At 36.3% G+C, this 72,089-nt stretch overlaps 1 pseudogene; it reads right to left on the bottom strand.

Moving 5' to 3' along the window:
- Window positions 1–20,034: 20,034 nt before the first annotated feature.
- Window positions 20,035–41,274, bottom strand: LOC143658443 (protein cornichon-like; annotated as a pseudogene).
- Between the last annotated feature and the right edge of the window lie 30,815 nt (window positions 41,275–72,089).

The following is a 72,089-nucleotide window of genomic DNA, read 5'->3' as shown; positions in this document are numbered from 1 at the left end:
TCCGCTAGCTTCTCTACAAGCTTCTTGTTTCAAAGGACTTCCCTGGTGACATTTTTCTTCTGCATCTCCAGAGGTCTCTGGTTGTGTGGGCTCTGTTAGAACTGCAACTTTTTCCACAAAAACGGTTCCTTCTCAGAGGACTCCAGTAAGTGACCCCGCCTTGAATGGGTGGAGGTACATCTCCATGTAAACCACCTAATCAACAGGTCCCATCCCAATTAGGTGGGTCACATCTCCATGGAAACAACTTAATCAAAATACCTCACCCAGAAGTACTGACTGAGGATTAAATAACATAGCTTTTCTGGGATTCACAACAATTTCAAACCAGCACACTGAGTGAGGTGCTCGCTCAACTCCATGCAGAATGATGGGAACTCTACCATGGGGGCCATTTCCACCAAATTTCCCTTCCAAAGGAACATTTAGCAATGTCTGAAGATAGATTGCATTGTCACACTGGGGAAAATGCTGCTAAACTTATTAAAATGTGCACATGACTAAGAATTACCAGGCTCAAAATATCGATCATGCCAAGGTTGAGAAACCCTGTTGTAATTGTGCCATCAGCCCATTATTAGTCCCTACAGCAGGCAAAAAGACAAATGGCTCTTCAATGCTTCATCCTGAATATAAGATGCACACTTCTGCCTACAGCCCAGTGGCCGTACTTTGTAACATCCTTGACTGCAGATTGGATGGGAAATGTGGTGGGGCACATCAGATATTTTACAAGCATCACTGGTACTGCTGTGGTCTACAACAGGAGCATGATGCAAATATATTGCACTATTGGGGTCGCATCTTAAACATCTTAAAGTTGTTAGGTATTAGAGTGGTGTGGAGGTGGGCAGGAGCATGATTGGCATCTGATCCAGGTGCTGGAAGGAGAAATGTGAGTCTGCCAGGGATTTCAAGCTGAATTCTACTTTCACTTTGAGTTATTCACTGAAATCCAGCAAAAGGCGATATATTAACTTTTCAGTATAATTTTCTCAAATATGTGTGAAAATGGAATTCATTATACTTGAGAATTGAATATTAAGGGTAATTAATGAATTTGGCAGCTCCTTTATTCTCAGCATTATCTGGGAGACTTCCAAACGTTCACCAAATGAGGCAGGTTTTCTAGTTTCCAAGTCATTTTTTCAAGTGGAACAAGTGACTCAGAATCTATCTGCATTTTTTTTTCTATTGTAGATGATGCTGAACTTCTAAAATAAGGGATAGAAATCATTTGGGAACAAATTGTAAAGGAAAGGAATTCATCATTCAATTGTCTCCTGTCCTAGCAGGTATTTATTTTCTCAGAGTTAGTGAAATACACATTTTGTTAAAGCAGGAAAGTGTAGCTGTGAAGAGAACAAACTTTAGAATCACTAGCCTTGAATCCTAATTCAGCTGCTTTATACCTACTTATCTGTTAGCCTCAGTTTCTTTTTTTTTTTTTAAGGAAATCCACTTAAAAGGAGCAATTTGAGTCTGTTTTCTTGCATAACAAAGATCGTGTTAAGGTCCTTACTTTCCCTATCTTTATTAACATTATTTTTATGGCTATTGTTATTTTAATTTTTTATTTCAAATTGGTCTAACCATTTCTTCTTTACAGGATGAAGCAGAATACCAAGAATGACTTCATTTAGTTTTTGGATATGATGCTGACACATTTTTGGTCAAAGGTGAGAGATCTACAACTTAATTTTTCATTTGCTTGTCTACTTTATTAAGCCTATATACCAATCAATGTCCAGAAAGCAGATAGGAAAGCCATCAGCAATTTAATTGACATGATGGTATGATTAATTTAGTAGATGGTTAATTACTGACAGTGGTTAAAGAGGACTCAAAAAGTCCAGAATTAGCAAAATGCAGAAAGCAGCCAATATGTCTAGGCTGTGAGAATGTGAACAGCGAAGGAACTAAGAATTTCGAAGAGCACTCCCGCATGAGCATCCAAGGCTGAGATCTAGTCCTTGTCACAGAAGGCATGGCTGCCACAGGAACACACAGGCTACCAGTGGCAAACTTCAGAAATCACAGGTCCCGAGCTTGTCTATAGGAACAGCTCACTGAGTGGCAGAGAGACTTGCAGTAATTCTGCTAATGTGTTGTATGCAATCTCTTGGCTCCTACACTGAGAGAAAGCACATCAAAACCATAAAAGGAACCTTTATGAAAGGTCTTGTGGTGTCCTTTCAGTGTCTTCTAGCCACAAAGCCTAACAAGAGTCATCTGATAAAGGAGAAATGCTTGCACCGTCCACCCCCAGCATCAGCAAGAGGGAGCTGAAAGACAAGAACTACTAACTGCAGTAGCCACTGGTGTGCTGGAGGCAAACCTGCTCACGGGAGTCAATTGTGTGCATCTTTTATCACTGCACTGAGTGATGTCGGGTAGATAGTTTGAAATTGGCCATGTGCCATTTTAACAAATCCTTGGTGCCCACTAGCACAGTTGCCTTTTAGGGAAAGATCACAAGGCTTTCAAATTAGGAGATGTTTGAAAAACTGATGTACAAATCAGAGTGCCAAGTCTCCTCTGCATTGGTAATTTGAAATGGAATCTATGCAACAAGAATCAGCAAAGATTGCATGTCAGTGCCTCTTACTGCTGCTATTTTGTTGTTTGAAGAGCCATTTTATCAGCACACCCCTGGGCGCAGCCCACTTTTGGAGAACAAACATTCTATGAAACAAAGAATTTAATTAAAAAAAAAAAAGACAAAAACCACATTGACAAACATAAATATAAAGGATCATGTATTTAAGAAATATATAAGCTGTGAAGTCTGGCAGTGTAAATTGTATTCTCTAGTCTTTCCTAGCTGTGTGACTCTGAGCAAGAAGTATAATCTCAAAATTAAAAGTTTCCTCATCTGTAAAATAGAGAAAATAACAGGGTCTCTCTTAGGATTGATTTGAAGACTGAGCAAGATAACCCAGATCAAGAGACCAGCACAGAATAAATCCTTTCTAAATGTGAACAATGATGAGGAATAAAGCGAAATAAAACCCTAAGGAAATTTTCTCAATGTGTTACTATTAAAACACAGATAAATATACCATGCATGGATGAATAGTCTTTACAAATTTTTGTATTATAATACCTTAAAATATTTCTAACATTTTCTAAAAGGATTATAAGTCCTTTTAAACTTATTTTCATAGGTTAATTTTTTTTTAATACTTGATATATAAATCACTAGCTCCATTCCTGGGAAATCATCTTAAGTTTCCATCCAAAATATGAAGGGAAAAACATTTTATGCCTAAATATTATAATCATGATATTATTTATAATGGTTGCAAATCATAAAATATGAGATTGTTTAAGTAGATTTACTTAAATTTAAGTAAATTACATTTACTTAAGTTTAGGTTTAAGTAAATTTAAAGTATAGAGTAGGGATTAATTAGCAAGATTGTGCAGTCCTTCAAACAATGTTCCTTAAGTGCTGGGATTAATGTAGAAAATATAATTATAATATAAAGGAAGAAAAAGTATATATACTATGAGTGCAATTGTGAGTGGGAAAAAATAAACATGGAAAAAAACAAATGCAAGTGACTTGTCTTAGTTTGCCAGGCTTCTATGGCTGCTATGGCAAATTAAACACAATGGATTGGCTTAAACAATATTTACATTTCAAGGCTTAGAAGTCCAAAATCAAGGCATCGGCAAGGTGGAGCTGGCTACTGGTGATCCTTGCATCTTCTTAGCTTGTATGCTGGCCTCAGGTCAGCTACCTTGACTTTTGGCTTCTAACTTCTCACTTGGTTCTCACTTTCATCTGCTTATGAAGGACCCCAGATATTCAGTGATTCAGGTGGGCAGCATCTTAACTGAAATAACATCTTCAAGAGATCCTCTTTACCAGGGGCTCACCACTGCCTGAATGTGGATTAAGATTAAGAACAAGCTTAAATTGTGATACATATTTCAATCCATCACAGAACTCTACTATCAATTAACAGTACTTTACTTCAGGATTACAGAGAAGTTGTGCTTTGTTTCTTTCCCATTCTATTTTTCTGGGTTTTCTAGTTTTTCAGTAATATAATTAAAATATAATTTTTAAATGCTTAAAGAAATTTCTGTTTGTAACAACAATGACTTAAATATATCTTGCAGGAAGAAATACAGGAAATTTTTTCTTATGTGCTAATACAAACCTGCCAAAAAATGACTAAATAGTAGTAATAAGTAGACCCAAATGTAGGAGGCAGGAGAGAAAAGGTGTCTATGGCTCTATAGCCATACTTAGCTATCTGTTATCTTCTATCTATTGTTCTATGTTTCCATCTATCTATCATCTATCCTAGAGGCAACAAGTCCCTATACTTCTGTCACACAAATATTTCTTTCTGTTTGAAGAAATATCAGAGGAGGAATGGGTCTAAATTTTTTCCTATGTATATATCATTGAGCTTTCATAGAATGAGTGAAGCACATTGAGGGTTAGGAATTTAGTAACTTGTTAGCTTCATTATTGAGTCATGAACCCTTCTCAGCCTCTCTTGAAAAGCCAATCACTCCTTTCCTTTAATACATCCAGTGATATTGACTCATATTAATGGAAGTTGTTCCATTCTGAATTCTTATCTTTCCTTTTCATGGAAACTTTTCTGTGTGGAGGTGCAATTCATAGAAATTCTCCTCTATTCTAGTCTAAATATCCCCAATTTTTTACATTATCTCTCCTTTCAAATCTATCATGTGTTTTAATAGCTGCTGTTTCTAACACTTCAATTTGCCAATGTTAAATTCACAATTTGTTAGCAAGGATTGAACTCAGAACTCCGGAAGTTAAATGTAGACATAATTATCTATCCAGCTTTGGCGAGGAGAGAATTATTCTAGTTCAGTCATTTAAGTTACATGAAAGTTCACACCCAACTCCATTCATTCTTCTGCCTAACACTCCAAATTTTCAAGAAATGAGAAAAAGTAGGAAAATTCATATAGGTAGATATTTACCAGAGGAAACTTCTCTTGAACGTTAGATGACATAGACATTATATTTCTTCAGAACACATTAAGGGAAATGCCAATTGATAACTCAAGGAAATAGTGGTATACAGTTAGTGACATTTCTGCTTTGGAGGCTATATGGAAGTTTTTCACATGATGAGATGCAAACACAGATAGCCAATGAGAATGCATGAAATGACAACCTTGCTAGATCGAAGGGTCTGGAGGGGAACGGGATAGAATTAGGGTAGTGGAGGGGCCTAGGTCATACTCCGCTTAGACTCCTGGGATCAGTGATGGGGGTAGAGGTGGGGGTGAGCATGGGTCCTGGACTCTTGCTTTTATTATGACCCAGGGGAGAGAATTAGGGCTTTCCCATGGATGCTGGAGACTGACAGCTTTAAACTATCAGGTTCAAAAATCAGAGGGACAAAGGCCATTTGTAGAAAATGAGGGCAGTTCTTATCATCCAAGCCATATGGAATTACATGCCTTAATCATGTGGTATGAAAGGTCAGAAGCATCAAAAGCCATCTGGAAAAGTGGAGGGAGGCTCTTATAATCCAAGCCGTATGGACATATAGGACTTGCCAGTTTCAGTTACACCCAAGGCAGGGCTAACTGGGGTGGTTGTTCAAAGGAGAAACTCATGCCTAAGCTGAACAAGATGTTGTGGTACCAAGTTTAATTTATTTTATAATGTTACAATATCAAAATGAGCCTGGTAAACCTTTATTTTAATCCCTTTCTTTTAAATAATGTCCATTGCCACTTTATGGTCTTTAGAAAATGGTGCTAATGGATCAAAAGGTTTGTTTCCTTGTTTGGGTTTCAGTGTTGGACATCCAATCATTCTAAGAGTACAGTCTCCTTGTAGATACTCAAAATGCATTAGTTGAATGCCTGATGGGCCAATGTTGCCTAAGTTCGATAAACAGAGCTGCAGAAATAAGCACACATATTTAATTAGCATATCCTGTGTAACTCTCAACCTCCAGTGATTCTTTATCATGACCTAAAGTCGACATATGTTCTAGAGGCTAGCTACCCATAGAACATATCATTCTATAAATTTCCCCCTTTGTACACTGTGCTTCAGCTACACTGGCTTTCTTATATTCCTTTGGCATACCATATATACCCATACGCCATTCTCAAATGTCACCTGCTCAGGAAGCCATTCCCAACCACTCTATTCAAATTGCATGAATCATCACTTGTGATACCTTTATTTGTCTTATAACACTTTTCATTACCAAGCAATTTATTATGAGCCCATATATTTTTTCCCTCACTGGATTAAAGTTCCATATTATTAAATGCTTTATTTTTTTTTTTTTCTGCATCTACAGTGGCTGAAACAGTGCCTGAATAATAGTAGGTACTTAATAAATATTGACTGACTGACTGAATGAAGGAATGAATGAATGAGTATGATCCATGTCAGGAGGTAGCCCCCAAATTTCAGAATTGCAAAACTGAGAGCTAAGTGGTTAAATGCTTTCTCAAGTTAACAGGACTAGAGCGCAGATCGAAATTATCTGGACTGCTAGGTGCTCAAATCCACAATATACCATTGTGATCTATTCTTGGTACCCATCAAAGCACTTTCCTTTTAGGGCAGAATCAAAAGCGTTTTCAAATAAGGAGAATGTTTGAAAAACTCTGGCATGCAAACCGGAGTTCAAAGTTATCCACGCATAGGTAGTTGGGAAATGTGAAAATGTCTCTGCGATATCTAGATTTGTCTCCACCCACATCAGGTTGTTAATGCAATCTCACCGTGTTAAATGACTTGTTGAAATATGACATTGCCCTGACACACGTAGAATGGAATGTGGTAAGCCCTGGGAAAGAGTTCTGTCCAGTTTTCTCTTTTTCTGTTCTACTGATACTGTTATCTCATTCATAAACAACCAAACCCCATGTCAGCTGCATCAAGATTGATTACTGTTTTTCACAAAACTTAAATTTGATAAATATAAGTCTCTGTTTTTGTTTATTTCAAGGTCTACATTGAATATACATATATATGTATTTATTTTTTTATTGCCAAAAAATTCTTACAAAAACTCCCCCCCACACATTTTCTGTATGCTAGTCTTAATTATTTATTTAAATGTAAATCTGCCAAATTGGATATTTTCTATAATAAGAATTATTTGTTGTGACATGTTAATTGATCAGTTTTTCTCCCATTTTTCTTCATTTCCTCATCCCTTCTCTTTCCTTTCACCTTCCCTTTCTCCTTCTTCCTCCCTCCCTCCTTCCTTCTCTCTCTCTTTCCCTCTTTTTCTCAACCTTTCTCTCTCTCTTTCCTCCCTTCCTCCCTCCCATCTTTCTTTCTTCCTTCTTTCTATCTTGATTTAACTCCCTTACTCAGGATAAGCTGTTTCTCAAAATATGATTTTAAAATAAAGACTGTATCAGGTAAAAACATACATGATTAAATTATTTTAAAATATCTCATATACTCTAGTCTTTAATTAAAAATACTGTTTTAGAAACGATTTTATTAATGTCCCACTCCCCTTAGAGAAGGGCAACCTATGGAATAATAGAAAGAATAGTTACCTTCAAATATATTAGCCAAGAGTTTATTCTCGTTCTGGGAGCAATTGTTAAATGGTGCTCACTGCCAGACTCCTCAATTCTAAAGAATAAAAGAAATATGTATCTCAAAAATTCTTTCATGGCTTAGACAAGATAAAGTGAACACCATTTCTTGGCAGGAGAGTTTGATGAACATTACCTGTGCTTCATTTTAATGCATCTTCAATTATTTTTCTGGTTTACTTGTTCTCCATCCAAACTACTATATTACTTTATTCTTATTTACAGCATTAGAATTTATCATAAGTAAATATTCTATAGCTTGTGTGTTGCATCCTTAGAGGAAAATAGTACTACATATAACTATTAAATAATGTATAAATATCACCTTTCAAACGTAATTGTAAGTCTATAACAATGCAAAATCTCCTGCATGCAAATATAAAAAGTATGTAAGCTGAGCTCAAGTTGCTAAATCAATATTATCAATAAGACAAAGAGAGTGGAAGTAGCTAAAGATAATGAAGAATGAATCTACAACTAAAAAATTAATGCATCTATATTTTATTAATACACCTCAAGAAAATTGCCTTCTTTTTTATATATTTGAAATTTCCTTAATGGAGTAAACCTTTATAGAACATCTTTGAACCAATCAACAAAAATTAAATAAATGAAAAACTGAGATATTTATTGTATCTATATAAATTGATGTTACAAATATGATCATTGTGAGGCCAAAATTATATCCCCAATTGGTTTCTCATTGGAATGTAAGCCTCTAAAGGTCAGAGGCTGTATTTATTCACTGCCTTATGAAAACCACTTAAAACAACTAATGATGTATTTTGTCTTCAAAAAATTTGGCTGAAGGGTTAGCAGTAATCCCACAGATCATTTCAAACACTGCTGTCCTGAAATTCTAAATCAATATCTGTTTTGTTGTTATTTCTTCACCAACTTTGAAATTGATTGCAATTATACGGTTATGCAAAATGTATGAGATTTTATTTGATATGTATTCTGTGACAGTATAAAGAATATTGATTTGAAGCCACAGAAAATTAAAATTTAAATATAGGTGCATGTGGGTAGTAAGTAGCAGAATTCTTGCCTGCTGTACTGGAGACCTGGGTTTGATTCCCAGAGCCTGCCCATGTAAAAAAAAAATATATATATACATATATATGTATATATATATATATATATACATATATATATGTATATATATATATATATATACATATATATATGTATATATATATATATATATATATACACATGTGTGCTAAGTACCAGTAAAGTGCATCTGAAGTTTCTTCCAAGGATTCTAGAACACTTTTCAATTCATTAACAAAAAATGAAGCTCTTATTCAAGGTGCATAGGAAAAGGATAATAAATGAATCTCATGATAAATAACTTCCCAGTGTAGAATTTACTCAGATGATAGGCAGAAGATAACATAATTAAATAATTCATTTACTCCAAGTCACCATTGGCTAACTATTACAATAACAATATTTGCATTGCCTTTTGATAATTGCAAATTGATTTCAAATTTTTGGTCCTTAGCACAATCTGGAGTTGTTAGGAGACAGAACCTATAACCCATATTTTACTGATTTTAAAGTTTTCAGAGATGGTATTAAATATTTTCAGTTGATGGAAGAATTGTTATTTTCCCATACCTAGACTGTAACCTTTCTTTTATGAAGCTCCTGTTGGTGAGGCAGTTAGATCTAATCATGCTATCCTTGATTTTTGCAGTGGAAGGGAATGAAAACTTTTCACAAATAAATTCCACAATTGTTGGCTCTTTCTTAAGGTTTTAATGAATCATACAGACTGTTTTTAGTGCCATTTCTGGTATTATTATAAAAATACAATCAGCGTCATTGGATAACTTTCATGATAGGCATAGGTTAAGCATATGGGGTGGGTTATAGTAACTCTAAAATGTGACAGTGGATACAAATAATCAGTTATGCCTATCAGACCTGAGAATTCACCAAAACTGTATTTTGTGCTACACACAAACTCTGGATCATCAGAAAAAAAAGAAATTTCATATTTGTTCCCAAAGTATATCATTGAATCCCAGAAATTTTGTTGAATTGTATCATAGGGATAGCTTAGGGTACAACAGAAACTCTTAGTTTTGCTAAAAAGAATTGTATATATTGCACAATACACATTATGACACTGATAGAAATTGTAATGAAAGAATTATTCCAATAGTAATCCCATGACTGCAACAAATCTAAAAATTCCACATTTGTATATCCAACCAGATCTTGTCTATACATATGTATGATTTGAACACTATTAGACTCCTTGTATGGTTACAATGTTGTATGCTGATTTTTTCTTTTTACCTAGTATGATATGACACATTTTCCCAATGATAAGTTAGCCTTCAAAATTCTGATTCTTATAGTTATATATTATTCCATTTTTAGAAATTTGTCTTATTTCCTTCATTAATAGTGCAAACAAAATTGCAATGGAATAAATTCTGCATAGGAACTTTATATTTTTTCTTTTTATGACATACAAATATCTCTGAGCTGCCCTTGTAGCAAGCTTTTTACCTCTGTTCCTACAGTCCCTACAATTCCTCTCTCCATTTCTTTACCTCCCTACATATATTTTTTTTTTTTAATTATGAAGTCTTACCTAAGATTCCATAGCTCTGGTTTGGGAAAGAGAAGGTAACGTGGCAGGAGTAGAGACAATGGGCATTTGGGCCACTTCCTCATGTAACTTACTTGTGCCTTCAGGACCTGCTCTGGCCCTATCTCATATATACTATTTCTGTTTTGTGGTAGAGTGCTGCTGTACACACCCAACTTTATGGCTTGGTGGGTCAGACAACACCCAGCTCATGATAGGCAACTCAGGTCTCATGGTAACTTGGTGGCCCATGGTTAAGCATTCAGTTCCTACTAAGGCACAATACCAGGACGAAAGCTGTTTCTTGAAAGGAGACTAGTTATCTGTAGCAGATGGCAAGGTTTTGTTCCAAAATCCTAAGGGTCTGCATTGTGATTCTCCAATAGGGGCCTGCCAAAGGCTCCAGACAGCATCTCTATTTGCCACTGATGCTTCCAGCACCACTGGATCTGCTGGGTCATATGGTCCAAGTGGCAGAACAGCTTGTACTGCAGCCTAGACTTGTCAAAGAGCCTCCTCTTGTTCAAGTCCCCAGTCAAAATTAGCAGCTTTTCTGATCACTTAGTAAATGGACTGGAGTAACACACACAAATGAGGAAAATGTTGTCGCAAAAATCCAAACAGACCAACTAGGCATTGTGCCTCTTTTTTGGTTGTAGGAGGTGCCAGATGCAGCAGCTTCTCCTTCACCTTAGAAGGGATATCTCGACATGCCCCACACCACTGGACACCTAGAAATTTCACTAAGGTGGAAGGCCCCTGTATTTTTGTTGGATTTATCTCCCATCCTCTGACATGCAAATGTCTTGCCAGAAAGTCTAGAGTAGTTGCTACTTCTTGTTCACTAGGTCCATTCAATATGACATCATCAATATAATGGATCAGTGCGATGTCTTGTGGGAGGAAGAAATGATTAAGGTCCCTGCAGACAACGTTATGACATAGGGTTGGAGAGTTGATATACCCTTGAGGTAAGACAGGTAAAGTATATTGCTGACCTTACCAGCTGAAAGCAAACTGTTTCTGGTGGTCTTTACTAACAGCTATTGAGAAAAAAGCATTTGCCAGATCAATATCTGCATACCAGGTACCGGGGGATGTATTGATTTGCTCAAGCAATGATAACACATCTGGAATAGCAGCTGCAACTGGAGTTACAACCTGGTTGAGCTTACAATATTCCACTGTCACCCTCCAAGACTCAACTGTTTTTTTTGCATAGGCCAAACAGGACAGTTGAATGGGGATGTGGTGGGAATCACCACTCCTGCATCCTTTAAGTCCTTAATAGTGGTAGTAATCACTGCAATCCCTCCAGGAATCTGATATTGATTCTGATTTACTATTTTGCTAGGTAGGGACAGTTCTAGTGGCTTCCACTTGGTCTTTCCCACCATAATAGCCCTCACTGCACGAGTTAGAGAGCCAATGCAGGGATTCTGCCAGTTTGCTCAGTATGTCTATTTCAATTATACATTCTGGAACTGCAGAAATAACTACAGAATGGGTCTGAGGGCCCACCAGACCCACTGTGAGATGACCCTGAGCTAAAACTTCATTGATCACCTAACCTCCATAAGACCCCACTCTGTCTGGTGGACCAGGGTGACATTTTAGGTCTACTGGAATTAATGTTACTTCTGAACCAGTGTCTAATAATTCCCGAGATATCTGATCATTTCCTTTTCCAATGCACAATTACTCTGGTAAAAGGCCTTCGGTCACCTTGGGGAAAGCTTGGAGAAAGAATAATAGTATAAATCTGAGGCAGTGTAGCAGGGTCCGCCCTCAAAGAGACCTGGCCTTCCCTTCATCCAAGGGGCTCTAGATCTGTAAACTGACTCAAGTCTGGAAATTGATTAAAGGACCATAGCTTTTTTTTGTAATTCAAGTTAGACTTTTGTTCACTTGACCTAGCGTTCTTTCGTTTATAGAGCTCAAACAAGAATGTAGTAGACTGCCCATCTATTGTACTTCTTGGTACCCCATGATTTACTAGCCTATGCTACAAGTCTCAGAGAGTCAGATTATTTTGACTCTTGCTTTGAGTCTGCTGTTTATTATGATAGCCATGTCCACTTTGTCTTTGGAGATTAAGTGCTGCCAACTCAGGATCTCATCATCCCCATTGTGTTTAAGAACTCCAGCTCAGTGACAGCAAGATCTGGCCTACAGAGAAGTGCAATTACAGAGTTCTTCAGGGATGATGGCTCTAGTCTCACAAATCCATTTCTCAAACTTCTGGAAAAGGTGCATCCTCTGTACATTCCTGGGGTGTAAGAGCAGGCTTTACATGTTAAATTCACTCTAACATTCCAATCTCTCTAAACCTCTGGATCCCCTTATCTACATTATACCAGAGCAGTTCTGGCATTTCAACCTCGAGTAATGTTGGCCCCCTTTTGACCCATGTTTCAGCCAACCATCCAAACAAACTGTTCATGCCTTTTCTAGCCCTTCGAGCTATAACCTTGAATGCAGAATCTCTGCTTAGTGGGCCTATATAAAAAAATTCAGCCTGATCCAACTTTAATATCTTCCACCATTATCCCACACCCTTAAAATCCATTGTCTATATAAATTGGAAAACTCACACGGTTCTTTTGGAGTAAAACCTACCTCCTCTTGGGTGATACTTTGTACCCCACCTTTTGGGGCCTGTTTAGTCTAGTTACAAGTCTGGAAGAAATGAGGGGTGGTGGGGGTGGGTCATGAAAGGAATTAGAAATATCTTCCAAGCCTTTTGCTTCAGGGCATTTATTTGCAGTTTCATCTGGTGAAACAAGATTAACCACTCTAGGGCTAATCCCTTCAGGTGGAGGTTGGGTGGCCACCTACTCAGGCCAGGCTATAGGTGGGACGACTACGTCTCCAGGGCAGACTATTACAGGGTTGTCTAGAGAAGACTCAGCATGACTTAGGGTTTCAACCTCTCTATGGACATCATTATCAGTCCATATGCTGCCATCCCATTTTTCAGGTTCCCACTCCTTTCCAATCAATGCCCTTACTTTAATGGCAGACACCATGAAAGGTTGAGATTTCAGTTTATGTTGTAGAGCTGCTACTCTAATAATATTCCAAGTCTGATTTTCAGAGATTTCAAGTCTATAGCTACAGGAAATAAGGTTTTCCTTCAGGACCCTCATAGAAATGCTTACATCTGTCAGACAGTGAGTAAGTTTCCCATTTGAAGCCTTAAGACCATCCCTTTCCCTTATTAATGTGTACAATGTATCTAACAACAACCAGCTAACATCTCTATGCCTCCTATTTCCACAAAACTCCTTAAAGTTGTCAAAAATATTATCCCTCCAGAGCCTGGTTTTGTACAAGTGAAGCATTAGAAGAATCGAATGGTGATATTTTGACTATCTCTTTTGCTAACTCACCCCATAGATTGGCAGTATCATTCTGATTATGGGAATCAGAAACAGTCAGAGTAGAAATCCAATCTTAAAATCCCATTTTTAAGATTCCGTTTCTAAAGAACCATTCCTGGTACCAAGCTGTATTAGTTAGGGTTCTCTAGAGAAACAGAATCAACAGGAAATATCTGTAAATATAAAAAGTGTCTCATGTAACCATGGGAAAGTGTAGTCCAAAATCCACAGGGCAAGTTGTGAAGCTGATGATTCTGATGGAGAGTCTGGACAAACTCCACAGAAGAGGCTTGCCATCTGAAGCAGGAAGAAAGAGTGTCTCTTCTGAATCCTCCTTAAAAGACTTCCATTTATTAGATTGAATGTCACTCATTGCAGAAGACATGCTCCTGGGCTAATTACAAATGGAATCAGCTGTAGATGTAGCCAAAGTGACCATGATTTAATTCTATGGAATGTCCTCAAAGCAACAGACAAGCCAGCACTTGCCGACCAGACAAATGGGTACCACCACCCGGTCAAGTTGACACATGAACCTGACCATGAAAACCTGGTACATAGTTGTTGCTCAATAAATTTACTGAATAAAAGTATGGTTACCTTTCCACCCCTCCCCCACCAAATTCAACAGAACATAAATATTGGAAATAAAATATAGAGACCCTTAGAGAGTTATGTTTAAAATATAATTTCTCTAAGGATCATCATGGCACTGCAGAATGAGTATTGTATTTATATGTAATTCATAGGCTACAGAAAATCTGTTCTTTATCACTTCAGTTGCCCTTGATATCATCTAACTTTCTGATTTTTAGAAATGGTAACTTGTGGATGAATAAATTTGCATTTATCTGATAATTAATAACATATGACTTATCTACTAATTTCTTTCTTCTCTAACCTTCAGTTGCCTTTTATATCATTTACCATGTTCTATAGGTACGAGTGCCTAATTCTGCATTCACTCTGCCCTTCTACTGACCTATTTGTTTTTTCCTGTGTCAGTGCAAATTTGTGTAATTTACCATTACATTCAGTAGAGCTTTGTTCCATACCTTTCATAATACATATGACCAGCCATATCCTTGTTTTCTGATGATCAAATAAACACAATTGTTTGACACACCTAGGTCTTTGCATATATGCATCTTTTTCTTCTCGGCCTTTCCTTCATCTGCTGCCATCTTGGGTAATGCCCAATTATATTTTAACATTTACTTGAAGAACCCCTTTCTCCATAAAATGGTGTTTGCAAATCCACTACCACCCCAGAAAAAATAATGACATTTTTCTTTGGCCCTTGATTGAAACATTTTTCGTCCCTATCATCATAATTGTAATAACTTACTGCATTTATCTCTAAACACTTTTGGCTTCTGTTGCCAACCACCTGCTGCCTATTATTTCTCTTTTTATTCTGTTGAGATTTGGTGTTTAGTAAATGCTTACAGATAAGGATATTTCAAAGCCGTAACTTTTTTTTTAATGCTAGCAAAGTTGACCTCTTTTAATCTTTTCTTAATAACTCTATTCTTGTGTGAATGGCTTGCTCATGAACTTGACTTCTTTAAGGCTTTAATGTATTCTTCATCATATTATTTGATATGATAAGGGTTGGAAAACACCAAAAATGATATATTAATATTTAAACTACTTTTAAAGTACTGCATATAAGTAACACATGCTTAACTTTAGGACATTGAAAAACCATACTAATAATTACAGTATTTGTTACCCATAACACTACTTCATGGTAATTATATTAAAAAATATTTTGTTGAACTTTTAATAGTTTCAGAAATATGTGCAAATTTATATTTAATGCAATTTGTAATTTTATTATTGATTTCTGTATCATAATAGTTTAACATAAATATTGTCCCATTTTTGAAAATTTATTGTACAGTTATCTTTAAATAAGAACTTAGTATTTCATTATATTCCCAATATTCATATAATAATAGATGCTTCCATTGTTCATAGGAGCCAACTTTTATTAGTAGTAGTAATTTAGGGTATTTCTAATTTTCACCATTATGAGTAGTATAGTCATATTTTATTTAATTTTTGTACTGTTTTAATGTTTTGTGTTATTTCATATTTATGCATGTGTATTTATAAACATATATGTGTGGACCATTCTTTTCTATATATATATAGGAATAATATAAATAACATATTAAACAATATGATTGTTATATTAATAATCACAATAAAATTGATCAATAATTATTGCTATTAATGTTTACATATTATAATTTAATAGTTATATATTACATATAAAATCTATACATGTTTACATGAATTTTCTTATTTTAATTTCAAACTAACCTTATGGAGCAAGCATGTATTTTGCCCACCTTACAGATGATGGAAGTAAAAGTTCCAAAGGCTCAAAGAAATTGTCTAAAATAAGGTAGCTTGTAAATTCCCTGTATACGATAGTAAATAGCCAAATCTAAGATTCCATTAAGTTTAAATTAGCTATTCTCCTAAGGATAATATAAATTTTTTTATTAATTGTAAGACACCATCAATTATAAGATGTTCTCTGACAATAGATGTTAAAATTTTAAAAATATGTGTCTTATAATCAATGAAACGTAGCAAAAAAAATAAGATGCTAGAACACTATACACAAATGCCCACTTGTTTCTAGATTTTACCTAATAAGAGGATTATCAACATTTATATATGCATATAGCTGTATATTCATGTTATGTAATATGGATAAAAGGTCGTTTATATGTATATATGACTTTATATATATTTATATAATATTAATCATAACACTATGCAGATGAACTAACAAATCCATATGTATTCATAATGACACATTTATTGTTAGATATATGGATATATAATATTACTAGATTCCCAACATTTTCAAACACAAGGGAAAGATCCCAATTGTTTAAAATAAGGGTTTATATTCATTCAGTCATTCCCTCAATGCCTTTGTCCAATTTAACAAAAACAGCCTCGTTAAATAAGCTTTAAACTCCCAACATTAAGAAAGAAAATTCTTTAAATGCATAAATAGTAAAATAGGTCCGAAGATCCAGTTTATTATGCTTCTAGGCCAAATATCAGAAATAATCATCAAACTTTATTATGTGATTTCAAACTTTATTCCCCCACCCCATCTTTCCCATTTGCAGTTTCAATTATTTCTTGGAAGGATATTAAATATCTTGAAATCCTTCCCTATTACTTTATTCTTTCCACTCTCAGTTTTCCCAGGTGAGACTGTAAAACCAAATTCTGGTGAGCAGGGCTATAGGAAACTCACTTTTTATTTATTTTTTTTTTATTGTTGACCTATTGAATACAGATCAGCCAAAGCCATCTGTAGACTTAAAGCAATACGTATACTATGGTCCCCTTTCTATCCCTTTTCACTCTTTCAGAAGGAGATTCTTACTTTTTTACTTCTGTGCCTCATTCTGACACATATCAACTCCCTTCTGATATGCTTCCTCAAATAGAATCAAATATGTGCTCTTCTTCCCAAAAATGTCCCTTTGCTGGTTGTATGTGATTGTTCTGGAGTTCTACACATTTCTATCAACTGCATAGTGTCTTTAAAATAAAAATTACTCACCATAACACTATTCCTTTGAGCCAGTACTACCTTTCATATTCATCATGCACAGTGGTAAAAAAGGAAAAGCCATGAAAATTATTTTTTTGCATGCATAAAAATATTGAACAAATTAAAATTTAAAAATATTGAAAATTTTAATTGAAAATTTCAATTAAAATTACTTCTTTAAAAGAAGTAATTTTATTGATTTTTTTAAAACATTCCTTCCCTGAGTGCTTTAAAGGCTCAGAAAATAAAAACATTCAATTCAACTAGATCAGATAAAGACTCTATTAGTGATGGGGGGGGCGTGAATAAAGCAAATGTGATGGAAACTTTAGTTAAAATCCTGGTTTCATAGCTGAATGGCTATGTGGTCTTACCGCTTCTTCCTCTGTAAAATGCCTTCTTAATCATGTTAGTAGGAATAAAAATGATAACCTGAAGTATTTGGCACAGTGCCAAAGAGTAAGCACTCAAAAAAATGTCACTCTCATTCAATTTTGCCTACATTGATTGACCATCTATGGTGTGTAAATTTAGCATTTCCACAAATATTCAAAAATGAACAAAAGGAACAATACAAGATGCCTGTCTTAGAGAAGTTTACCTTTTAGGACTACAAACTGTGGTTGGGGAAGGACAGTAAGCAAATGTATTAATGTGTGTTGAATACGGTAAGATATTAAGAGAGAAAGCTTTCAGGAAAGTATTCCAGATACTTCTTTTTCTTCCCTATAAAGTGGTTGGTTAATTTCAACAAATGTTCAGCTCTGCAATGCATGCACAACCAACACTTTCATTGCTGAGAGGTTTCATAGTCATTGCCAATCCATGGTTCTCCACCTCACCTTCCCTGACCTAATACTTTACAGGTAGAATCAGCTTCTGGCAGCACCCTGATAGAAGCAGGTGCCTGTACTGTTTTCATGTAACTCAGTGATGTACCTTTCCTTATGGGGAGATTAATTCTTGTAAAAAGGGAGTGATGCCATTTTTCTAGTACCAGATTTTGGAACACATTTTCTATCAACTGCACAGCGTCTTTAAAATAAAAATTACTCATCATAACACTATTCCTTTAAGCCAGTACTACCCTTCATATTCATCATGCACAGTGGCAAAAAAGGAAAAGCCATGAAAAAGTCATCTACATTTTTTACAATAACTTAAGACCCTTGTGGATGCACTATCACCAGTCCTATACTACAAGTTCCTGTATGTCTAATCATGCCTCCTTCTAAGTCATACTTTCCTCTTTAGTCTTATCAAATGATTGTGATTTTCCTCAAAGGACTAAGTCTTGCCTTATCTCTGTAGATTCTCCTGTCCTGTATGCCTGAACTTAAGTCAATTCAGCAATGATTAGGCTGACTCCAGCCTTTCAATAAAAGGGTCCTGCTAGAGTTTACCTTGATTTATTTTCATGCTTGGGTTGCACATGACTGAATTTATCCCTAGGTATATGCTAGAACTCTCCTCAGAAGTAAAGAGTTAAGCAGATTGATGTATATACATAAATCTATACATGGGATAAATTTCATAGAACTATACATACACAGAGATACAAATGAGTGGGTGAAAATGGGTGAAATTTGAGTAATGGCATCACTCCTTTTTTATAGGAATTAATCTCCCCATAAGGAAAGGTACATCACTGAGTTACATGAAAACAGTACAGGCACCTGCTTCTATCTGTAGTCTTCTTTTTTTTTTAAGTCTTAATTTCAAAGTTTATTGTATTGCACTAAAGGAACAGCAAGATGGTTATACAATTTTGCTCATTCAGTTTTGAAAATCTAAGGAACTTATAAATTCTTAAGAATACTCTTACCACCAAATTAGAACAATAAGTATAATAACCAATTTTTAATAAGTAATATCTTGCAAATAAAAAACACATTTAAAGATAGCTTTTAATGTGCTTTACTTCTTTCCATGCTTTCTTCTGTGTCATGACTTTTTGTGCAGCTGAATGGCTCACATTGGGTTCCAATATGCCCCTCTTGGCATTTCATATTTGGAGGTATATGAGCAGACCAGTGATGAGTGGCCTGGACTCTATGATCCTACACCCATTATGAATGCAGATATTCTAGCATGTTGTAAGAAAGAAGGATGGTGCAAATTAGTTTTTTATCTCCTAAGCATTTTTTTTTACTACCTGTACAGCATGATCTATGTTTTGATGAGCTCTCAGACCATACAGAATACTTGATATTTAAATATTTAAAATAGCTTTAAATGCATTATTCACAAGTACTTCGATATATATTTTTATATCATGGTAACTTCTGTTTAAGAAGTAATACAAGTATATTACTCTGATGGAAATATGGGGAATTTCTCATTCATTCAATATATAGGAATAATATTCAAGATGGAGGGGAAAAATCCCATTCTTATTTTTGCAAATGTATTCATATATAATCATCTACAAAATAGACAAGGAAACTCATGATGTTTCCCACAGGTCAGTTATACATTTTCAGTTAGTCAAAAGCATCTGATATCTACAGCTAATTTATAAGTAGGTGGTATTTCAATAAAACCAAAATGAGCCCTAAAAGTTCCTATAAACAAAAGTTTCCAGTGGACTAAGGACAGTAAGCAATTAATGCAATCATTCAGAGGATTATGGCTGTCCCTTAAGAAGTACAAGTTCAAACCTGTCAATACCAGAGGTAATCATTTTATTTTAATTTATATGTAATTCCATTTAAATTCTCTATCCGAGTATAACATATGAAAACAATAAGGAGTAATTTTTTAAAGTAATTGATCAGATTCCACAGGCTACTCTTGGAAACAGGAACTTGCTGGATAGAATCCCTTCATTTGGTGGCTTTTGTATGCACTTAACTGGATCAAGTATTCTGTATGGTCTGAGAGCTCACCAAAACATGTATCATGCTGTACAGGTAGTAAAAAAAATGCTTAGGAGATAAAAAACTAATTTGCACCATCCTTCTTTCTCACAACATGCTAGAATATCTGCATTCATAATGGGTGTAGGATCATAGAGTCCTGGGCCACTCATCACTGGTCTACTCATATACCTCCAAATATGATATGCCAAGAGGGGCATATTGGAACCCAATGTGAGCCATTCGGCTGCACAAAAAGTCATGACACAGAAGAAAGCATGGATGAGGTACTCTGGATGTACAAGAGGGTTCAGGGTATTACACTGGTCTATAGAATTCTTGCAATCAGTCTTCAGTTCATCACATGCTATAATCTTGGTTCAAGAAGGACAACAACATTCAACATTTCTCTCTCAGATGGAAGGGCACATGGTGAACATGGCAGTGTCTGCTGGCTTTCTCGTGGCTCTACAGAAAGCTGTGGTCTTCTTAGTACTGAGCCAATATCAGTGTCTTAGTTTTGATATTTAAACATGATTATGTAAGATATTTCTTTTGGGAGAAGTTGGGTAGAGGTTAAACAGAGCTGAATATAGTCATTAAGAGAATTACACTGTTTTAAAACTACTAGGATTCAAATCCAACTACACATCTTAATAGCTATGTAAATTTGAGCAAGCTCTTTTATGTCTCTAAATACAAACATCCTCACTTTTAAAACGGGATAAAATGTATGTCTACTATCCAAGGAATTTGTGAAAAACAAATTAGGCAATGAATGCAGAGAATCTAACAAATCCCTTGGCACATAGGAGGAAATAACTAATCTTTAGCTTGTTCAATATAATGGGTATGTAGGAAATAAGAGTCAACTAATGCACTGTACTGGTTTGAAACTTTTATGTACCCCAGAAAAGCCACGTGCTTCTAATCCAATCTTAGAGAGACAGACCTATCATTGAGTGGAACATTTTGATTATGTTTTTCCATGGAGATATAATGTACCCAGTTGTAGGTGGGACTCTTCGATTAGGTTATTTCCATGGAGACATGACCTCTCCTATTCAAAGTGGGTCTTTATCCACTTACTGGAGTCCTTTAAGAGAGACATTTTGGGGATAACACAGATGATTGAAGATGCAGAAGGAAAAGATCAAAGAGATGCCAGAAACTAAGAGGGCTGTTTGAAACCAGAAGCTATGAGAGAAGGACATCAGACATTGCCATATGTATTCCCATGTGACAGAGAAACCTTGGATGTGAACAGCCTTTCTTGAGTGAAGCTATCCTTTTGTTGATGCCTTAATTGGGACATTTTCATGGCATAAAACTGTAAATTTGTAACCTAATAAATCCCATTTTAAAAAGCCAATCTATTTCTGCTATTTCTGGTATATTTCATTTTGGCAGCATTAGCAAACTGAGACACATACGACCTTTGGAATTTCATTTCAAAATCTAGCCAATACATGCTTTGCCAACTGAATCTTGCATATTATTTCAAAGAAAACTCTATACAGATTCAAAGTCCTTTGAAACGACTTATGTTAATGATTCAGCAACTCTGAATAATCCTGATTGGGCTGTTCCCATTTTTCTAATGGACATTTGGGTCATGATTTCAAACTAACTCCTAGAGATTACTTAAAACTGGTCTCTTTTATAGGTCAGTGAGGTGTAAGATCCCAACTTTAAATCAAGAGGCTCAACATCTTAGAAATCTTGTACTTTAACTGGCATTTCTTTTATCCAAACAAAAAGTGACTTCATTCTCTAATGACCAGCATATGAAATGTTTTACAAATGGTATATGATAAAGATGGAGTACATGTAGTACATGTAGTCTATTTTGGCAAATAGGTGATGGTTATGCTGTTTCTATTTATGAACCCACTCCTGTCTCCTGACAGCCTCGGAGGAAAACAATGCCAGATCTCAAAAATGAAACAAACAAACACAAATTCCCGGTTAAATTGTGGCTGAAGAATTCTCCTAAATGACTGTGATAAAAGCAGGTTTGGGAATCCATGAAGACCTAGTTGAAGCATACCACTTAAAGTAACACAGACATCAATGTCATTCGACAAACTATCAAATGTCATCTTTTTAAAAATCGATTATGTTTTCTTTCATGAATGTTGCATTTAGCATGTAAGACGAAAAACATTAAAAAAATACATTAATTTGGTAAGAAAGTCACCATTTAAGCATTCTTTCTTGTTTGTTTGCTTTCTCTTCTCAGACTCAGATGCTTCTAAAGGTAAGCTTAAGGAAAGAGGGAGAATAATAATAATTAAATGTACCTTCTCAAAGGTGAGTCCTTGCCTGATGTACTCTAAGCCAAATAGAGACACCGAGACTTTGAGAAAAAAATGAAAGAGCTTTATTGCAAAGAAGGGGGTGGATGCCAGGTGACACAGCTTGAATCTTTCTCCCTGAGCGAAAGAAGAGTTCATTAGATCAAACAAAGAGAAGTTGAGACAAGGATGTTAGGGATGATGGTGCATGGGGATTGGCTAGTAAACATTCAAATTTAAGCAAAATTAATAGCTGCTGTTATCATTAGCTGTTTGAAGCCTTTGAATTAGGGATTGCAAGTTTGCTTTTTCTACTGATTGGTTCTTTATTTTGATGAGTGAGCTGGCGATGTTGTCAGAACCGGTAATAATCAGACCTCTTGCTTTTCTTTTTAGTCCTGTTTTCCTCTTTCTTTAGCATCCTATAGGTTCCACTGGCAAGGTTTTGTATGTTCTGGATCATGTTAAGTTCAGGCTTCTATATTTGGTGCTTGCTTTACTAGGTTACTAATTCTGTAGGAAAAGAAGAAAGCAAGAACTTGTCCTGGAAGTAGTCAAGTTTTGCATTGGTAATTGAGAATGGGAAAAAACAACAGGAACTCAAGTCTTTCATTAATAATTGATAGTGTTACAAGTTAGTAAGGGAGGGGCTATTCTAGTGAGTTAGCATGTAATGGTCTTGGTTAGTACATCACGGCTTCAATCCCTTTTAATAAGAACCAAAGAGTAATGAGATGCGGTGAATAAGAAAGTCAAATAATATTATATCTATACAATCGCATTATCATTTAGCTCTTTATATATGAGGCTATAAAATATTTAATTATGATATAAGGCCAAAGAAAAATGATAGAAAAATGTTTCTGTGTGTACGTTATTTGATCTTTTCTGGAAAAGTGCATTGAAAGTAGACATGAAAGTATATTTAAAACATTAATTTGGAGGCTATTTTCATTTCTTTGGATTTTAATAAATTTCTTTTCAACTAGCGTATGCTATTGTAATATGACATAGAGTTCTGTTGTTTTGTTGTGTTTTTGAAGTGAGGAAATAGAGCAAGACCTGGTGTATGGCACAGAGTGCTTTTATGTTATATCTCCAATGCATCAGGCAGTAAATCCTAAATATCAGATGTATAACTATGAATAAAACATGGTCCTTGCCTCAGAAAGCCTAGGAACCAGGAGGAGATTGAAGCCTAAACACATAATTTCAATACCAGGTGTTTTACTTTGCAAAGCAGAAGGAAACCTAAAGGCAGAACAGTGATCCGGGCAGGGAGAAAGGTGATTATTATCCATTGTTACTGAGTACCTACTCTTAATCAAAAGCAGACTGGCCTATCAGAGATCTGGCAGTCCACGTCTTCTTGCAAGTGTACTGTTTCCTGATTATCCAGTGCCATTCATTTTTCCCATGTGGTTAGTGAGCACCTCTCCTCATCCTGCATCTCTTTGGAGATTAGAGTTCTCAGTCATACAGCCGTAGCATGGGAAAGCAGTGAGCAGGCAAAGGCATGTCAGGCTAAGAATGCATCTTGTCAAGTAGATTTACCATTTGGATTTTGTAATTTATTGTGCAGTGCTCCTGAGAAGAAGAAACCTACAGATTGTTTCCAACTATTGAGGTATGGATGCTTCTTTTCATGGCAAACTTGCTACGAAAAAGGAGCAAATAAGTCCTTCAAAACAAAAGAGCATAATTAAACACCAGACTTGAATGCAATCAGTGAAACAAGCCACCCACTTTTAAATGATTATGGTAATAATAGAACCGAAATGTACAGTGAGATGGCAAGCCTAAATGGTTAAAATAAAAATGTCTTCCCTATAACCATGCACTCCCTAGGTTCTTATGCAAGAGAAATGGGACATATGTCCACAGAAAAAAGACACCAACAAAAATGTTCATTGTAGCATTCTTCATAAGAGCAGAAATGGCTAATAATACAAATGTTTATCAACTGGAAAATAATATATAGACTTTTAATTAACAAAAGTTCGGTATAGTAACAAAATGAAATACTACTCATCAATACAAAGGCACAAAAAGACTGATTCACATAACAACAAAGAAGGACCTTAAACGCATTATATAAATTTGTTGTATAAATGATATAAAGAGTACATGGTTCCATTGTTATATGTTGACGGATAAGCAAAAGTAATATATGGTGTTAGAATAAGAAACCTGTGCCATGAGAGAAAGCGAAATGAAACATGATTGTATTGTAAATATTCTGGTGTAATAGAAATACTCTAAAATCTTAATTTGAATGGTGCTTGTATAGAATTATTCAATTACCAAAGCTCATCAAACACTACACATTCTGTGCATCTCATTACTATTATCCATAGTTCACATGGTGGTATTTTCCCCATAGTCCTGAACCATTATTTTTTTCATACATGTCTTTATTTTATTACACATCTACACATACACTGAATAAAGGGAATGCCAGTCGCAAGGCTTTTACAATCACATGGTCACACAACAGACGCTATATAGTTATAAATCAGTATCATAGATCAAGGCTACTGGATTGCAGTTCCACAATTTCTGGCTAGTCTATTACACTAGAAACCGAAAAAAAAAAAAAATCTACATAATGAGTCAGTAGGCATAATCATTTGTTAAATCGTAATTTCTCAATTACACCTGTCTCATCTCATTTGATCATTCTTTCAATCTTTAGAGATATCTGAGCAATGAGCATTTTAACTTCTTCATGATGGAAAGGGGTGTCATCCTTAAAGGATAAAGGAATTAAATTGGGTGATGCTGTTGGAGAGACTGTTACCCCCGGGTTTCAGGGTTTATCTGGTGTAGGATCAAAATGGAGGCCTTATGTTTCTGAACATAAGTACTTACTAAGTAAAACTTTTATAGGGTCTTAGATGTAAACTCCACTTACCTGCTAAGATCCATATGTTCTTATCAGCTGCAATTCTGTAAATTTGAACACAATATTATTTAAATTATTATTTAAAAGAGCAGTACATGACCTTCCCTGTGCATTTGAGTATCCTGGGAAGCTTTAAAAAATACTGATCTCTGAATTCCACCTCCTATGATTTTGATTTAATTTTTTGGGGTTGTGGCCTAAACGTGAAGACTTTTAAAGGCTCTCTAGATGATACTATTCTGCAGTTCAGGTTGCAAACAACTATTTTAAGGTTTATGCTTTTTGAAACTTTTCAAAATAAAGTTTATAACTTTCTTTTAGCTACTCACATTGGCCTAATATTCCTTATGCATAAAGGAATAAAAGTCAAGACTAAGACGCACCTAGATCCCTAAAAATCTTTAAGGATTTAGGGAGAAAGTCAACTCTGACTCATTGTTTAAAAATATTGAAGTGCTGCCCACAAAATTTTTGTCATTCCTTTACTTAAGAAATTCCAGAGATTGTTTGGAAAGTAGGGAGAAATTTCATGTCTTCAGTCATCAGGGAAGACTGAGGAAAAATATATAAAACACCTGACAGAGGGTGGGCCACGGTGGCTCAGCAGGCAAGAATGCTTGCTTGCCATGCCAGAGGACCCGGGTTCGATTCCCGTGCCTGCCCATGTAAAAAATAAAAATTAAAAAAAAAAGCAAAAAAAACACCCAACAGAATAAAATGCACAATAAATGTTAGTTTGTATCTCTCTAATCTTCTCCTTCAAAAGCTGTGTAATGAATGTGCAGGACATCTCCTTCAATAGGTGCTGTTCTATTTTTTATTTTTATTTGTTGTCTCATAAAGGAATTGCTTCAAATCAAGGATCAGCAACCTACAGCCTAAATCCAGACTGCCACTTGTTTGAGTACAGTCTTTGAGCTAAGAAGTGTTTCTACGTTTTAAATGGTTTACAGAAGTCAAATAAAAAATACCTGTATGGAATTCAAATATTTCAGTGTTCATAAATAAAGTTCTATTGGAGCACAGCCATGCCCATTTATTTCTATATCATCTATGGCAAAGTAAGTGCTACACAGAGTAGAGTGTAGTAGTTGTGACAGAGACCATATGGTCACATAGTCTAATATATTTACTCGCTGGCCCTTCATGAAATATCTGGGTCAACCTCTGTTCTGAAGGTTTTGGGGAAAGAAGTGCTTTATAACCCTAGAAATCTGTCTCCAATACATTCATCCTATTTTGACCTCATTGTGGCACGAAGAAATCAAACAAATAGAGGGGAGCAAATGTCGTTCTCAATTTGTGCAGATTAAAGTCAATGAGCTTATAAGAAAATTTCAAAGTGAAAAAAAAAACATTGCTTGCCTTTCAAGACAAAACAAAACAAGACAAAGAAATATAATTAGCATCTAGATTCAGAGATAAGCATCAGTGTTTGAGTGTCAAGATTCTTTCTACTAGCAAACATACTACTGTTTAGCATTAGTCTGAGAAACTCTCTGGAAAAATAAATTTAGAGTCTGAAATAGACTAAGGCAGTGGCTACAGATAATTATACTCATGAGGAGAAAAAAAATTTATTTGGTATTATTGGACATCACACATATACTTTATTGTAGAGAAAAATAATGGGTGTCTAGATTAAATCTTGATGTCAAAACCGATTTCACATTTTCCATTCAGAATCCGTTAGTAAAGACATTATTGAAATAGAGAATTAAAATTTCTGATTTTGAGGCAACACCTTGACCCATCCTATTTCAAACGTACAACAGTGGGGCTAAACCAACCGTATTTTACTGGGACCCTATATTCTTATGCAATATAGAGTTTGAAGTACTGCAACAGAAAGTAGTTGGCATGTAACAAATTAATGCTAGAGGGAATGGGGTCAAATTTTAAATTTGCTAATCATTGGTTTGTTAGCTTCAGCAGTTTCCCCAGCCTCTTTGTTTAATCTATATCTTTGTAAAACAGAACTGTGAATAGCAACCGTTGTGAAAAGTAAAGGAAATTAACCCACGACAAAGGTTCTGTCCAAAGTTATCTAAATATAGCGTATCATTTAAAAAATATATTTTTTAGGTACCAGAAGTGGCAGAGAGAAAACAGTGGGGCTCTATATGCAGGGAGCCTGGACTTTCCATACTACTTAGAGAGGTTTGTCCGGGAGGAAGTTGCAGCAAGAGATAAAAGGAAAGAGCGAGAAGTCTGGGTACAATTCAAGGGCTCTAGCTCTATCTGATTGGGTTATTCCCAAGCCTAACATTTGATTCTTGCTCACAGGATGAAGTAGAAGTTCACCTTGCAGGGTGAAATCAGGAGTCTGCATTTCTCCGCTCTGACCCTTGGTTCACTCTCCCAACTCCTTTCAATATGTGGGTTCAATAAATTGCTCCCTCTTTTAGTCTTTTTAGCTTTAGGAGTATTAATAGAACCCTACTATTACTGGCCCATCTGGGAATATTGCACTCTTCCTTATATTTTGGCCACACTTTTGTAAACATTGTTTATTAATCTCTTTTCAAAGTGCCTTAATTTGAGCATCATAGGTATTTCCTGCTGGGACCCTGACTAATAGAACACTTCATGAGAGTTTATCAGGATGAAATAAGCACGTTCCTGTAAAGCACTGAAAACAATGTCTGCCCTGTATTCAAGCCCCTGGTAAAAGACTAGCTGTCATTAACAGAATTGCTCAGTTTAATTGTCACTGCAATAACTTCCAAGCACTCAGTTCCTGCATGGATGAATATTTCTGAGCTTTTTAAAAGATCCCTCCTCATCCTTTCGAGATTCTACTAAGTAACTCTCTGGGGGACTTCAGCAGCCTCTTGGCAGTCATTCAGAGGCGGCAGCAGCTTCAAGGTCAAATATCCTGAGTTGCCAGAGGCCAGGGTCACTCTGTGTGCTCAAGCAGAGCCAGTTTCCTCCAAGCCATGTGGAAAAGAAACTTCTTTCCAGAAGCAGAAAGATAAAAACATGATCCTAATTTTATAGGGGCATGAAGGGAGGTGGTGTGCAATCATCCCACTCAATCTCACTCAACAAAGCAGGTGGCACCATTTTGAGAAAGGGAAGAAAATAATATTTTCAATCTGGACACTAGAAAATGTATTTTGCACCTAAATGTGACCCTTCATAAAGGTAATGAACATTTTATGTGTCTGCAGGGAGAGTTTCTTTTTGGTTTCCCCCTAATCGCTGGCCCCATCACAACAATGACCACCTTCCCGTCTGGTCTCCCCGACTTCAGTGACCATTTGCCATCCTAAAGCCTGAGTCACCTTCCTCAACTGACTATATCTGCTTGGGTTGTTCCCAAGCCTAACATTTGATCCTTGCTCACAGGATGAAGTAGAAGTCAATCGGCATGACTCCCAAATACATTTCTTAGTTGAATAAAACATTTCATGTTCTATTCAACTCAATACCTTGGAGTTCCCTGGGCATCTGGATGAGCTTTATACTTTATTCTATGAGGTGCTTATTCCTGTTTTAGAATTTGTTTTTCCCTTGACTTGATGTTCTCTCCCTGCCTTCCTTCTGTGTTTACCTAGCCAGCTCCTACTGTTTATTCAAGTTTCAACTTAGTCCTAAGGAAATTTTATCCGTCCCCCAAATCTGGCGAGACACCGATTTTCTCTACCACTGTAGCTCACTGCGCAGATCTCTATTACAGCTGCTGCCACAAAAGTGAGACTTTCAGCTCACTTTCTTGTACTGCGTTTCCATCCCATCCCCGAACCTCATATTATAACATGAATAAGTGTTGAATAAGTCCCTGGCAAATTAATAAATGAATAAGTAAATGAAGAAATGGGAAACAAGAACAAGAAACCACTATAGACCTGTGCTGCTATACAACTATTAATATCATAATTATTATTAAATGTAGTTTTCTCTCCAAAGCTGTTCATGAATAAAATTTTTCTAAAAGCATTTGCTCCAGCCTGGTAACAACGTGGGTTCCACAGTCTAACTTTCCCAGCCAACTAAACCTCCTGATCCAACACCTTAGTCTCTGGAAACAATCCCCCCCCTCCCCTTCGGCCAGCTGTCCCTGAAAACACTCATTCTCGTGTGTTTTATCATGCTTTTCTTAAACTAGGATTGCTCAGCCTATATATTTCAAAGTCTGGATAAAATTAATCCTTTGTGAACCTTTACCATACTTTCTAATCACGATTACTCTCTACAAACTTTTTTCTATCCTAGTATTTGTGGCTAATATTTGAGAGTGGTTATATAATCTAATGATGACTGGATTTGGCGATAACTCCATCTACTGTGTAACTTTAACCTTGGAAAACAGTTTACCCTCTCTGGACCTCTGTTTCCTCATCTAAAGCATAGCTACAATCATAATTATTTTGCCTTTGGGTTGTTAGGTACAAATAGGTATTTGGAAGTATATAGCACAAGTTCTAGCACTCAGGACTGGAATGCAATGAGCAACAGTTTGCCAGTCACAGTTGGTTCCCACTTGCTTCTGGACCTCTTTTCAAGAAGCATATCCCTTTTCATTTTCAGATGTGTTCATTTTAAGTCATTCACTGCATTGGCAAAATGTGGGAAGTATGCATGACCAACATGGGCCAAATTAGGAATTAGTGGTTCAGCATTTTTAGGACAGACAGTGGGAAGAGAAAAAGATGAGAGGATGCAGGAGAAAAGGGAAAAAGAAAAAAACAGAAAAACAATGTCCTCAGCCAAGTCTATGAAGAAGAGATTGGACCAACTTGTCTGAAAGCTTATCAAACTGCAAACACCTTTAAGTCTGAGAACATTTAGGGCAGAGTTTGGTGCAAATTGACAGCTTACTTTTTTTTTATTAATTAAAAAAATTAACTAACACAACATTTAGAAATCATTCCATTCTACATATAAAATCAGTAATTCTTAATATCATCACATAGATGCATATTCATCATTTCTTAGTACATTTGCATCGATTTAGAAAAAGAAATAGAAAGACAGCAGAAAAAGAAATAAAACGATAAGAGAGAGAAAAAAATAATAAAAAAATAAAAAACAAAAAAATATATAAAAAATAAAAAAAGCTAACCTCAGATGCAGCTTCATTCAGTGTTTTAACATAATTACATTACAATTAGGTAGTATTGTGCTGTCCATTTCTGAGTTTTTGTATCCAGTCATGTTGCATAGTCTGTATCCCTTCAACTCCCATTACCTTACCCTATTTCTATCTCCTGATGGTCTCTGTTACCAATGACATATTCCAAGTTTACTCTCTAATGTCGGTTCACATCAGTGGGACCATACAGTACTTGTCCTTTAGTTTTTGGCTAGTCTCACTAAGCATAATGTTCTCTAGGTCCATCCATGCTATTACATGCTTCATAAGTTCATTCTGTCTTAAAGCTGCATAATATTCCATCGTGTGTATATACCACAGTTTGTTTAGCCACTCGTCTGTTGATGGACATTTTGGCTGTTTCCATCTCTTTGCAATTGTAAATAATGCTGCTATAAACATTGGTGTGCAAATGTCCGTTTGTGTCTTTGCCCTTAAGTTCTTTGAGTAGATACCTAGCAGTGGTATTGCTGGGTCATATGGCAATTCTATATTCAGCTTTTTGAGGAACTGCCAAACTGCCTTCCACAGTGGTTGCACCATTTGACATTCCCACCAACAGTGGATAAGTGTGCCTCTTTCTCCACATCCTCTCCAGCACTTGTCATTTTTTGTTTTGTTGATAATGGCCATTCTGGTGGGTGTGAGATGATATCTCATTGTGGTTTTTATTTGCATTTCTCTAATGGCCAGGGACATTGAGCATCTCTTTATGTGCCTTTTGGCCATTTGTATTTCCTCTTCTGAGATGTGTCTGTTCAAGTCTTTTTCCCATTTTGTAATTGGATTGGCTGTCTTTTTGTTGTTGAGTTGAGCAATCTCTTTATAAATTCTGGATACTAGACCTTTATCTGATATGTCGTTTCCAAATATTGTCTCCCATTGTGTAGGCTATCTTTCTACTTTCTTGATGAAGTTCTTTGATGCACAAAAGTGTTTAATTTTGAGGAGCTCCCATTTCTTTCTTTCTTTTTTCAGGGCTCTTGCTTTAGGTTTAAGGTCCATAAAACCGCCTCCAATTGTAAGTTTCATAAGATATCTCCTTACATTTTCCTCTAACTGTTTTATGGTCGTAGACCTAATGTTTAGATCTTTGATCCATTTTGAGTTAACTTTTGTATAGGGTGTGAGATACGGGTCCTCTTTCATTCATTTGCATATGGATATCCAGTTCTCTAGGCACCATTTATTGAAAAGACTGTTCTGTCCCAGGTGAGTCGGCTTGACTGCCTTATCAAAGATCAAATGTCCATAGATGAGAGGGTCTATATCTGAGGACACTATTTGATTCCATTGGTTGATATATCTATCTTTATGCCAGTACCATGCTGTTTTGACCACTGTGGCTTCATAATATGCCTTAAACTCAGGCAGCATGAAACCTCCAGCTTAGTTTCTTTTCCTCAAGATACTTCTAGCAATTCGGGGCACCCTGCCCTTCCAGATAAATTTGCATATTGGTTTTTCTATTTCTGAAAAATAAGTTGTTGGGATTTTGATTGGTATTGCATTGAATCTGTAAATCAATTTAGGTAGGATTGACATCTTAACTATATTTAGTCTTCCAATCCATGAACACGGTATGCCCTTCCATCTATTTAGGTCTTCTGTGATTTCTTTTAACAGTTTTTTGTAGTTTTCTTTGTATAGGTCTTTTGTCTCTTTAGTTAAATTTATTCCTAAGTATTTTATTCTTTTAGTTGCAATTGTAAATGGGATTCATTTCTTGATTTCACCCTCAGCTTGTTCATTGCTAGTGTATAGAAACACTACCAATTTTTGAATGTTGATCTTGTAACCTGCTACTTTGCTGTACTCATTTATTAGCTGTAATAGTTTTGCTGTGGATTTTTCAGGGTTTTCGACATAAAGTATCTTATCATCTGCAAACAGTGATAGTTTTACTTCTTCCTTTCCAATTTTGATGCCTTGTATTTCTTTTTCTTGTCTAATTGCTCTGGCTACAACCCCAAACACAATGTTGAATAACAGTGGTGATAATGGATATCCTGGTCTTGTTCCTGATCTTAGGGGGAAAGTTTTCAATTTTTCCCCATTGAGAATGATATTAGCTGTGGGTTTTTCATATATTCCCTCTATCATTTTAAGGAGGTTCCCTTGTATTCCTATCCTTTGAAGTGTTTTCAACAGGAAAGGATGTTGAATCTTGTCAAATGCCTTCTCTGCATCATTTGAGATGATCATGTGATTTTTCTGCTTTGATTTGTTGGTATGGTGTATTACATTAATTGATTGTCTTATGTTGAACCATCATTGCATACCTGGAACGAATCCTACTTGGTCATGATGTATAATTCCTTTAATGTGTTGCTGGATTCGATTTGCTAGAAATTTGTTGAGGATTTTTGCATCTATATTCATTAGAGAGATTGGTCTGTAGTTTTCTTTTTTTGTAATATCTTTGCCTGGTTTTGGTATGAGGGTGATGTTGGCTTCATAGAATGAATTAGGTAGCTTTCCCTCCACTTCAGTTTTTTTGAAGAGTTTGAGCAGGGTTGGTACTAATTCTTTCTGGAATGTTTGGTAGACTTCACATGTGAAGCCCTCTGGTCCTGGACTTTTCTTTTTGGGAAGCTTTTGAATGACTGATTCAATTTCTTTACTTGTGATTGGTTTGTTGAGGTCATCTATTTCTTCTTGAGTCAAAGTTGGTTGTTCATGCCTTTCTAGGAACTTGCCCATTTCATCTACATTGTTGTATTTATTAGCATAAAGTTGTTCATAGTATCCTGTTATTACCTCCTTTATTTCTGTGAGGTCAGTGGTTATGTCTCCTCTTCCATTTCTGATCTTATTTATTTGCATCCTCTCTCTTCTTCTTTTTGTCAATCTTGCTAACGGCCCATCAATCTTGTTGATTTTCTCATAGAACCAACTTCTGGTCTTATTGCTTTTCTCTATTGTTTTCATGTTCTCAATTTCATTTATTTCTGCTCTAATCTTTGTTATTTCTTTCCTTTTGCTTGCTTTGGGGTTTGTTTGCTGATTTTTCTCCAGCTCTTCCAAGTGGACAGTTAATTCCCGAATTTTTGCCCTTTCTTCTTTTTGATATAGGCATTTAGGGCAATAAATTTCCCTTTAGCACTGCCTTTGCTGCGTCCCATAGGTTTTGATATGTTGTGTTTTCATTTTCATTCACCTCAAAATATTTACTAATTTCTCTTGTAATTTCTTCCTTGACCCACTGGTTGTTTAAGAGTGTGTTGTTGAGCCTCCACATATTTGTGAATTTTCTGGCACTCTGCCTATTGTTGATTTCCAACTTCATTCCTTTATGATCTGAGAAAGTGTTGTGTATGATTTCAATCTTTTTAAATTTGTTGAGACTTGCTTTGTGACCCAGCATATGGTCTATCTTTGAGAATGATCCATAAGCACTTGAGAAAAAGGTGTATCCTGCTGTTGTGGGATGTAATGTCTTATAAATGTCTCTTAAGTCTAGCTCATTTATTGTAATATTCAAATTCTCTGTTTCTTTATTGATCCTCTGTCTAGGTGTTCTGTCCAATGATGAGAGTGGGTTATTGAAGTCTCCAACTATTATGGTAGATGTGTCTATTTCCCTTTTCAGTATTTGTAGTGTTTTCCTCACGTATTTTGGGGCATTCTGATTCGGTGCATAAATATTTATGACTGTTATGTCTTCTTTTTTAATTGTTCCTTTTATTAGTAGATAGTATCCTTCTTTGCCTCTTTTAACTGTTTTACATTTGAAGTCTAATTTGTTGGAGACTAGTATAGCTACTCCTGCTCTTTTATGGTTGTTATTTGCATGAAATATTTTTTCCCAACCTTTCACTTTCAACCTATGTTTATCTTTGTGTCTAAGATGTGTTTCTTGTAGACAGTATATAGAAGGATCCTGTTTTTTAATCCCTTCTGCCAGTCTATGTCTTTTGATTGGGGAATTCAGTCCATTAACATTTAGTGTTATTACCGTTTGGGTAATACTTTCCTCTACCATTTTGCCTTTTGTATTATATATATCATATCTAATTTTCCTTCTTTCTACACTCTTCTCCACACCTCTCTCTTCTGTCTTTTCGTATCTGACTCTAATGCTCCCTTTAGTATTTCTTGCAGAGCTGGTCTCTTGGTCTCAAATTCTCTTAGTGACTCTTTGTCTGAAAATGTTTTAATTTCGCCTTCATTTTTGAAGGACAATTTTGCTGGATATAGAATTCTTGGTTGGCAGTTTTCCTCTTTTAGTAATTTAAATATATCATCCCACTGTCTTTTTGCCTCCATGGTTTCTGCTGAGAAATCTACATATAGTCCTATTGGGTTTCCGTTCTATGTGATGGATTGTTTTTCTCTTGCTGCTTTCAAGAGCCTCTTTTTCTCTTTGACCTCTGACATTCTAACTGGTAAATGTCTTGGAGAACACCTATTTGGGTCTATTCTCTTTGGGGTGCGCTGCACTTCTTGGATCTGTAATTTTAGGTCTTTCATAAGAGTTGGGAAATTTTCAGTGATAATTTCTTCCATTAATTTTTCTCCTCCTTTTCCCTCCTCTTCTCCTTCTGGGACACCCACAACACGTATATTTGTGCGCTTCATATTATCATTCAATTCCCTGAGCCCCTGCTCAAATTTTTCCATTCTTTTCCCTATAGTTTCTGTTTCTTTTTGGATTTCAGATGTTCCATCCTCCAGTTCACTAATTCTAACCTCTGTCTCTTGAAATCTACCATTGTAGGTTTCCATTGTTTTTCATCTCCTCTACTGTATCTTTCATTCCCATAAGTTCTGTGATTTGTTTTTTCAGACTTTCCATTTCTTCTTTTTGTTCATCCCTTGCCTTCTTCATGTCCTCCCTCAATTTATTGATTTGGTTTTTGAAGAGGTTTTCCATTTCTGTTCATATATTCAGAATTAGTTGTTTCAGCTCCTGTATCTCATTTGAACTATTGGTTTGTTTCTTTGACTGGGCCATATCTTCAATTTTCCTGGTGTGATTTGTTATTTTTTGCTGGTGTCTCGACATTTAATCAGATTTCCCTGAGTATGAGACCCAGCAGGTTGAAAGACTTTCCTGTGAAGTCTCTGGGCTCTGTTTTTTTTATCCTGCCCAGTATGTGGTGTTTGTCTGCCTGCGGGTCCCACCAGCAAAAGATGTTGTGGCTCCTTTATTAATGCCACTATTGGTGTTTGGTTGGACCCAGTCCCTGCCACTGTCGGAGACTCCCTCCTCTCCCTCCGGGCAGCCGCTTGTGCGGGAGGGGCCCTGGCCGCCGGCCGCCACGGCTTGGGGAGCTCGCTGATCCGAGACTCACCGCCGGACTGGGAAGCTGCCTGTGGGGAAGGGGCACCAGCCGCCGGCGGCTACGAGTTGGGGAGCTCGCTGATCGAGACTCACCGCTGGACCATGAAGCCACCTGTGGGGGAGGGGCACCAGCCGTTGCCCTTGTGGAGCTCACTGATCCAAGACTCACCGCCGGACTGGAAAGCTGCCTGTGGGGGAGGGGCGCCGGTTGCTGGCCGCCGTGGCTTGGGGAGCTCACTGATCCGAGACTCACCGCCAGACCGGGAAGCCACCTGTGGGGGAGGCGCACCAGTCGCCGGCCGCCGCGGCTTGGGGAACTTGCCTCCCGAGACTCTCAGCCAGTCTGGGAAGGAGGGAGGGAGGGGTGCTGGCTTCCAGCCGCCACGGCCCGGGGAAGCACGCGCCACTCGTGGAGCTCACTGCAGCAGAGTCTCGCAACTGATCCAGCCAGTCCAGACTGGGGTACTCTGTGTGTCCAGTCCCTGCCGTGGCCCCGGGAGCTGTTCTGTACTGTTTCTTGTCACTTAGTAGTTGCTCGGGAGGAGGAACTAAGACGCGCGTACCTTACTAAGCTGCCATCTTGGTCCTCTCTCCGACAGCTTACTTTGCAAAACAGAAGTAACAGCTGATTACCACGTAGCCAGAATTTCATTGTTTTCCAGCCATTTTAATTAAGGCAGCATATAGAATGATCAAAATCTCAGCTGTTTCTTTTTTGTTTTTTAACTCAATTCCTTCTTTATTTGGAATCTTGTATATGAAAACATAATAATTTTTTTCTCTTTCAATCTTTCTACTTACTACACTAGAATATTTAATGTGCCCAACAATAAAATCTTTTATAATTTTTGTTATAGGATGAAAAAGGGAGGTATCATTGTTGGGAAAAGCAAAAGAAATTTGTTTGAAAATAAATTATTTTGTACTTCTATAGCAAGAAGCTAAGCACAGTTATTTAACATGTATTTGGCAAATACATTTTGTGATGAATGTTTATTTATGACCCACAAATAGAATTTATTTTGGTCTAGAAAATTCTGTAAAACCATCTGCATGGATCAAATCAAGTTGGTAATGTCTAAAACATAAGCTGGAAAATTAGATATCACTATCTTGAAATTGTCAAGGTTATTTGTTTTTCCATTGAATAGTCATGATTGATAAAGTTTGATTTTAGCAGCAGAAATCTTCTATGACAATAAATCTCATGTAAAATCCAAATATTAAAAGTGAAAAAGAATTGCAATCATAGCTTTCAACTTGCTTTTATCCTTTCACGCTTTTCTCAAATACTCTTTATGCTTATTATATGCTAAATATCGTCCCTCATGAAGCATAAAGTCAAATGAACTTTAATGGAACTACTCTTATTATTTGGCAATGACCAGTGGGGTTATTTGCAATCTTTCCTTCCTGATATAGAGACTGTCATAAAGGATTCGTGTGCTGAATTAAAGCACTCACTAATGGTGATTTCCCTTCCCTAGATATTTCTGAGATACTTAAACTTTGCTTCACTTGATGATACTTAAATCTGGCTTCCCCCCTTCCCCCCAATAATTCCCACTGGTTTTTTTTCCTTCCCTCCTTTCTTTTTCTCATTTTTCAAGGCCACCAAGAATTTCAGTCTCTTGGTAGCAGTGGCACTACGTGAGTTACTATGGTAACAATGCATTCTGGGGGATAACAAAAGTAAATATGCATGCACTATGTCAGCACATCAGCTGTTAATTCCTGGTAGAGGTCTGAAATTGTGTACAGCAGCCTTTTACTTTGAAAATGTTCCAATTTGTTTTTTTTAAATACATATTTTGTTAATTGAATACTTGCAGTTTATTAATTAGAAACAAGAAAACACTTTTAACAGCTATTTAAGGACGGTCAGAGAAAGAATAAAAATTGATTCTTTAAAGGCAAAAATGATTTGATAACTCTAGTAAAAGGGGCTAAATAATTAGTCATGCTAAAAAAGATCAAAATGACATACAATTTAAAGTATAGGATTTTACGGAGACTTCTCTATTGATCTCTTAAATTCAGGAAGCAAAAGAATAAATATTTACTAAATAATAACGTCCTATGGTAGTATAATAGAATCAGAAACTTTAAGAATAAAAAGGATCCTGGAAAACTCTCCAAATCCAAGGTAACATAGTGAGGTGGAGCCTTCCTATCTTGAAATAATCCCTTTCATTCCACTATCTCCCAATGAATACTTAGAGTGTTTTAACAAATAGGGTTTAATAACCAGGTGCTCTTTTGTCTACTTACTCTGCTGCCAGGATCCAAATTCTTAATTCAGCCTTCAACCTTGACCCTGAAAACTATCTTCTACATTTCCAGAGGAAATTGCCAGTTCTTCAAAGCATGTTGCATAGTCTGAGCAACTTGTTTTCACTTTCAAGTCCTTTCTTGAAGTGTACTCAGCCTTGTTTGGTGCGGCAATATCCTACTATTGCACCATTTGGCTTCTTTGCTCCACAACCAAACTATTTGCGGCCGCATGAAAAAAACTCCAGTGATTTTTCATGCTTCTGTAGTTTTGCTCAGGCATTTAACTTTGACTGTGATACATGCCATTCTTGCCATGTTAGAAAAGACCTTGCATAATTGAGCACATAGTATGAAGAACACCATCTATGGTCTTTCCCCTAATCTAACCCAAGCTCCAACATTTCTATCTGGTTTTGTTTTGGAGACCTTACAACATTTTTGTGCATATCTGTCTTAACAGTTCACCATGTTACAATTATGAGTTTACAACTCCATCCTTCCCTCTGGACCATGCTTATAAGCAAGTACCATATCTGCCTCACCTTTGTGTTCCAGGCACAAACATGGGACCTGGAACATGTAATGGTGAATGACCAGATGAATAGCCAAACCTTCTCAAATATAGAATCATTGTTCTTGACACCTACAAAGCAGGAAATTGTTTATAAAAGAAAACATAAATTATTTTATTTTTTCCCTTGCAGTAGACCTCAAGAGAAAGGAAATATTGCTTCACCGACCCTCTCATCAACTGGTTGTTAACAATAGATCCATTCTCCCAAAGAAAAAATTTACTTTAGAAATACACGAAAAATCCTGGCTACCTTTTAGTCCTGTATAGTTTATACTACCAGACCATAAAACGCTTTTCATACACAGTGCTGTTCTCCTACTCTTTATAACTGTAGGTCCTAATGCTCTCATTTGGAATTTGTAAGGTTAAATATCCTCTCTTTCAAGTAAAAACTTTTGACTCTTTGTTCATTTTAATCATATCTATTGTCCAGATTACACTTTGAGCCCCATCAGTTCTTTATCATCAGGCATAATATATAGTTCCTTCACCATCCTGATTGTACCAGCTGCAAACAATACTCTTAGGCAATTTGATATGCAATATTAACTCCTAGAAATGCTGTTATTTGCTTTGAAGACAGAGAGATAAGAAAGTATTATCTATTTTTTGTCAACAAATACAATAATGTTAAATAATAATAGTAATAGCCAGGTATCGATTTTTTATTCTGTGAGCCAGAATAAAACTATTGTGATAATAGTTTTACATATATTGTCTCACACAAACCTGCAAACAACACTGTGATGGAGATAAGATGACTATAATTTAATATATGAGAAAACAAAGCCTTACAGAGGAGTGCCTTTGCCCAACACCAAAACATCCTCATGCTTCTGATGTTAAACTATGGGCTCTCTTGACAGAAAATATATATTTTTAAATTGTCCAGGCCATGGTGACTCAGCAGGCAAGAATGCTTGCCATGCCAGAGGACCTGGGTTTGATCCCCAGTGCTTGCCCATGTAAAAAAAAAGAAGAAGAAGAAAAAAAAACCAGTTATAAAATTGTCCATACACTTTCCTTACATTTTAAAAAATTTACCAAGGCAATTTTCATATAATTATATAAAAATAATTAAATTTCTACTCTATGGTTCCATATCAGATTTAGTGGTCTTAGTGAAATCAAACAAGGACATGGATGTATAAGAATGCAGGGAGACAAATAGTGTAAGTGCTTAGAAGAAGGAATTCTGTTTCTTGGTATATTCTTGGTTAACAGAGAGCAGGCACAATACAGTGTGTATGTACTGTTGTCTTCTGTGGCAAAAGGCAGCTACAAGAGACATATTGAAAAAATTATCATTTTGATTGTGTTGCAAAATACATTTTTCATCTGCAGTATACTATATGGTGATGAAAACTAGCCTGTGAAACCTATTCCTGGAAGTCTGATTATTATTTGTGAAAGAATGTGTGAAGGACAATTTTGCAAACTATAACTGCCATAGAATTTTAAAAGTTTGGAATCAACTTTGCCTTCCTGAGGTGTTTCTAACCCAGAGGCAAAGAATTGATACCTCTTAAACATTTACCCTTTGCTCAGTCCCAACGAATGCCTTCATCTCATAAAAATAAAGCACAGTTAACATCTTTTCTCCTACAGATAATTTATCATCTCCAAAACCTCTGTCTTTTGAAAGTCCAACCTTTCAATTGGCAAGAGATGTGATGGAGGAAAAAAAAAATGTAAGAGTGGGAAACACGATTGAGTATGCAGAAAATTCCCTGGTGAGGTAAAGAAGGACAGAGATTTAGAATCACTGTCTTCCAATGGAAACCTTTAAGTAACTAACTTGTAAATGATGAGTGAAAGAACAGAAAAACATCAAAAAAGGTAGGTACTTAAATAGACTGAGTGTTCTTTTATCCTTTTAAAACTAAGCCTGGGGAAAAAAAGATAAATGCACTTGTATACTGAAACACAGACAATTTTACATGCAATTTCAGTAGATACACAGATTTTCCAAATCTTTCCTACACACTTTTTAGTGTGTTGGTGTGTGTGTTCTAATCTGCCCCTTGCAGTACGTTTTAAGGCTTTATCATCCGTATTTTTTATATAAGAGATCTAAAGGCTAAGAGTTTTCTTCAATATACCCAAGATCATCTCATTGACAAGGTTGGAGATTTAAATTTCAGGTTGCCTGTTGTAATTTCATGCTCCCCTCCCCCATACTCATTTTGATTTTGATTTTTATAGAGTGTGTGAGTGTGTGTGTGTGTGTAAGAGAGAGAGAACCTACTATAAGCTGGCAACATTCACAAAACCAACATAAATGAAAAGTCATTTTAACAACATGAATTTGGAAGGATTTTAACTTAAAATAGTTACAAATGTATGTATCTGTTACCACATCATATCAGACATCTATTGTATGCCACTTCATATTTCCTTGATGCATCCTTTTCATTCCAGCTACTGCTGTGCAACCACTGTACAGGAGAAGACGGCAAGCAGCTCACTAGGGTCTTGGTCTTAGAGCTTCTGTGATGCCAAAGCACAGGAAGCAGGTCTAAACTCATTCTGCACGTAAGGCTGCGCAATCAGAATCTTGTTGGTTTTCAGTGAGGCCCAGAATAAGACAGAGCTTTCCAGCAGGTCCAGGCAATGGTACATGTGGTGCTGCCAAATAATTCACACATTCAACAATACTATAATAATCTGGGATGGAAAGTTTGGTGTGCTGAGTATCTGGAAAGTCCCAACAGGGAGTCTTCTCTGAGATTCCTAGGGCCTGGAGAAAAGCCATACCTTCTGCAGCAGAGAACTTTTGAGAATATGAGATGCAGCATCTGACATGCTACTGGGCCGTAGTGGAAACTGAGGTGCTATCCATGGATGGAAGTGGGATAATTTGATGCATCTAGTGTCCATGTGACCATAACTACCCTTCATGCTTTATCATGTTAGGCAAATGCAGTAGCAGTACACCAAGGCAGCAAAGGAAGTGATATGTCAGAATGGAGACAAGCTGGTTCAAAGGGTACAAATAAATTATATGTACATGTGACTCAGATTCCATATTTCCTCTGTCACACCAACATTTCTCCCTCAATTTGTACAATCCCTCAATTATTTTGGTTGACTAGTTTTTATGACCGACTGATGGAAGAAGAAAATTTAAGCCTTGTTCATAGAAGGATCAGTATGATAATTAGCTGCAAATCCCAAATGGAATGCTGCTATTCCCAAATTCCTCCCAGTGATTAGAGCTCTGTACACTGCATCTAGTCATGAATGGTATACTGAAACTCCTGGGTAAATTATTGATTGGTTAGTAAAATTGGAGGAAAAAATCCTGGGGTAGAGGTCTATGACTGGACTTTGAGAAAGCAGCATGGAGTGTGAAGCTGTTTGTGTTTCACACTAGTGACTGTCACACAGTAAGCACTGAAGAGAAGGCACTCACTACTAAGTGAATGCCTGGTTAGCACATTAGCCCATGAATGCCATGACCAAGGTAGCAGGAAAGAAAACTATAATGGGTCAAAGAACAGACGCTCCCTCCCAATAAGAATAATGAAGCTACTGTGAGTATTTAAAGCCCAACTTAAAAGCTTCAGAGACTAATACTGGGCCCTCAACATGGAACTCTCCCTTAACTGGAGCTGTCAGCCACTTGAAAACAGGCTGGCTGTTTTGGGCTTATTCTATGCTGAAGAGAGCAGTAATTCTTTTCTGCTTGCAATGCCTATGGAAGCACAGCCATACTTAAATTATACCTGATCTCTTGGGACAGTATGCTGCATAACATTGCTTCAGACCAAGAAACCAATTTTGTGATAACAAATTTGAACAATAGACCCAGATTGTAATCTACTGGTCTCATCGTACATCAGCTCAAAGTACCAACCTCAAAGAACAAAGGAATGGCCCATTAAAAGCCCATTCATGAAGGCGCGGGTAGTTCAGTGGTGGCATTCTTGCCTGCCATGTGGGAGACCTGAGTTCAATTCTTAGTCCTTGTATCCAAAAAAAGTGTGGTGAAAAAATTTCCCTATGATATATGCATCACATATCTCTTCTGTGTGTGTATGTTACATATATATATATACATAGGGAGACAGATTTTTTTTTGAACCCTTTTAAATATCATCTCAGAGACCAGACACTGCAGAATTTAGGACCTATATTCCAGTATGTGTGGATAAATTCTGACTCAACACCTCTTACCTGGCACTTTTTCCAATGGAATTAGGATATCTGAGTACAGGAATCAGATTATGGAAGTGTGCTTCCCATTTCCACTATCTTAGGCTCACCTATATTAATGGTTCCAATTCAGGGATAGAGGACTGGTCTCCTCTCTTTCACCAATAAATGTTATACTGAATTTTAGGCTACCATTTCCTTAATAATTACCTTGGAATTCTTCTGCCAATGAAGCAAGCCAAAAAAAAAAAAAAAAAAAAAACCTCTGATGATGCCACTAGATTGCCTCTTGGTGCTTCTGTGCCTGTTAGTAATAATGAAAGGAAAATTATAGGACTCACAGCTTAATATGGAAAAGGCAATCAAGGATTCAGATTTCTTCTTGGGGATAAAGAGTCTGAGTTACCCAGCGCTAAGGCGAGCATCTTAGAGCAGCTGAAATGTTGGCTAAAGATAAGGAAAATATAAAATTAGTAGTGAAGTAGGCAGATGATGAATTGCAGTTACTTTCTCTGTACCAGCCATAGTGGAGACAGTAACTTGCTCAACTAAACCTCCTGTGAAAAAGGCTTTGCAGAGATTGAATCCAGCCACACTGAAGGGCACTCTGAGTGACTTAACTCAATGAAAGATATGAACAAATCTGAGCTTTGTCAAATTAATTATACTGAACACTTATTACTTCTACAACTGTTGAAGGGAACAAATCCATGTATGCCCCATCAACTTTCTCCAGGCATAGCTTTGATTAAGGACCATGCCAAGGAATTGTTTCTTTCAGCCCTGAAAATCCTCTGACACCACAGTATGGGATGGTCAAGGGAAATCTAATAACACTCATGCAGGAGAAATACAGAAGTCTGAGGAATTAAAGCTTTCGCGGGGGGGGGGGGGGGTTCCCTTGACCTGGAGGCTCACAGACCAATTTTTCTCGGGTTATGCTGAGGAGTCAGTTCTATGAGAAAGGGTCCTAGCTAGCTCCTCAGAAGTTGAGACAAAGCCTTAGTGACACAAATCAATGGCCATTATGTATCATAGCAGTTTTCTTTCTTTCCCTATTGTATTCTTTGTGTATGCCACTCCCACCCTCTGGGATGACTTCCTGTACAAACTACCAGCCTGCAAGTCTTTTGTCTCAGGCTCTAGTTTCAGGAACCTAGGCTAGAATATTAGGTGTACCTTTTTTGTAAATTTATCCACATAGTTTTGTATTATTTTCATATTGGTACTGCTATTCATCATGAACTCTACTCTATTGTACCCCTATCCTAGATCCAGATGGCTGAATTGTGGACTTAGCATTTGACATGTTTTATGGTACATGTTGGCTTTTAATAAAGCTTTAGAATGCTGTCCTCTTATGGGCTAGCTATATCCATTACTGGAATGGTGACAGTGTCTTGATTTAAATGGTGTACAAAAACATGTGCCTAATGAATTTTTGGAAATAATCTATTAGTGTGAATTCAAGAGGGATAACGTTTCATCAGAACCATTTCATCAACTCATCCTAGCTATATATTTGATGGATACATGTTCTAATATTTATAACATTTTGTTTTAAACATTAAAATTAATATGCCTAATGTCACATATTTAATTGCCAAATTGAAGATTTGAACACAGACCTTTTGATTCTAAGGACTGCATTTGTTTCAATGTAATATACTCTCCCTGTCACTACTTCCTATACCAGGGCAGTCTAGCTATGAGGAATATCAGAGAAGTAGAGAAGGTCTCAATCATGCCTGAAGGGTATTAAAAAAAAGCTCTTGACACAGAAAATTACATCACATTTCATTTGAATATCTTGCAGGTCGATATTTTATAGAGTATATAAAATGGCAATAAAAGATAATGGTGAAAATAAAGATAATTCATTTTCTCAGAGGCATTGATCATCAGGAGAGGTATATTTTCTTTCTCGCTTTTGTACCAAATGGGGAATTTGCTCAATATTCTTAATTTACATAAAATATACAATGCAGTTAAGGAGTTAAAGTTAAGCACTTTAAGTGCTCCTTGCATTTAGTTCATGACTATAAAATCGTTTCCAGAAATAAGAAAGTTCTCTCTGTGTTTTATTTACATTTTTCAAGTCCAACTTTGGTGCCATTAAATGAATAATTCATCAGTCCTGATGTTTAACGACTTCGTACAGGGCTTTTTATTTCAACTTCTCACTTGGTGCACACATTCGCAGACTTGTCAACAAGAACTTGAGGATTCACCTCCTTTCCCTCATAAAGCAAGAGTTGAAGCTCAGAAGAGTTTTCCCTCATTGCACTCAGATGCAAGCCATTTCATGTTATATTGAATGGACAACTAGTCACGTTTTCCACCTTCTTTTAATATTTACTGTGGAAGTCGATTAGGTTTCAGTCACAATGATGCAGCACCTGTAATCCACACAGAAGCAGTTCACTTGAGTGGAACAGCACATGCAGAAAAGCAAGAACGTGAAGTAATTGATTTAATAGAGAAACTTGTGTAGAAGTACAGGAATGTTTGCAGAAAGGATGGCTCACTGCTGCCTACAGGAATTTAAACCAAGTCAGGCTCTAAGTTGCCAGATATACTCCAGAAGGGCTGGACTTCAGAGGTCTTTCAAGTTAGTGACACATGAGGGCTTTTCTTCTGCTGTTTTGAAATCACAGATTTATACCAGATATACCTACCTTCGCAAAGCACTTTCTATATTTCTGGTACATAAGAAGTATATGTACAAAATAATAACTATATATTTGTAACTACTATCTATTTTTTAATCAATTGAGATCAAGGTATGAAAACAATTATTAAAAAAAGAGAAAAATGTGTGAAACACTATTTCTAACAACCCACAATGTGTCTTTTGTAAAGGAGTTTTAAGAGAAGGTCATTGTCTGTGTGATTGTGAAAACATTATGTCTGGTGCTCCTTTTATCTACTGGATGGACAGATGAGTAAAAAATATGGATAAAAAATAAGCAAATAGGAAGGGGAACAAAGGTTCAAATAAATTGAGTAGATTGAAATACCAGTGGTCAATGAGAGGGAGGGGTAAGGGGTATGATATGTATTTCTTTTAGTTTCTTTTTAATTTGTTTTGCCAGAGAGATGCAAATATCCAAACATATGATCATGGTGTTGAATACACAACTATGTAATGATATTGTGAGATATTGATTGCACACTATGTATAGAATGTTAGTATATCAAGAATGTTTGGATGTTTGTTTGTTAAGGTTTACAACAAAAAATATTTTTTTAAAAAAGAGAAGGTCATTGGTATAACTCTAAGAGTATTCTAATTATATATCAAAATTGTCTCTAGTTTGTGGTAGGTAATGGTTTCTTAAATTTTATATCTATAACACAAGCAATTAAATAAAAAATAGATAAATGGGAATTTCTCAAAGTTAAAAACTTTGTGCATCAAAGCACTCTGCCACAAAAGCAAAAATATAGCCTATTCAATGGGAGAAAATACTGGGAAACTACATTTCAGATAAGGGATTGATATCCAGGATATATAAAGAAATCCTGCAAATAACCCAGTTTAAAAAATGAGCAAAAAGCTTGAATAGACATTTCTGAAAGAGGGTATACAAAAATGACTAAAAAGCACATGGGAAAATGCTCGACATCAGTAGCTACTAGGGAAATGCAAATCAAAACCCCAAGATATCATTTCACACCCACTAGAATGGCTACTATTGAAAAAAAACACACAAACCAACAAGTGTTGGAGAGGATGTGGAGAAATAGGATCACATACTCTGCTGATGAGAATGTCAAATGGTACAGCCCTGTGAAAGGACAGTTTGGTGGTGCATCAGGAAGTTTAATATAGAATCACCATATGACTTGGCAATCCCACTACTAAGTCTATCTTTCTTAGTATATTATTTTAGAATATTTGAAAGGAGGGGCTTGAACAGATATTTGCACATCAAAGTTCATAGCAGCATTATTTGTAATTGCCAAAAGATGGAGGCAATCATTGTCCATCAACCAATGAATGAATAAAGAAAATATGGTATATGCATATGACAGAATATTGTTTAGCTGTAAAGAGGAATGAAGTTCTGATGCATGTGACAGCAGGGCGGATTCTTGAGGACATTATGTTGAGTGAAATAAGCCAGATACAAATGGACTCAAATAATGTATGATCTCACTAACATGAGCTAGTTATAATAAACTCATAGGGTTAGAATCTAGAATATAGGTTACCAGGGACTAGACTGGGGATAGAGAACGGAGAACTGATGCTTAATTTGTACAGAATTTATTTTAGGTTGTTTATAAACATTTGGAAATGGATGGCAGCGATGGTAGCACCTTATTCTGAGTGTCATTCACAGTACTGAATAATGTATGTGAATGTAGTTAAAAGGAGATGTTCTGGGTCAAGTACATTACTAAAATTAAAGTTAAAAGATAAAATATAGGACTGTATAACACAGTGAACCTTGTTGTGGACAATGACCTCTGGTTTACAATGTAAGTATAGGAACTTCTTTCATGAACTAACAGCAAATGTATGGCACTAATACAAGGTGCTAATAATAGGGTGGTATATGGGGGAGGATACACTCAATGTAAACTATGGACTATAGTTATTAGTACAATTTTAATATTCTTTCATCAATTGTAATGAAGGTATTACACCAAAGTAGTGTCAACAATAGTGGCGTATATGGGAACACTGTATTTTTTATAGGACTTTACTATAAACTTACAACTTCTCTAATTAGAAAACAATAAGTTTTAAAAATTGTCTCTGGTAGTGTTTAAACATTGAAATGCCCAGACTCCTTCTACTGATATTGCAATCAAGTGGATTCTGGGAATGGGCCCAGCCATCTGAATGTTTGCTAAAGTTTTAAATTGACATGTACCCAGAGTTGAGGTTGACAGATAGAGATAATAATAATAATGTTCATTGTTATGTTCTCATTTATGTTCTATTTATTGGAAACAAAGTACTGGAAACTATGCTGAATTTTTATACATAGTATCCCATCTCATTAAATCATTACAATATTGTTGGATAGTTTATAATCATCACTTTATAGTGGGGAAGCAGGCTCAGGGACACTAAATAACTTGCTCAAGACTTGCAACCAATGAATAGCATATATGGTGTACAAGCCCAATTCTTCTTGACTCCATATATGGTAGCCATTCCTACTAAATGTGTCATACCCCTTGTTCCATGCTGGGGCTTTCCCTGACGTAGAATTTGTTCTCAAGCATCTGAACCTTGAACGGTGGGAATTAACACCATAATTGTGTGCTTGAATTTTGGCAGGCTCAAATACATCTTTTCAAACTTAACCTGGCCCCTTCTCATCTGAGTGGCCGACCTATAAAAAAAAAATAATAAGCTGGAGTAAATTCACATCATGCTCTAGACTTTAAATCTGGAACTTGTAACTAAAACTGATTTTTTTAAGCAACATTTAAAGAAAGCCTTTCAAACAGGTTGGTCCCCCTTTTCAGAACACAAGATATATAACAAAGTTCCATTCACTTCCACAATTATTTTCTAAATTTTTAAATCCATTTCATTAATTACCAGGAAGTCTTTTCTGTGTTCCCCAAATTCTGGAAGTCTCTAATGTTCTCAATATATTCTGCACATACTTCTAAATTTGTACTTATTGCATCATAGTATAATCAGCTATTTCTCATGAACTTTTTATTTCTTTTCAATAGAGTGTTGTAGATTTTCAGACAAATTATTCAGAAAGTAAAAAGTTCCCATGTCTGCACCCCACATTCAATTTTTCCTATTATTAACATTTTTCATTAGCGTGATAAATGATCATAATTATATGATTAACTATAATCCATGGCTTACATTAGGGTTCACTCTGTGTGTTGTACAGCTCTATGTTTTTTTTAAAATTTTCCTTCCGTTAATATATACAACCTTAAATTACTCATTTTAACCATCTCCAAATATACAATTCAGAGATGGTAATCACATTAACAATATTGTTAGATTTTTGAGCATATGACTTCTGGATTCTTGAACATAGAAGTCTTTGGAAGGAAGGAAGGTAGGTAGGAATGGAAGAATTCATTCATGGGCAACATGCTATTTGAGCAAAAAGAGGTACGAATTGTAAAGATGAAGGCTTCTAGACAACTTTGGAGAAGCAGGGTTAAGAAATATGGGATATATTATAAATATGCACATTAGCTTAAACATAAACAATGCTGGCCTTTTTGTGTGTTCTTCAAATTTTATTTTTATGTGATTCAATTGGAAACATGTAGGTGAACTCATACAACATACTTGTGATAAATAGTAGATGCTAAGTTTCTGAATCAGAGGGAGCCCCTTAAGAAGCCAACAGTCTCATAGAGGAGACAAGCATGTAAGAACTCAGCAGGACCTCTGATGGAGCTAAATGGCAACTTTGAATGGATATCATACATCCCAACTTAGTAAAATCACAGATGCCCAGATGTGGAAGAGAAAGGGAGGACCACAGTTTTCTCCAGGGCCAAGAAGAAAGGGAGAGACTCCAGTGTAGAAAAGGAAAAGGCTTTGGAACAATACAGATTCTAAGTCTTACATCTGCTTTTTGACAACTTCCGTGACATCTATTAAGCCACCTAACATTTCTAGCTACAGTTTGTGCTATTGTTAAATGAAGACAATAAAACCTAACTCAAAGAGTTTTGTGAGGGTGTGAGATGTTTTTTCTGAAATATACAACTAGAAAATAGACCTATTTAATTATCAGTCAATGTTAAAGGATATGATTGCATATCCATTCTTCTTTTCCACTCTCCCTTTATATACATGTGTATGGGAGAGAAAGAGATAGAGAGGGTGGGAGAGAGGCAGGGAGGGGGGAGAGAAAAAGAGAGAGGGTGGGGAAATAGTTTATATAGTGTGTTTTTAGTGTACACTGCATTTATATTTAATGATAATTCCACTTCACTTTCTCTGCCTGGCTGCTGCCCATTTTGAGTGTGTCTGTGTGCTATGTGTAAGCTAAATGAGATTGATGGAGAAGATGGATTTCTGAATGGTTGCTAATGGTCTAGACATTTTACTGTTTTGTCAACAAAGCCCTATTGTTGAAAGCAATGTTTTCTCACTGTGTCAATATCTCTGCCATGTTGTGTTGATATTAATGGAACTGCCAGGAAAAGGATTTAATTAATCAGTTCCCAGAATAACTACTGTCAGTATTCATTTCCCAGCTGAAGACGTTCAGGGCAGTGGAAGTTCTCTCAGCACATGTTCAGGCACCTTAGTTGTATAGTGAGAATTGTTTGTGTGAGTCCTGCTGAGATACCAACATGGAAAATTGTTCTCCATGAGCAACAAACAGGTTATGAATAGTTCCAAAAATAGTTACTCAGGATAATTATGCAGGATATTTTAGCACTAGTCCTGCTCTATAATGGACCAGAAAAATAATTACTAGGATCTAGTGAAAATGTAGTGTTCCTCTGCCTAAAAAAGCAATTGAAATAAAAAATGTAGCAAAAATTACAGAGCTTGGATCTACAATGTCTTTTATATTTTGAAGATTCAGGGAAGTGGGCTTGTTGTGAAGTGTGGCAATAATTTCTATGATCTCCATCCACTAACTCTTTTTTGTAACAGTTTTATTCCCATACCATACAAACCATTTTACATGTGCAATCAATGGCTTTTGGTGTAATCTCATAGTTGCGTTCACCACCACAGTCAATATGAAAGCAGTCTCATTTCTTCTGAAAAAACAATCCCATACCCTTTCTATCCCCCTATTATTGACATTTAGCTTTGGTAAATAATGCCTTTGTTACAATTAATGAAAGAATATTACAATATTACTGTTAACTACTGACCTTAGTTTGCATTAATTGTATTTTTCTTCTATACCACTCTATTATTCATACCATGTAATAGTGATGTGCTTTTGTTCTAGCTCATGTAAGAACTTTCTTAAACTTGCACAATTAACCACAGTCATTGTCCACTTTAGGTTTTGCTAAGTTTCACAGTTCCAGGTTTAGTCCCCTCGCTTTCCTTCTGGTGGCATACATGACCTTAGCTTTCCACTTTCAACCATACTCACACTCTGCATTGTTAATGATAGTATTATGCTATTCTTTTCCAAACATTTACAATCAGCCTTGTTAAAGATTCTGCATTCTTTAAGCATGATTTGCCCTCTTTCCATTTCCTGATAATCTATGCTCTTGAATTTAAATTCCTGAATTTGCTCATTATAATTAATGTCATATTAGTAAAACCATACAATATTTGTCACTTTGTTTCTGCCTCATTTTGCTGAACTTAATGTCCTCACATTTCATGCACATTTTTGCATGCAACATGACTTCATTTCTTCTTAGAACTGCATAATATTCCTTCGTATGTATATACCATAGTTTGTTTATCCACTCATCAATTGATGGACATTTGAACTGTTCCCATCTATTGGTAATCGTCAATAGCACCCTGTAAACATTGGCGTGCAAATGTCTATTTATGTCCCTGCTTTCAGTCCTTCTGAGTATATACCTAGTAATGTGATTGTTGGATCATATGGCAGTTCTGTAGTAAGCTTCCTGATCTGTCATTTACTCTTACATCCTTCCCAAGAGAAATTGACTGCATGTCTTTCCAGTGCTCTTGTTGGGATACATATATTATTGTTCTACCATGGGTAAGATTGGAGGGTCACTAAAACAAGGGTCTTACATGCCTACAACAGGTCCTTCCCTCTACTTCTCTATTTCATGTTTTGGCATTATCACCTCTTTGGTCTTCTGCCTTCCAGGCAAGCCAGAATCTTCAATAACCAAAGTTCCAAGTCTGAGCTTAGGTAGGATAGACGTTCTTTATGGCTTTAGACTTCCAAAGTCCTCCAGTTCAGTATATGATAGCTCTGCATTAGTTAGGATTTGGGGCAGAGTCCAAACTAATAACATTTTTTATTTAATGTTTTCTGTCTGTATGGCTCCATCAAGGACTTCATGACGAGGAAGGTGACTGGCTAAGACACAGCAGACATTCCTGATTCAAGAGAACTCCATTAAATATCAGCCCTATACTTATCTTAGCTCACAAAAAGAGCCCAAAGAGTGAACCATTTAAATGAAATGTGTTCCCCCATTTCAGGAACTCTTACATATAAATTGGTTTGACTCACTGTGAACTTCTTCATCACTTAAAATCTTCACGCAAACCCAAACATATTCCCTAGAAGGAGACTATCTATTACCTGAAAAGATAGTTATTGTATTTTGAAGGAACTTCTAGAGCTCAACTTTTATTATTTTCCATTTAAATCATTAATTAGTTATCCCAGTTACTGGCACCAGGATGAACTGTTGTCTATTAAAACAAAAGCAAACCCAGGTCCCACAATAAACATATGCATCTTTGAAGAAAACTGACATATATCTTATAAAAATTAATAAATGAGAGAAACAATTTTTTCTCCAGTGACTGATCCACAAAAGTTGTGTTTATTTTTCTGCATGCCTTTAAATATTCTGAACGATTAAAAAAATTATTCCTTGAGGCTCCAAATTCCATATTTTCCTGAAAGAGCCAGACTGTATAGAAATGAAACGAATGTATGTTGTTATTTATTATAAGTTACTTGGCAGTAGAAGGGGACAAAAAGGAGGATTCATTTTACTATTTCTAACCTCTGGACACCTAAATGTTGAAATCTATTGGGAAAAATAGTTCTCAGGAACTGAAAGGCCAAGGCACCAGCAGAGAGCAATTTGAAGTAAACAACCTATCAAAGCTATTATGGGGCCTTTTCTCTAGGATATGTCCTACATGTGATCTCACTTTAGGAGAACCATTTACTAAATTCATGGAAAAAAAATGTCTCCTTGAATAGCTGTGATTCTAGAAAGGTAAGCCCTTAGGTGCTCAGGGGTGGAAATAAGGGATATCATTAGTGAAGTGGTGCTTATACTAACCGAGTTTTCTCCCACCAACCCACTAAGTGACCATACCTACACTCACATGCCAGGAAGAGTAAGAGCAAGGCAATAATTTGAGCACACCAGTCAAATATATACTTATTTCTTATGCATTTGCAGTGGTAAGGAATGTAATTTTTTACTGTTAGCATCTCTGCATGTAATACCTGTCAAAATAAAAAGTTAAAAATAAATTTTATCTGGATTTATATATATATATATATATATATATATATATATATATATATATACAAGCATGAACAACTAATCTTAACCTGTTGCACCTTCTTCATAATTCTATTTTGGCTGCATTTAAATCCGGTAGTACGAATAGGCATTAGAGATCATCCCCTCATACATTTAAAAGATGCTAATGAATGTACACTGATGAATAAAATAGATTTGCCTCTAGCCTCACAGAGTTGCCAATCTAAAGAAAGAAGCAAAAATAAGTGGTCTAGCAAATACTTATAGGATGCTCAAAAGGGAATGAAAAGATGTAGCGAAAGAGAAAATTGGGGAGTGAGAATAGGGAGTATGGTTAGATGGGCAGACAGAGAAGATTTCCTGAAGAAGCCACATCTGAATGAAAGGAAATTGGGGAGAAATTGAGGGATCAGAAGGTGCTGAGGCTAAAGGAACTGAAAGACAGGCTGTGTAGGGGAGAACAGCACAAAGTAAAAACCGAGGTCATCAGGAGTCACATGGTTCAGAACTTGAGAGAACCTCAGAGGAGGTTTCTGTTTCAGTGTAAATGTGATGGGAAGTAAAGGAGTGGCATGATCAAATCCCTGTTTTGGGGGAAAAAGAAAGAAATGAAGTCAATCCAACTGCTTTGTAAGAAATAGTTCAAAGGGCATTAGGGTAGATGCAGGACACAATTAGAATGCATTGAAGAATTTTGTGTAATTAATGATGGTGGGATGCACGATTAATGGATCGAGAGAGAAATAAGTACCTTTAAGGAAGATGTTAGAGTGAGCTTTATGATTGGCTTGGCCATGAGAATAAATGGGGTCTTTGCAAGGAAGAATGTATTTCCTCAAAGGCAGATGATTTCCAATTCAATTAACATTTACTATGTCTCATACTGTGCCAAGCTTTGCCAAGGTAATTTCACTTATATGGCAAAATTAAAACTCACCCTTTGAGGGCGCAGTTATAATATGTCTGATTTGCAGATCAGACGTGAGTGCACTCATCAAAAACTGAGCTTAACAAGTGTGAAAAATAAAATTCGGTTCCAGGTCTATTTTTTTAGCAACCTCACTGATTTTGCTTCTGGTGAATTTATTCTGGGAGCTTACTCTTATTCCTAAACTTCTCCCTGACCCCTCTTACACTCATTTAACCCTACCATTTTTTCTGATTTTATGCCATGGAAAATCATTCATATAATTTTCTGTGATGGTAATGTCCTGGGTAAGTATGTTATTATCTCTGCTATACTTTAATTACAGCCTGATCACCAGGCTAACCCAATAGCAGGCACATGAAAAAACAAATATCAAGTGAGTACTTAGTAAGAAAAAGTTATTGAATTTGCTCTTTGATTTAAATATCTCTAATGGTCATCTCATACATGTACAAACAAATACACACACACATATGGGTTTCCCAAATGGTGTGAGAAGCAAAAGATATGCAGATAGGGCCAAGCTAAAGCCAGGGTCAAAGATGACAAGATTATTCAAGAGAATCAGAACAATGACTGACTGAAGTTTCCCTGCTATAAAAAAAATCATGCTTTAAAATGTCCCCAATTCCCAGCAGGCCAATATTTTTATAATTTCATTCTAAACTTCACATGGAGATGTGAGTGACAGAACCACCAAAACAATTTTTATAATGAACAAATAGAAGGACTGAAACAACCTGATTATGAGAGAAAAAAATGAAACAAAAATACAATAGTACAGAAATAGACATTCACATTTTTGATCAACTGATTTTCAACAAAAATGAAGCAGTAAAATGGGAAAATAGTAGTCTTTTAAAAAATGATACTGCTTTAACTGGATATCTGTGTGGAATAAAATGAACCTTTTTCCTTTCCTCACACCCTACATAAAAAAAGCAGAGAAGAAAAGGTTTCTATTCTTGGTTTAGGGAAAGATTCTTAGATAGGACTCAAGAAGCACAAATCATAAAACCAAAAAACATTGATAAATTGAACATCATCAAAATTAAAATATTTGACGTTTAAAAAAATACCATTAAGAAATTGAAAAAACAAGCTATCAATTGGAAGAAAGTTTTTGGAAATCACACATCTGAAATGGCTTATATCCAGAACATATAAAGAACTTGTATAACTCAATGAAAAGAAGACTAACAATCCATTAAAATAAATGGGTAGTATTTGAATTGAGACTTCATTTAAAAATATATAGAAAGGCCAATAATCCTAAGAAAAGAAAATCTCAACATCTTATTCATTAGGGAAATGTAAAACTACAATAATATATGGCTACACACCCACTAAAAGAGCAAAAACTCAAAAAGTGCCAATATCAAGTATGAGAAGAATGTGAAGCAACTAAAATTGTAGGTGGGAATACATTGTTAATGGGAATTCAAAATGGAACAATCACTTCGGAAAATAGTTTGCCAGTTATTTAAAATGCTAAACATTCATTTTAACATATGACCCAGCAATGCCATACTTCTAGGTACTACCTAAGAGAAATGATGGCACATTAACAAAATTCTAGAAAAGGCAAAATTGTACAACATAAGGCAGATCAACATTTTCTGGGGCTGATGGTGAGGATTAGCAATTGACTAGAATGGGGCACGAAGGAATTTTTTTCAGGGGGTGTTGAAATGTTCTAAAACTCGACTGTGATGATGATTTCAAGGCTGTATACATTTACCTAAATCTCGTAAAACTATACACCAAAAATGGGTGAATTTTATGGTGTGTAAATTATTTCTCAGTAAAGCTGTTTGTGAAAAAGCTCCTTCAATAAATACAAATTTCCCCAAAATTTTTAATGTGAAAAGCAACAACCAGGAAAGAAGGCTCTTGAGGAGATACTGTCCTTCACCCTCCAAAACAGGATGAAAATTAAGTTAATGTAATTTCAGAATTGCACATATTCAAGCTCAAATTGTGAGGGTGTGTTAGTTAGATTCAGTTGTCAACTTGGCCAGGTAAGCATACCTAGTCTTGTTGCTGCAGACATAAGCCAACGGTACGTGAACCTCATCTGTTGCTAATTACATCTGCAGTCGGCTAGGAGGCGTGTCTGCTGCAATGAGTGACGTTTGACTTAATTGGCTGGTGCTTAAATGAGAGAGCACAACGTAGCACAGCCTAAGCAGCTCAGCATTCCTCATCTCAGCACTCGCAGCTCAGTCCAGGCCTTTGGAGATGCAGAAAGATGTCATCCCGGGGAAAGTTGTTGGAACACAGGGGCCTGGAAAGAAGACCAGCAGAGACCATCTTGTGCCTTCCACGTAAGAAAGAACCTCAGTGGAAAGTTAGCTGCCTTTCCTCTGAAGAACCAACCTAAAATAAATCCCCTTTTATTAAAAGCCAATCCGTCTCTGGTGTGTTGCTTTCCGGCAGCTAGCAAACTAGAACAGAGGGCTAAAGTGATATTGTTTGAAGAGACCAAAAACAGAGAGGTCTCTAGGAGATAATGCGAAGAATCAAATTACTTGGGTTCCTCTCTTTGTTCTGCACCTGTTTCTTTGAGCAAAACATTCACCTTATTTGGAATTCAGGGTTCTTATTGGGAAAATGGGCAGGTTGGATTTAGATAAATCTCTAGTTTAGGATTGTGTATGAGTATGTATGTCCACATTTTCAAGGTCGATGACTACGGGAATAAATGAAAAAGAATTCCTGAACTATGAGATATGTACAATGTATCTTGAATCATGGAGATGATTGGAACGAATGAAGGTGAGGAAAAGGGAAATACTGTCTGGAAAATGCTCCTTGTAAATGTCGAAATTAAACACTTTTCTGAAAGTTGAATTAAAGTGTATATTTAAGGTACAGTTCTAAAAGGCTTCCTTCTGGTAATAACCTTTCATACTTGTATAATTTACCACTTAGAGAGCACTTTACTCTTGATCTCATTGTATATTTATTACAATCCAAAGAAGTGGTTATTATTTTCTCCTCTCTATTAATGCAGTTCACGGAATTTAATGAACTTCAAAGTCACATGGCTTGACCATGGTAAAAACATGATGCAGAGAAAGCTCTCTGATAGCAAAACTAGGGCTGTTCTGCAATTAGTTATCTGCAGCTGGGAGAACTTTGGGACACCCTATTCTCTTAGTTCCTAAGGTGGTCTTAGGCTAAATCTCTGTCATTCTGTATGACTAATTTCATATAAGGAATATTTAAAATCTTAGTGCAAAACAGGTGTATCTAACACTGTGTGTCCAAACTTGTTTTCGTCTAACATCATCAGGAAAAACAATACCTGCAGTACCATATTTGCATACATCATTTTATTCTTGTTCACTATTGTTTGGATTTTCTGGAATGAGTTGGTTTTAAAAAGGGAATGTGAAGTTGCAGGTTTACAGTTCTAAGACTGTAAAAATGTCCAAACTAAGGCAGCCAGGAGCCCCTGACTCAAGAAAAGGCCAATTGGGCTGGCCTTCCTCTATCAGCTGGGAAGGCACATGGCTGGCATCTGTGGTCCTTTGGGTTTTGATTTCAAATAGCTTTCCTGGGATGTTTTCTTTCTACATCTCCAAACGTCTGGGTCACGCGTTGGCTCTGTTGGCTCTGAACTCTCTCCAAAATGCCTCCCCTTTTAAAAGACTCCTGCAAGCTAATCAAGACACACCTTAGATGGGCAGAGTCAGATCTCCATCTAATCCAAGGTCACACTCAAAGTGAGTGGATTCTATCTCCATGGAAACAATCTAATCAAAGGCTTTTCTGGGGCACATAACATTTCAAACCAGCACAACTATGCATCAACTCCATTTACAGAACTCATCAATATGCCAATTTAAATTGTGGACTACTCTAGTCTTTGGTATGGCAGCATTCCCCTGCACAAAACTGGCAGTCAAATGTTAGTATCAGGCCCAAATTCACTTTTAGAAGGCACACACACCACATGATTTTTCCTGAATATCTTTTTATGATGAGTCTGGATGTAACATATGAATGATTTATATTTAAAAAAATTTATTTAAAAAGAAATTACATGTCAATGTGTGAACAAAATTGCAATGAGTGTGTGTAATTGCATTATTGCTACTTGAAAAGTTCTTCATTTCATTTTCTTTAATTAGTGAGGTTGTGGGTTTACAGAATAATCACGTGCAAAATATATCATTCCACTATACCAGCCTATTATTAAAACATCGCATTAGTGTAGAGCATTTGTTACAATTGATGATAGCACATTTTTATAATTGTACTATTAACTATAATCCCTTGTCTGACTTAGAGTTCATTAAGTAGTGTGGTTCCATGGATTTTTAAAAGAAAATTTATTCTGTCACCATGTATACAATCTAACAGTTCCCCACTTAATCATATTCAGATACATATTTTAGTGCTGTTGAGTATATGCACAATATTGTGCTACCATTACCACTATCCATTACCAAAACATTTCCATCATTCCAAATAGGAGCCCTGCATGCTATAAGCCTGAGCTTCATTTCATTTTACTAGAGGAGTTCATTGTTCTCAAAGCTAGAGGCCAAAAATTACTGGTGTCTTTTTGCAGGCAAGATGAACTTTTTTAGCATTTAGTGAAATTTTCACACAGAAGAAAATTTATTAATGACACTTTTTCATGATCAATGCTGCCTTAATTATTCTAATATTGTAATGATGTTTCACAAGTACTAGAATATTTAAGGAGTTTGAAATTAATTGTGGAAGAAAGTGAAATAGACCACTAAGAATGATGTTCTGTTACCTTCACAAGTACACATGTGCACACACTCACACACACATAAGCTTAATCATCCATATAGTTTGCTAATTCGTATAGTTCCTATTGTTGCAATTTTTAAAAACACAATATTAAGAAGAGATTTTCAAACAGAGAATCTTGTCTTTTTCTTATTGTAGGGTTTATCATACTGTGTTACAACTGCCTTTTTACCCTATGATGGTGAGGACATTCTCCTACAACAACTGTATACTTTTTGAGGATAAATCTCAAGCCTTGTCTTTATCCTTTTATCATCAGCACCAGTAGATTGCCTGCTGTATAATTAAAGTTCAATCAATACATTTTTGTTGAGTGAAAAGCAGTAAATAAATGGGTGCATAAACAAAAAACAAAATTTAGGGAGGTGTTTACGATATGGAAAAGAAAAATGTTATTCATGGAGTCAGATAGACCTGGATTCCAAACAGGTTCCTATGTCACAAGTACGAAAGCACTAAAGAAAAGTAACTTCTCAGTTACTGTATGCATATTTGTTCCTTTTCCTTTCCATGCTTTGGGGACCATAGTTCTTGGAATTTAGATGCCATTCTGACTTTTATATCTGGCTTGATATCACTTTTTAAATCTTATCACATTGGTTTGGATGGAGAGGAGAGTGTTGAAAAGTAAGATTCAGATATAAATGTAGTGAAGATGCTTCTACCATTGGGGGTGGTATGACTTCTCCTAGGACACAAGGAAGCAAAATGTCTCTGAAGTATTAGTTTCATCTTTCATCAGAACAAAAGGTTTTTATATGGGGATAAAATAAAAGAATGAGACATAAACATGATACATATTACTTTCTAGCATTAAAAAACTGTTTATCAACACACAGTGTACCGAAGTCTGGACCAGCTGGACCGGCTGCGAGTCTCTGCAACAGTGAGTCCCCTGAGCTGCGCGCACTTCCCCAAGCCGTGGTGGCTGGCAGCCGGCGCCCCTCCCTCACAGGCAGCTTCCCGGACCGGCTGCGAGTCTCGGGACCGGCTGCGAGTCTCAGAACAGCGAGTTCCCCAAGCCGCAGCAGCCAGCGACCGACGCTCCTCCCCCATGGGTGGCTTCCCAGAGGGAAAGGAAAGATTCTCCAACAGTAGCAGGAACTGAGTCCAACCAACCACCAATAGTGGCATTAAAAAACAAATTCTGACTACTAAAAATAGGCCCCCAGCTCAGGCGAAACTGATCAAGGTAGAAGTCGCCTATTAGGCTAACTGAAAAAGAGGAAAGGGGATGAAACCGAGCCTTCTGCGGCTGTTTCTATGGAGGCTTGGTTGCATCTGGACTCAGTGCCGGGATTACACAGGCTGCAACTGCCCCAAATGCAGAAACAGGCTGCTTTCAGGGCTGTCTCCCACCTGAACCTTCCCCACGGGAGGGGTGAAACGCAACTCAGGTGGAATTCCTCTCTCAAGGAATTCAGATCCCAGGACTTCACAATTTGAAGTCATTAAAACCAACCTACAACCTTTCCTCTATCTCCACCACACACCCAGCAGCAAGAGTCTTCCAAAGTTAAAGGAGCCACAACATATTTTGCTGGTGGGACCCGTAGACAGACAAGCATCACATACTGGGTAGGATAAGAAAAGCAGAGCCCAGAGACTTCACAGGAAAGTCTTTCAACCTGCTGGGTCTCACACTCAGGGAAAACTGACACAGATGATTCATTCCCCCCGAAAGGAGGCCAGCTTAGTCCGGGAAAACCCGGATGGAGTCCTTAATACCTATGTAGACCCTCCTAAGTGTAGGGAGGGAAAAGGCACTTTACAAGCAGGACAAGAAACAAGAAAATAAGAACTGAAAATTTACCCTCTGTTAATCAAAACTTAAGCTAGAGGCCCAGAAAAAGTTGAACTGAAGGTCAATGAACAGATAGACAACAAACTCATCTAGCAAGAACTCTAGGTAAGATAAGTGAAAGCAACCTCCAGAATAAAGTAATTAAGGTAATTAAATGTTCAGGCACCAGCAAAAAATAACAAATCACACCAGGAAAATTGAAGATATGGCCCAGTCAAAGGAGCAAACCAATAGTTCAAGTGAGATATAGGAGCTGAGACAACTAATTCTGAATGTATAAACAGAAATGGAAAGCCTCTTCAAAAACCAAATCAATAAATTGAGAGAGGACATGAAGAAGGCAAGGGATGAACAAAAAGAAGAAATGGAAAGTCTGAAAAAACAAATCACAAAACTTATGGGAATGAAAGATACAGGAGAAGAGATGAAAAAACAATGGAAACCTACAATGGTAGATTTCAAGAGACAGAGGTAGGAATTAGTGAACTGGAAGATGGAACATCTGAAATCCAAAAAGAAACAGAAACTATAGGGAAAAGAATGGAAAAATTTGAGCAGGGGCTCAGGGAATTGAATGATAATATGAAGTGCACAAATATACATGTTGTGTGTGTCCCAGAAGGAGAAGAGGAGGGAAAAGGAGGAGAAAAACTAATGGAAGAAATTATCACTGAAAATTTCCCAACTCTTATGAAATACCTAAAATTACAGATCCAAGAAGTGCAGCACACCCCAAAGAGAATAGATCCAAATAGGCGTTCTGCACTTACTAGTCAGAATGTCAGAGGTCAAAGAGAAAGAGAAGATCTTGAAAGCAGCAAGAGAAAAACAATCCATCACATACAAGGGAACCCAATAAGACTATGTGTAGATTTCTCAGGAGAAACCATGGAGGCAAGAAGACAGTGGGATGATGTATTAAAATTATTAAAAGAGAAAAAATGCCAACCAAGAATTCTATATCCAGCAAAATTGTCCTTCAAAAATGAGGAAGAAATTAAAACATTTTCAGACAAAAAGTCACTGAGAGAATTTGTGACCAAGAGACGAGCTCTGCAAGAAATACTAAAGGGAGTACTAGAGTCAGATACGAACAGACAGAAGAGAGAGGTGTGGAGAAGAGTGTAGAAAGAAGGAAAATTAGATATGATACATATAATACAAAAGGCAAAATGGTAGAGGAAAGTATTACCCAAACAGTAATAACACTAAATGTTAATGGACTGAATTCCCCAATCAAAAGACATAGACTGGCAGAATGGATTAAAAAACAGGATCCTTCTATATGCCGTCAACAGGAAACATATCTTAGACCCAAAGATAAACATAGGTTGAAAGTGAAAGGTTGGGAAAAAATATTTCATGCAAATAACAACCAGAAAAGAGCAGGAGTAGCTATACTAATATCCAACAAAGTAGACTTCAAATGTAAAACAGTTAAAAGAGACAAAGAAGGACACTATCTACTAATAAAAGGAACAATTAAACAAGAAGACATAAACAGTCATAAATATTTATGCACTGAATCAGAATGCCCTAAAATACGTGAGGAATACACTACAAATACTGAAAAGGGAAATAGACACATCTACCATAATAGTTGGAGACTTCAATTCCGCACTCTAATCAATGGATAGAACATCTAGACAGAGGATCAATAAAGAAACAGAGAATTTGAATAATACAATAAATGAGCTAGACTTAACAGACATTTATAGGACATTACACCCCACAACAGCAGGGTACACCTTTTTCTCAAGTGCTCATGGATCATTCTCAAAGATAGACCAACTGGGTCACAAAGCAAGTCTCAACAAATTTAAAAAGATTGAAATCATACACAACACTTTCTCAGATCATAAAGGAATGAAGTTGGAAATCAACAACAGGCAGAGTGCCAGAAAATTCACAAATACGTGGGGGCTCAACAACACACTCTTAAACAACCAGTGGTTAAAGGTAGAAATTACAAGAGCAATTAGTAAAAATCTCGAGGCAAATGAAAATGAAAACACAACATATCAAAACCTATGAGATGCAACAAAGGCAGTGCTAAGAGGCCCTAAATGCCTATATCAAAAAAGAAGAAAGGGCAAAAATTCGGGAATTAACTGTCCACTTGGAAGAACTGGAGAAAGATCAGCAAACTAACCCAAAAGCAAGCAAAAGGAAAGAAATAACAAAGATTAGAGCAGAAATAAATGAAATTGAGAACATGAAAACAATAGAGAAAATCAATAAGACCAGAAGTTGGTTCTATGAGAAAATCAACAAGATTGATGGGCCCTTAGCAAGATTGACAAAAAGAAGAAGAGAGAGGATGCAAATAAATAAGATCAGAAATGGAAGAGGAGACATAACCACTGACCTCACAGAAATAAAGGAGGTAATAACAGGATACTATGAACAACTTTATGCTCATAAATACAATAATGTAGGTGAAATGGACAAGTTCCTAGAAAGGCATGAACAACCAACTTTGACTCAAGAAGAAATAGATGACCTCAACAAACCAATCACAAGCAAAGAAATTGAATCAGTCATTCAAAAGCTTCCCAAAAAGAAAAGTCCAGGACCAGAGGGCTTCACATGTGAATTCTACCAAACATTCCAGAAAGAATTAGTACCAACCCTGCTCAAACTCTTCAAAAAAATTGAAGTGGAGGGAAAGCTATCTAATTCATTCTATGAAGCCAGCATCAGCCTCATACCAAAATCAGGCAAAGATATTACAAAAAAAGAAAACTACAGACCAATCTCTCTAATGAATATAGATGCAAAATCCTCAACAAAATTCTAGCAAATCAAATTCAGCAATACATTAAAAGAATTATACATCATGACCAAGTAGAATTCATCCCAGGTATGCAATGATGGTTCAACATAAGAAAATCAATTAATGTAATACACCATATCAACAAATCAAAGCAGAAAAATCACATGATCATCTCAATTGATGCAGAGAAGGCATTTGACAAGATTCAACATCCTTTCCTGTTGAAAACACTTCAAAGGATAGGAATACAAGGGAACCTCCTTAAAATGATAGAGGGAATATGTGAAAAACCCACAGCTAATATCATCCTCAATGGGGAAAAATTGAAAACTTTCCCCCTAAGATCAGGAGCAAGACAAGGATGTCCATTATCACCACTGTTATTCAACATCGTGTTGGAGATTCTAGCCAGAGCAATTACACAAGAAAAAGAAATGCAAGGCATCAAAATTGGAAAGGAAGAAGTAAAACTATCACTGTTTGCAAATGATATGATACTATATGTCAAAAACCCTGAAAAATCCACAGCATAACTACTAGAACTAATAAACGAGTACAGCAAAATAGCAGGTTACAAGATCAACATTCAAAAATCTGTAGTGTTCCTATACACTAGCAATGAACAAGCTGAGGGGGAAATCAAGAAACGAATTCCATTTACAATTGCAACTAAAAGAATAAAATACTTAGGAAAAAAGTTCACTAAAGAGACAAAAGACTTATACAAAGAAAACTACAAAAAACTGTTAAAAGAAATCACAGAAGACCTAAATAGATGGAAGGACATATGGTGTTCATGGATTGGAAGACTAAATATAGTTAAGATGTTAATTCCTCCTAAATTGATTTACAGATTCAATGCAATACCAATCAAAATCCCAACAACTTACTTTTCAGAAATAGAAAAACCAATATGCAAATTTATCTGGAAGGGCAGGGTGCCCCGAATTGCTAAAAGTATCTTGAGGAAAAAAAAAAACGAAGCTGGAGGTCTCACGCTGCCTGACTTTCAGGCACATTATGAAGCCACAGTGGTCAAAACAGCATGGTACTGGCATAAAGATAGATATATCAACCAATGGATTTGAATAGAGCGCTCAGATATAGACCCTCTCTTCTATGGACATTTGATCTTTGATAAGGCAGTCAAGCCAACTCACCTGGGACAGAACAGTCTCTTCAATAAATGGTGCCTAGAGAACTGGATATCCATATGCAAAAGAATGAAAGAGGACCCATATCTCACACCCTATACAAAAGTTAGGTCAAAATGGATCAAAGATCTAAACATTAGGTCTAAGACCATAAAACAGTTAGAGGAAAATGTAGGGAGATATCTTATGAATCTTATAATTGGAGGAGTTTTTATGGACTTTACACCTAAAGCAAGAGCACTGAAGAAAGAAAGAAATAAATGGGAGCTCATCAAAATTAAACACTTTTGTGCATCAAAGAACTTCATCAAGAAAGTAGAAAGACAGCCTACACAATGGGAGACAATATTTGGAAACGACATATCAGATAAAGGTCTAGTATCCAAAATTTATAAAGATTGTTCAACTCAACAACAAAAAGACAGCCAACCCAATTACAAAATGGGAAAAAGACTTGAACAGACACCTCTCAGAAGAGGAAATACAAATGGCCAAAAGGCACATGAAGAGATGCTCAATGTCCCTGGCCATTAGAGAAATGCAAATCAAAACCACAATGAGATATCATCTCACACCCACCAGAATGGCCATTATCAACAAAACAGAAAATGACAAATGCTGGAGAGGATGTGGAGAAAGAGGCACACTTATCCACTGTTGGTGGGAATGTCAAATGGTGCAACCACTGTGGAAGGCAGTTTGGCGGTTCCTCAAAAAGCTGAATATAGAATTGCCATATGACCCAGCAATACCATTGCTAGGTATCTACTCAGAGGACTTAAGGACAAAGACACAAATTGGACATTTGCACACCAATGTTTATAGCAGCATTATTTACAATTGCAAAGAGATGGAAACAGCCAAAATGTCCATCAACAGACGAGTGGCTAAACAAACTGTGGTATATACATATGATGGAATATTATGCAGCTCTAAGACAGAATAAACTTATGAAGCATGTAATAACATGGATGGACCTAGAGAATATTATACCAAGTGAGACTAGCCAAAAACTAAAGGACAAATACTGTATGGTCTCACTGATATGAACCGACATTAGTGAATAAACTTAGAATATGTCATTGGTAACAGAGATCATCAGGAGATATAAATAGGGTAAGATAATGGGTAATTGGAGCTGAAGGGATACAGACTGTGCAACAGGACTGGATACAAAAACTCAGAAATGGACAGCACAATACTACCTAATTGTAATGTAATTATGTTAAAACATTGAATGAAGCTGCATGTAAGGTATAGTTTTTTTTGTTTTGTTTTGCTTTGTTTTCTTTCTTTTATTGTTTTATTTCTTTTTCTGTTGTCTTTTTATTTCTTTTTCTAAATTGATGTAAATGTACTAAGAAATGATGAATATGCAACTATGTGATGATATTAAGAATTACTGATTGTATATGTAGAATGGAATGATTTCTAAATGTTTTGTTAATTAATTTTTTTATTAATAAAAAAATGAAAATAACAAGTATATAATGTTACTAACAAAAAAAAAATGTTTATCAAACAAACATGAAGAGAAATTATGAGGGGAGAAATGACCAGATATGCAATTTGTATCTATATGTGAAGGGTGAAGGTGAGTGGTAACAACTTTTTAAACAAATTCTCAGTTTGAGGCCATGCCAGTTTGAAGCTATTACGTAGCCCAGAAAAGCCATGTCCTTTAATCTTCAGTCAGTATTGCTGGGTGGAACATTTTTGGTTGTTTCCATGGAGATATGACCCACCCAATTGTGGATGGTAACTTTTGATTATGGTTTCCATAGAGATAGAGTCTCCACCCATTCAAGGTGGCATTGCTTACTGGGGCCCTTTAAGAGGGAACTATTTTGGAAAAAGCTTGAAGCCACCAGAACCAATAGAGTCCACATAGCCAGGGATCTTTGGAGATGAAGAAGCAGACATTCCCAGGGGAGCTTCATGAAACAAGAATCCGAGAGAGAAATCTAGCAGACTTTGCCCGGTGCCCGCCCAGCTGAGAGAGAAACTTGGAACTTCATCAGCCTTTTCTTTGGAGCTAAGCACCTCTCCCTCGATGCCTTAATTTGGGCATTTTTATAACCTTGCTGTAATTTGAACATTTTCCTGTGTTTAGAACTGTAAACTTGCAACTTAATAAATTCCCTTTTCAAAAGCTGTTACGGTTTTGGTATATCACATCCCAGCAGCTTGCAAATTAGAACAGAGGCCTGGCCTGAAAGCACATTTTCTTTTCTGCATATATTGAGGACAAGTTTTTTTTTTTATTTTTTTTATTTATTTTTATTTTTTTTATTTTTTTATTAACGGAAAGAAAGAAAAAAAGAAAAAAATAAAAATAAAAAAAGAAATTAACACAACATTTAGAAATCATACTGTTCTACATATGCACTCAGTAATTCTTAACATCATCACATAGATGCATGATCATCGTTTCTTAGTACATTTGCATCAGTTTAGAGGAACTAGCAACACAACAGAAAAAGATATAAAATGTTAATATAGAGAAAAGAAATAAAAGTAGTAATGATAGTAAAAAACAACAACAAAAAAAACCCTATAGTTCAGATGCAGCTTCATTCAGTGTTTTAACATGATTACTTTACAATTAGGTATTATTGTGCTGTCCATTTTTGAGTTTTTGTATCTAGTCCTGTTGCACAGTCTGTATCCCTTCTGCTCCAATTACCCATTAACTTACCCTGTTTCTAACTCCTGCTGGATTCTGTTACCAATGACATATTTCAAGTTTATTCTCGCATGTCCGTTTACATCAGTGGGACCATACAGTATTTTTCCTTTAGTTTTTGGCTGGACTCACTCAGCATAATATTCTCTAGGTCCATCCATGTTATTACATGCCTCATAAGTTTATCTTGTCTTAAAGCTGCATAATATTCCATCATACATATATACCACAGTTTATTTAGCCATTCTTCTGTTGATGGACATTTTGGCTGTTTCCATCTCTTTGCAATTGTAAATAACGCTGCTATAAACATTGGTGTGCAAATGTCCGTTTGTGTCTTTGCCCTTAAGTCCTTTGAGTAGATACCTAGCAATGGTATTGCTGGGTCGTATGGCAATTCTATATTCAGCTTTTTGAGGAACCGCCAAACTGCCTTCCACAGTGGTTGCACCATTTGACATTCCCACCAACAGTGGATAAATGTGCCTCTTTCTCCACATCCTCTCCAGCACTTGTCATTTTCTGTTTTGTTGATAATGGCCATTCTGGTGGGTGTGGGATGATATCTCATTGTGGTTTTGATTTGCATTTCTCTAATGGCCAGGGACATTGAGCATCTCTTCATGTGCCTTTTGGCCATTTGTATTTTCTCTTCTGAGAGGTGTCTGTTCAAGTCTTTTTCCCATTTTGTAATTGGGTTGGCTGTCTTTTTGTTGTTGAGTTGAACAATCTTTATAAATTTTGGATACTAGACCTTTATCTGATATGTCGTTTCCAAATATTGTCTCCCATTGTGTAGGCTGTCTTTCTACTTTCTTGATGAAGTTCTTTGATGCACAAAAGTGTTTAATTTTGATGAGCTCCCATTTATTTATTTCTTTCTTCAGTGCTCTTGCTTTAGGTTTAAGGTCCATAAAACCACCTCCAGTTGTAAGATTCATAAGATATCTCCCTACATTTTCCTCTAACTGTTTTATGGTCTTAGACCTAATGTTTAGATCTTTGATCCATTTTGAGTTAACTTTTGTATAAGGTGTGAGATGCGGGTCTTCTTTCATTCTTTTACATATGGATATCCAGTTCTCTAGGCACCATTTATTGAAGAGACTGTTCTGTCCCAGGTGAGTTGGCTTGACTGCCTTATCAAAGATCAAATGTCCATAGATGAGAGGGTCTATATCTGAGCACTCTATTCAATTCCATTGGTCGATATATCTTTCTTTATGCCAATACCATGCTGTTTTGATCACTGTGGCTTCATAATATGCCTTAAAGTCCAGCATTGCGAGACCTTCAGGTTCGTTTTTTTTCCTCAAGATGTTTTTAGCAATTCGGGGCACCCTGCCCTTCCAGATACATTTGCTTATTGGTTTTTCTAATTCTGAAAAATAAGTTGTTGGGATTTTGATTGGTATTGCGTTGAATCCGTAGATCAGTTTAGGTAGGATTGACATCTTAATTATATTTAGTCTTCCAATCCATGAACACGGTATGCCCTTCCATCTATGTAGGTCTTCTGTGATTTCTTTTAGCAGTTTTTTGTAGTTTTCTTTATATAGGTTTTTTGTCTCTTTGGTTAAATTTATTCCTAAGTATTTTATTCTTTTAGTTGCGAGTGTAAATGGGATTCATTTCTTGATTTCCCCCTCAGCTTGTTCATTACTAGTGTATAGAAAAGCTACAGATTTTTGAATGTTGATCTTGTAGCCTGCTACTTTGCTGTACTCATTTATTAGCTCTAGTAGTTTTGTTGTGGATTTTTCCAGGTTTTCGACGTATAGTATCATATCGTCTGCAAACAGTGATAGTTTTACTTCTTCCTTTCCAATTTTGATGCCTTGTGTTTCTTTTTCTTGTCTAATTGCTTTGGCTAGAACTTCTAACACAATGTTGAATAATAGTGGTGATAGTGGACATCCTTGTCTTGTTCCTGATCTTAGGGGGAAAGTTTTCAATTTTTCCCCATTGAGGATGATATTAGCTGTGGGTTTTTCATATATTCCCTCTATCATTTTAAGGAAGTTCCCTTGTATTCCTATCTTTTGAAGCGTTTTCAACAGAAAAGGATGTTGAATCTTGTCAAATGCCTTCTCTGCATCAATTGAGATGATCATGTGATTTTCTGCCTTGATTTGTTGATGTGGTGTATTACATTAATTGATTTTCTTATGTTGAACCATCCTTGCACACCTGCAATGAATCCTACTTGGTCATGATGTATAATTCTTTTAATGTGTTGTTGGATACGATTTGCTAGAATTTTATTGAGGATTTTTGCATCTATATTCATTAGAGAGATTGGTCTGTAGTTTTCTTTTTCTGTAATATCTTTGCCTGGTTTTGGTATGAAGGTGATGTTGGCTTCATAGAATGAATTAGGTAGTTTTCCCTCCACTTCTATTATTTTGAAGAGTTTGAGGAGAGTTGGTACTGATTCCTTCTGGAATGTTTGATAGAATTCACATGTGAAGCCATCTGGTCCTGGAGTTTTCTTTTTAGGGAGCTTTTGAATGACTAATTCAATTTCTTTACTTGTGATTGGTTTGTTGAGGTCATCTATTTCTTCTTGAGTCAAAGTTGGTTGTTCATGTCTTTCCAGGAACCCGTCCATTTCATCTAAATTGTTGTATTTATTAGCGTAAAGTTGTTCATAGTATCCTGTTATTACCTCCTTTATTTCTGTGAGGCCAGTGATTATGTCTCCTCTTCCATTTTTGATCTTATTTATTTGCATCCTCTCTCTTCTTCTTTTTGTCAATCTTGTAATGGCCCATCAATCTTGTTGATTTTCTCATAGAACCAACTTCTGGTCTTATTGATTTTCTCTATTGTTTTCATGTTTTCAATTTCATTTATTTCTGCTCTGATCTTTGTTATTTCTTTCCTTTTGCTTGCTTTCGGGTTAGTTTGCTGATCTTTCTCCAGTTCTTCCAAGTGGACAGTTAATTCCTGCATTTTTGCCTTTTCTTCTTTTCTGATAAAGGCATTTAGTGCAATAAATTTCCGTCTTAGCACTGCCTTTGCTGCGTCCCATAAGTTTTGATATGTTGTGTTTTCATTTTCATTCGCCTCTAGGTATTTACTAATTTCTCTTGCAATTTCTTCTTTGACCCACTTGTTGTTTAAGAGTGTGCTGTTGAGCCTCCATGTATTTGTGAATTTTCTGGTGCTCCGCCTATTATTGATTTCCAACTTCATTCCTTTATGATCCGAGAAAGTGTTGTGTATGATTTCAATCTTTTTATATTTGTTAAGACTTGCTTTGTGACCCAGCATATGGTCTATCTTTGAGAATGATCCATGAGCACTTGAAAAAACAGGTGTATCCTGCTGTTGTGGGATGTAATGTCCTATAGATGTCTGTTAAGTCTAGCTCATTTATAGTAATATTCAGATTCTCTATTTCTTTATTGATCCTCTGTCTAGATGTTCTGTCCATTGATGAGAGTGGTGAATTGAAGTCTCCAACTATTATGGTATATGTGTCTATTTCCCTTTTCAGTGTTTGCAGTGTATTCCTCACGTATTTTGGGGCATTCTGGTTCGGTGCATAAATATTTATGATTGTTATGTCTTCTTGTTTAATTGTTCCTTTTATTAGTATATAGTGTCCTTCTTTGTCTCTTTTACTGTTTTACATTTGAAGTCTAATTTGTTGGATATTAGTATAGCCACTCCTGCTCTTTTCTGGTTGTTATTTACATGAAATATCTTTTCCCAACCTCTCACTTTCAACCTATATTTATATTTGGGTCTAAGATGTGTTTCCTGTAGACAGCATATAGAAGGATCCTGTTTTTTAATCCATTCTGCCAGTCTATGTCTTTTGATTGGGGAATTCAGTCCATTAACATTTAGAGTTATTACTGTTTGGATAATATTTCCCTCTACCATTTTGTCTTTTGTATTATATATATCATATCTGACTTTCCTTCTTTCTACACTCTTCTCCATATCTCTCTCTTCTGTCTTTTTGTATCTGACTCTAGTGCTCCCTTTAATATTTCTTGCAGAGCTGGTCTCTTGGTCACAAATTCTCTCAGTGACTTTTTGTCTGAGAATGTTTTAATTTCTCCCTCATTTTTGAAGGACAATTTTGCTGGATATAGGAGTCTTGGTTGGCAATTTTTCTCTTTTAGTAACTTAAGTATATCATCCCACTGTCTTCTAGCTTCCATGGTTTCTGCTGAGATATCTACACATAGTCTTATTGGGTTTCCCTTGTATGTGATGGATTGCTTCTCTCTCACTGCTTTCAAGATCCTCTCTTTCTCTTTGACCTTTGACATTCTAACTAAGAAGTGTCTTGGGGAATGCCTATTTGGGTCTAATCTCTTTGGGGTGCGCTGCACTTCTTGGATCTGTAATTTTAGGTCTTTCATAAGAGTTGGGAAATTTTCAGTGATAATTTCTTCCATTAGTTTTTCTCCTCCTTTTCCCTTTTCTTCTCTTTCTGGAACACCCACAACACGTATATTTGTGTGGTTCATACTGTCCTTGAGTTCCCTGATACCCTGTTCGAATTTTTCCATTCTTTCCCGGATAATTTCTGTTTCTTTTTGGAATTCAGATGTTGTATCCTCCAAATCACTAATTCTATCTTCTTTCTCTTTAAATCTGTCATTGCAGGTATCCATTGTTTTTTCCATCTTTTCTACTTTATCCTTCACTTCCATAAGCTCTGTGATTTGTTTTTTCAGTTTTTCTATTTCTTCTTTATTTTCACCCCATGTCTTCTTCATGTCCTCCCTCAATTTATCGATTTCATTTTTGAAGAGGTTTTCCATTTCTGTTCGTCTATTCAGCATTAGTTGTCTCAGCTCCTGTATCTCATTTGAACTATTGGTTTGTTCCTTTGACTGGGCCATATTTTCAATTTTCTGAGCGTGATCGGTTATCTTCTGCTGGCGTCTGGGCATTTAGTCAGATTTCCCTGAGTGTTGGACCCCACAGGTTGTTAGATTTTTCTGTGAAATCTCTGGGTTCTGTTTTTCTTATCCTGCCCAGTAGGTGGCGCTCGTGGCACACGTTTGTCTACGGGATCCACCAGTAAAAGTTGCTGTGGGTCCTTTAACTCTGGAAAACTCTCGCCGTAGGGGAGGTTTGGCAGCCGAAGCGTCTTGGAAGAGTGCCAGCTGGCCCAGGGGTCCGAACGCGGGGAG

The sequence above is a fragment of the Tamandua tetradactyla genome, chromosome 16 (genome assembly GCF_023851605.1).
Source record: "Tamandua tetradactyla isolate mTamTet1 chromosome 16, mTamTet1.pri, whole genome shotgun sequence".
Lineage (NCBI taxonomy): Eukaryota > Metazoa > Chordata > Mammalia > Pilosa > Myrmecophagidae > Tamandua > Tamandua tetradactyla.
The sequence above is the reverse complement of the archived record's forward strand: the minus strand, read 5'-3'. Positions and strand labels throughout refer to the sequence as shown.